At 36.3% G+C, this 72,089-nt stretch overlaps 4 protein-coding genes across 5 annotated transcripts in view; 3 read left to right on the top strand and 1 right to left on the bottom strand.

Moving 5' to 3' along the window:
- Positions 1-38,118: 38,118 nt before the first annotated feature.
- LOC113310722 (RING-H2 finger protein ATL32-like) lies at positions 38,119-41,313 on the top strand. Its single transcript, XM_026559480.1, has 3 exons — positions 38,119-38,828; positions 39,336-39,433; positions 40,501-41,313. The coding sequence occupies exons 1-3, from the start codon at positions 38,670-38,672 to the stop codon at positions 40,925-40,927; spliced, it is 684 nt and encodes a 227-aa protein (XP_026415265.1). The 5' UTR covers positions 38,119-38,669; the 3' UTR covers positions 40,928-41,313.
- An 886-nt stretch (positions 41,314-42,199) lies between these two features.
- Positions 42,200-43,250, top strand: LOC113308954 (stress-response A/B barrel domain-containing protein At5g22580-like). Its single transcript, XM_026557394.1, has 2 exons — positions 42,200-42,523; positions 42,852-43,250. The coding sequence occupies exons 1-2, from the start codon at positions 42,405-42,407 to the stop codon at positions 43,048-43,050; spliced, it is 318 nt and encodes a 105-aa protein (XP_026413179.1). The 5' UTR covers positions 42,200-42,404; the 3' UTR covers positions 43,051-43,250.
- A 1,448-nt stretch (positions 43,251-44,698) lies between these two features.
- Positions 44,699-45,605, top strand: LOC113309401. 2 transcript variants are annotated; one of them, XM_026557831.1, is made up of 2 exons: positions 44,699-45,168; positions 45,397-45,605. In XM_026557831.1, the coding sequence occupies exons 1-2, from the start codon at positions 44,904-44,906 to the stop codon at positions 45,495-45,497; spliced, it is 366 nt and encodes a 121-aa protein (XP_026413616.1). In that variant the 5' UTR covers positions 44,699-44,903; the 3' UTR covers positions 45,498-45,605. The 2 variants fall into 2 exon arrangements, with proteins under 2 accessions (XP_026413616.1, XP_026413615.1); XM_026557830.1 differs by having other exon boundaries at positions 44,699-45,278; positions 45,397-45,497.
- A 25,771-nt stretch (positions 45,606-71,376) lies between these two features.
- Positions 71,377-72,089, bottom strand: part of LOC113311690 (cytochrome P450 77A4-like) — a 1,968-nt gene continuing 1,255 nt past the window's right edge. The window contains exon 1 of the mRNA XM_026560494.1: positions 71,377-72,089. This exon is cut by the window's right edge and continues 1,255 nt beyond it. Within this exon, the coding sequence (XP_026416279.1) occupies positions 71,612-72,089 (478 nt within the window). The 3' untranslated portion in view covers positions 71,377-71,611.

The following is a 72,089-nucleotide window of genomic DNA, read 5'->3' as shown; positions in this document are numbered from 1 at the left end:
GTGTTTCATGACTTTGATGCTACTTGTACACATCTTAGATGTATGATAAGGAACTTAGATGATGTTAACTCACTTAATATCTTAATTTTATGATTGTATTGGATTTCTCCCCTTGAATCATTCTAATCCCGTGTAATCTTCGCATTTGGTGCCTAACAACGAAGTTGGGAATCATGAATCCAGTAATGATGGTTTGGGCAATCTAGGAGTTGTTGATGACAATACTTCCATATCTGTTCCCCAATATGATGAAGTGTTGGTCGTTGATGCCGTGGAGGTAGAAGAAACTCCAATTGTGCCTCAGACGGTGGAACCTGAACCCGAAATAGCAAAAGCTACTTCCTCTGAAATCGTCTTTATGATTATTGATGCTGCTCCAGTAGCTGAGAACCAGATAATAGTGCACGAGTATCCTACTGCAGGGATTTCCTTTGATCCTCAATTTGGTGAGTTACTCACATATCACCAGCTTGTTGGAGGATTTAGCGTTCCCATCGGATATGCTGCTATGTACAAGGAACTGTGGGAAATGTATAGACACATTGTTGTTACTCAGGATCCAGGACGCTGTTATTTCTTGACGAGACAAGTAGAAGTCATCTTGCGTGTTATAAATGATATCCGGATTACAGCCAGAAATGTTGTTACCCAAGACGTACTCTTTGATTGGGAGTATAACTTGAAGAATGTTGAAGATCGTGGCTTCAATCTGAAGTGGCTCCGTCAAAGACTTGAAGTTATCAGGAAAGAAGTAAAGGGTGATGATCCCTTCCCTACCAGTGATGTCGTGTTGAAGAAGATGAATGAAGTTGTCGAATTAACCAGGAAGCTGGAGGCGGAAAAGGCAGCCTTGAAAGTCTTGGAGAAGGCAGAAGAGCAGAAATCTTTCTTTGATGGCTTTCTTTAGTTGATAGGTGTCGAGTCTGGGACTGAAAATTTTCTTTGATTTTGGATTTGATAAAGATTTTCTTTAAGTAAAGTGAACTGAATTTCTGATAAATTGTTGAATTCAAATACTGATTGCAAGAATTGCAAACGTTTTGGAGGGACTGAAATACAATGAAAGAAAATCCTAAATGCCAAATCCAGACACCATGAGTGCTCAAACGCCCCGTACCTCAAATGCCTCATATTTTCAGATAAACGCCTTAAGCCAATTCTCGTGAATTAGTTGCAGGGTTCTACCATCTGTGTTGATCAATTTGTAGTATCCTCCAGTTATGGACTTAGCAACCATAAATGGTCCTTCCCAATTAGAGCTCCTTGCAGAGTGGAGATCTCGTTTAGCCGCCTTGAAAACCAAATCCCCTTCCTTGAATTTGTTTGGTTTAGTAGTTCGCGCCTTGAATATCTTTTGTTGATTCCATGGTTGTGGCACGTATGGACATTCATGTAGAGGAGAGTACCCAGCATATTGTCTGTCGTGCTTAGACAGGTCCTCAGCAATAAACCTCTTGATAGAATGGCCGACTTGGAGAAGCTCTGAACCCAACCATTGGGTATAATATTGGCGAGGTGAAGATCCATTCATAACTTTTGGTAATTTCCAAATCGTTTGTAGGGAGAAGTCCTTGAATCAAAGTATCATATTGGAACATTGGTAATATTGGATCATGAAGAGGAATAAGACTTTCCTGAGCTTGAAACCTTTTGACAAAGGTATGTGGATTTTCCCCAGGTTCTTGTGTAAGTCCCATCAAGGTTTTTACTTCCTCCAGATGCTCAAACGGTGGGGCGTCCTCTACTTCTTCTTCTGACTTGAAGTCTTTGTCGGCGACAGAGTGTGTTGAAAGCTTTGAAGTTACCCTTCCAGCATGAATCCAAGTTCTTCCAAGGATCATGTCATATCCAAGATCTTCTCGAATTATGTAAAACTTGGTCTCAGTGCATACCAAATTCTCCGTGACTTTGAGAATGATGAAGCCGTATGCATCTCTGGCGATTTCTTCGTGGTCTCTGATTTCTATGGGAGCATGAGTAGCCTCTTGTCGAGTAATGCCATCAGCTCTGAGAGTTTTAAAAGGGATTATGTTGACGGCGGTGTCGACATCAACAAATGCTCTTTTGAACTCATTTCCTTTAATATGCACGGTGGTGAGCAGTCCCCAGTCATACATTTCTTTGTCGGTGGCTGATGGTTCAGGAGGTACTTCTGGAATCAGTAGGCGTTTCCCAGGCACTATGTGGTTCAAAGCTGTGAACATGTCTCCTCTTTGTGCTTTTGATAGATATAGAAATTTGCAAACATGCTCTATCAATGACTGAACTGCTTCCTTGACTGGTGCTTCAGAAATAGAGAAAGTCCTGACAGGAAGAGGATCTCTGTGTACTCCTTCGGCTCCAAGGTTAAGTTCTTCTGACTCAACCTTTTATCTGAATATGTGTTTCAAAACTTTGCAGCTACTTGTGGGGTGATTAACGAACCTGTGGAATCGGCAGTAACGAGGATTTTCCATGTCTTCCTCAGTTGGGTCTCTCCTGTGTCTCTGGTTTGTCCTTCTTTTGCGTCTTTGGAGGAGCTGCAACATGCTTTTTCGGGGATTCAACCTTGCGCTTTCTCCCTTATGCAACAACGTTTGTAGAGGACTGCAGGTTGTACTACTTATTGATCAGATATCTGCTTCCTCGAGTGTCACGTGATTCCTCAGTCTTTGTGGACTTTTCTCTTTCTAACAGAGCAGGTGCAGTGGTTGTTGATCTCTTCGCGGCTTCGTAAAGTTCTGAGAAAGTCTGGAATCTAAGATTCTCCAGTAGAGCTCTGTAGACCGGGATCATGTCGTTGATACACAAATCTACCAGTTGTTGCTCTGTGACATTTGGGTCATGATACTCCAGGGCTTGGACTCTGAATCTTTTTCACGTAATCATTGGGATTCTCACTGACCCTATGGAACGTTCTTCCAAGATCAGAGAGAGTGACTTGCTCTGACACGAAAAAGTACTTCCTGTAGAAGGCGTTGATCATTTCTCCCCAATTGTTGATAGTCCCCGGTGCGATGTTGTTGTGCCAGGTGTATGCTCTGTCTTTCAAGGATTTTGAAAACTCTTTGAGACGAACAACATGGTTATGTTCATGTTCTCCCAAGGATTCGAGAAAACGAGAGACATGTTCTCGAGCATTGCCAGTTCCGTCATACAGAGTGAAAGTTGGAGAAATGTAACCTTTTGGAAGGGGAATCCTCTACGTAGCAGCATGATAAGGAGGTTGGTGACGATGAACATGTGATGTCTTGTCTTTTCCACGGTTCTCCAGAAGGAGCTCCACGTCTTTCCATGTAATGAAATTTGATGGTTCCTTTTCTGATGAATCTGCAGCTTTGCCAGTTTCATCATCATCCACTGTATGGATTGGGATTACTTCAGGATCAGCAACATCTGAGGATTTCTCCTTCTCTTTTCCCTTTTCTTGAGTCTTCTCTGTCATCTTATCAGTAAGAGTTTTGAGATAATTACACAGCTCCTTCTGTGTAGCAGCCATGTCATTCTGATTCTTTGCGAGAGTCTCCTGCACTTTGATAAGATCAGCAATGGTAGGTGGTGGATTTCTTCTGACTTCTTCAGGGTGTCGACCGAACAGGGGATGACCTTCATCCTGAGGAGGAGTAATGTCACCACCATCAGTGTTGTAGGCCGGAATCGTTTCCGGGATATTCTGATTGTCATTGTTGTTGTTGCTAGTACTAGCGTCGTTTGTGTTGGAACCTGTAACTAACCCAGACCTAAGACCAGACATCTTGTGAAATCGTGAGATTGCAACCGAGAGATTAATCTCCCACTATGGTCGCCAATCTGTGAGTGGGGAAAAACGATTTGCTGGTTTTTACGGAATTGAAGAGTCGACCATGTGGAGACTCCTTGAACCGAGCGAAATGTTGAACCTCACACAGATGCACTTCAAGAAGGGAGTGCTTTAAGTTCAAGAGATCAATCTATAAGACCCCGGCCTAAACCAAGAACAATGGTCGTTCCAGAGTCAATTCGGTCACAAGAGAGGAAGGGTTGATCTGGAGGAGGAAAGCTGAGAAATGCGTGAGATCAATGGTGATCTGAGATTGTAGGTGTGTTGTGAATTCAGCGTGAAAATACTCTGAATGATTGAATTTTTCTCAATTGAGAGTAATTTCTGTGAGTTCGTGTAGACGGAAGATTGTCTGTATGAACTTTTGATGGGAAATTTCTCGTTTTGGCGAATGTTGTTCGAATGTTCGAAAACTTTTGTCTTTTCAATCAGGATTCAGGGACATTTTATAATGCCGGAGTTGAAAACACCATGATCCCATGAAGTGTGACAGTTGCTGGAATCAGAGAATGGGAAATGGGGAAATCATGTTAAAACCAATTACTCATCGTGCGGAGACTTGGTTAACTTTCCACCCACTACTTTGCTGACTCTTCCAACTGATTGCACGACTTGCTCACATTATCATCGTGGGTGAACACACGTGCCGTAGACCGCCAGACCAAAACCCTAGTTAATATCCCCCCATGTGACACGATTGAAATCTCGTGATTGTGGAGTCAGTTGCTGACTTTATGGGACGATGAGTCCATGTATTTCTGAGTTGAACATGATTAGCAAATGTTTCGAAACTCATGAATTTAATGTGTCTGTTGAGACGAGGTATCATCATAACCTAAGATGAGCGAAACTGTGTTGCTAAATTGTTGAATATTGATAGTTGAACCAATATTCTTTGATTTGAGCAAATATTGCTAGCCTGAGCGAATATTGCTAATTGAGTAAATATGGTTCGAGATAATATTGCTAGTTCGAGCAAATATTGCTAGTTTGAACAAATATTATTCTTTTGATGAATTGTTGGTAGCTGGACCAAATAAAACATTAATTTAAGTTACTGACTGCTGAGTCGAGCAAAATAAATACGAATGTTAATCATGGAATCAACATAAAATTATCAGAGTGTTCGAATCTGCTCAGAATCACGTTTCTGCGGATTTTTGGATTCAAAACCCTAATTTTACCGACATGATGATTTACTGCAAATCATCATAGGACCGGCTACATGGGATGAAAGGTTCACCATATAACGCCCAAATGCTCGAATGAGCAAAAATACCAAAGTCTCTTGAGGACCAGTTGGTGAAAGAATGATTAAATGTTGATTTAATCATTTACTGAAATAATGCTCGTGTGAGCGACAAATCATAAAACCTGATGTAGAAAATAAGAGGGACCGACCAAGAGGTCATGAGACCGGCTCTTGGTGGTTGTGGGACCAGTAGATGGTCGTTTGAGTGAACTTCCAATTGTTTCGAAAGAGTTCGAACCTAATATGAGTAACTGAGCAAATTAGGTTAAAATCATTAAAACATGCGGGACCAGTTGTTTGCAAGCCTCAGGGTCACCCTTGGTCAGTCAAGGGGATGTGCCCGTGTCACCATGATGTACGTGCTTCAGTCCTGAGAATTTTGATATTTTCTGGTGCACGTTTGAGCAACATTTGGAGAAAATATGAAAAATCCATGGTTTTGCTGAAACTGGAAAAAATACATGAGATGATGAAAATAATAAATAATCAAGGAATCACAAGTTGTGGGACCGGACACGGCTAGGGCATGGACGGCCGGCTGACACACGGTCCCACATGCTTTACCCAGTTTTATGTGATTTTATGTATTTTTCTCTGATTTAAAGGAAATTCCATGAAACTGGAGAGATTGGCGAAATTAGGGAACTTCAATGAGATGATAGACATAAATTAAAATATAAAATAGGGAATGGGAGTGTGGGACCGGCAATGGCCGTGGCATGGTCGGTCGGCCAATGGGCATGCGTCACAAGGCACTTTTCCCAATTTTATGTAATTTTGATGATTTTAGATAATTTTCATAAAATCAAAGGGATTTGTTGAAAACCAAGATATTTTGTTTAAATCAGGGAGTTTACATAAAATCAGGAAACAAAATACCAAATAATAATAAAATAACGGGTGTGTGGGACCAGCTAGGGCATGGCCGGCCGTCTAGAGCCCGGTCCCACAAGTTTTCCTAATTTTTTAATATTTTTCATGATTTTAGAGAAAATACATGAAATTAGGTAATTTTAGGGAAAATTCATAAAATCAAGGAATTTCATAATTTGAGAAGGAATAATAAAATAATGGGACGTGAGGTGTGGGACCGGCCACAGCCAAGGCATGACCGGCCGGCCGGCAGTCCCGCGACACCTTTCCCTAATTTTATTATTTTTGATAAAATCATGTGATTTAGATAAAAATACATGAAATTAGGTAATTTTCATGATTTTAGGGAAAATTCATAAAATCAAGGAATTTTCATAATTTGAGAAGGAATAATAAAATAATGGGACTTGAGGTGTGGGACCGGCCACAGACAAGACATGGCCGGCTGGTGCTCGGTCCTGCGACACCTTTCCTTAATTTTATTATTTTGGATAAAATCATGTGATTTAGATAATTTCTTTGAAATAAAGGAAATTTGCTCGAACAAGAGGATTTTCATGAGATCGTGAAGATAGTAAAAATATGATAAAATATAAAATTGGGCGCGGGACTAGTCACGGCATGAATGGCCGGCTGGTGAGCCTAGTCCCCTGGCGCTTTTGCTTAATATTTTATTATTATTATTTTCCCTTCCTATTTTGCATGGGTTCCTCGTTCGTTCGTATTTTTGAAATGCTCGTTCGTGCATTCAAAATGCTGGTCTGTGCATTATCCGCTAATTACACTTGCATCATTTTTTTCAGGGCTTATTCGATACTCAGATTCCTGTTTCGTTGAATATTTATTACTAACCTGTGGAATTCTGCTGGGAAGAACCACAGATTGAAGTAACGAAATATAACGAGGAATCGTAGAATATTGCTGGATATTCAGGCGATTGATTGACGACTCGTAGAATATTGCTGGATATTCAGGCGATGGCTCTTAGAATATTGTTGGATATTCAGACGATTTAAGATAATTAATTGCTTGCTCTATACTAGAAGGGCTTCCTGTATATGAGCATTAATTATCTGAGGGTTGAGCAATATGAACTTGTTGGAGTGTCATATTCCTCTTGCATAGTGGGGGAAAACTTGGTTACATCCCGAAGACGTTGTCGCTCTATACTAGCAGACATGCTGTCTAGGAGCCGCCCAATCTTTCGATTTTATACAGTATGAGATGTGTCATGGCCTCAGTTGAGAGACTACACATCTACATCTTCTCTGAGAGACTTTCTCCATCAGAGGTGGCATGAGCTTTCATGCATAGAGACATGAGTTTCGATACTCATCCGATTGCCGGAGCCGGAGTAATTACGAAAATTGCTCAGTATTCATGAGATGTGTCGTGGCCTCAGCTGAGAGTCTACACATCTACATGTACTCTGAGAGACATCCTTCTCAGTCACAGATTTTATGGCACGAGCTTTCATGCTTTGATGAGAGACATGAGCTTCAATACTCATCCTGTTGCCGAATCTGGAGTATAGTTTTACAATTTTACCCTTTATCGAAAATCCACCATCTACAGGAAGAAAAACCTAGGGTTTTTCTGTGGGAGACAGATTTATCCTTTGATAGACTTTTCTGTGTGAGACAGATTTGTTTATTATCAAGTCTGTGATTTTGGTTTGCAGCAACTCTTGGTTGTGGGTGAGATCAGCTAAGGGAATCAAGTGCGCAGTATCCTGCTGGAATCTGAGGCGTAGGAGTACAACTATACCTTGAATTAGTGGGAGACTGATTGGGGTTCAACTATAGTCCAGTCTGAAGTTAGATTGGAGTAGGCTAGTGTCTGTAGCGGCTTAATACAGTGTGTATTCAATCTGTACTAGGTCCCAGGGTTTTTCTGCATTTGCGGTTTCCTCGTTAACAAAATTTTTGGTGTCTGTGTTATTTCATTTTCCGCATTATATTGTTTATATTTATAATTGAAATAATACATGTTGTGCGTTAAATTTTAATCGATTGGAGATCCGACCTTGTGGTTGTCGATTTCATTGATTAACACTTGGACATTGGTCTTTGGTACCGTCCAAGTTATTCCTTGTATTTGATAAAGACTCGCTATTGTTTTTAGTTTGAGTAAAAATCAAATCAAGAGAGAGATATTAACTCCTTGAGATACTTTTATCTAGATTGAGTCTGACTGTCTAGTTGATTCTCTAGCAAAGTATTTCGGAGTTAGTCCACACAGATTGCTAAGCGAAATATTGGGTGTTGTTGTTAGACCCCCGTTTTTTCATTTAGTTTGGGTAGTCAATCAATATCGACTTAGAGGTGAAACCAATGATGAAGTTATATTGCGATCTCAAGAGGAATGGCGAAGTTGCAAGAGAACAAATATGTTTCCTTAGGAAGGTCATTATGCCATCCTTAAGGAGTTTTTGATTACCCATATGTGATGTTAAAAAGTACACATACAACTTGAGCAAGTTGTTGATGAAGTTGTTTTAAATTTAATATTAGTACTAATGAAATGTAAATATTTACATAGATAGATTAAATCAAATTTTAATTAATGTCATTAAGTTTACATAAGTAGATTTAATCTAATTTAAATTAAACGTCATTTAAGTTTACATAAGCATAACCAGTCAGTCTCGTTCCAAGTCATGTTATACGTCTGCCCTGCATCATACTCCTAAACCCTTCATATGATCCTGCATGTTGAGTTATTTCACTTTGATTTCCAAATCATTGGTTTAATCCTTCAGGTGGAGTGCCTTTGAAGTTTAATGATCTTTTATACTCCTTTTTTTTTAGAGAGATCTATTATACTCTTGATAACCCTAAGGATGTTGTTGAGGGGGTTGACGATATGAAGATTGTTGGACTGAACGCTGATAAGTGCTTAATGTACATATTTTGATTGCAATTTCATACTTGTTTTGGATATATTTCTTGCATATACTTTTCATTATGATTGTTTTCTATTTTATGTCTTTTGTTAGGTGAATCATCCGAGAATAAGTGGAAATAGCTACAAAATGAAGTGTACAAGTGGAGAAGGTCCAAAGACCAAGTGGAATTCTTTCAATACATAATTTATTCTCATCATCTTGAAAATAACGAAAAAACGAAGCCAACGGCGAAAGAATGAGCTCATTTTGACATCATATAAAGAAGTTATAAGCAAAAAAAGAGGTTAAATTTGTCAGTTCCCCACAATTGACAATTCAAATAGTTGAATGGAGATGTATAAAGACGCTTGTATTACTAATCGGGGCTACCACCATTTTAAATATCACTAAAGGCACCACAGTTTCAGTTAAGTGTTGTCATCTTCTTATTTGATTTTATTACGACTGTTAGAGTTGGAACTGCCATTTCCATCATCGGCGATTGATGAAGGTTGTTGATCGAATTTGTCATTAATGCTGGTGATCGTGAACTGGTTTGCCAACCTTCTTGTATTTCAGAAACTCAGATATTTATGGTTTGAAACATTCCCAAATGATAAAATCATTGCTTGGGAAATTTTCAAATGATCCACAAATTAATTCTTGAACAATCAATTATTTCGAACTAATATTGGCAAGGACATTTGAACATCCAATGCTTGAATCATATTTTGAGATGTTTAACAAGACAAGCTTGACTCGAAATTTCTTCTTTACAATAAATCTACTAGAAGTCATATGACATCGTCTCAACAGATAAAATGGTAAGATAGTGAGTAAAATAGAATGGTTCAGTCTTCACATACCCGATAAAAGAAGTTCTCCAAATGTCTTCGTCGATCTTCAGTCTTCGAGGGTGATGTCTGATACTCAACTACCAAATTCTAACCTAGTCCGAGACTTGACTTAGTTGACTAGAAATCAAGAAATATTTTTGATCATCTAACATTGACAACAAGCTTGAGACAACATAACTTGTGGGTTCAACCGAGCGATGGTCTAACAATCTCTCCCTTTGTCAGTTTTAGTGACAAAGTTATTCAATACATATGGATTCAAAGTAAAATGATCTTTCAGCTCAAAATCCACCTTGCTTGATTTTCTTGGTTCTTCAACAAGCTCTTGAATTATTCGTACTTCAAGTTCTTCCATGGTTCTGCATGTGTTCGTTCAGCACCTTCATTGTTGAAAATCTGTAGCGATAACAAGTTATGAGAATACTCAAAAAGAGATTTGTTAGAATGATAATCACTCTACTCAATGGTTTTTATACAAAAACATAGTATTGTTATCTTCTCCAAAGTTCAATTGCACCACAACTTTGAAGCAATACTAAGGTGATATGTTCTCCCCCTTAGTCAATACAGACATACTTTTCAAAATAGGTAAAACCTATAGATCGTAATCCGCTTCCCCTTACGTAATGCTCCGAGAAGCCATATGTTGTAGTAAGATATTACCTAATAATTCTCCCCATTTTTGTCAAAAAAATTGACAAAGACGAAAAACAGGGATCATAATAATAAATTAAACAAAAGAGAGTCACGAATAAAGAACACATACCAACTTTTAGTTTAGCCGATTTTACCAAGAAAACTCGGCGTTTTCATCAAGGAGACATATATGTACAAGCATCTTGTATAAATTTTGCGTCCGCTCTCCCCATAAAAATATGTCAGTTAAGCACAATTTCAAAACATAATCATCGACGTAAAGTATTCTCTAAGCACAAAGAGAGAAATTCATGCGATATGACTCAATATAAGAATTAGAACTTCCCTAGCTATGGGCTGACGGTTATTCTCTGGCAGTTATCCAATCAAGGAGGAAATCATATTTTTAAAGAACATCTTACAGAATCATGTCGCAGTATATTCATAGAGTGTAATCGTGGGGATATCAATATTGCGATTCTCAAAATAGTTTACTCCTCTTTTGACAAGAGTTAAGAGCCTAATCTATGAGAAACACATGAGATATCTTGTTCAAAACACCATAATATGATAGCCAAGAACAAATCTCACAGAATAAGAAATACATATATATAATCCATGAAATTAAATTAGGTATTGCGAGTCCTCTTCCAAAATAAAATTTGATAAATAAATTTTAAACATGCAAGATGATAGTATTTGGAATAGCTAATGTCAAACATAAAAATTACTCCAAAAACTAGTGTTCCGCCTTAAACAATAAAAATAAATTCCTACAAGGAGTTGACTAGTAAAAATATTTTTGAAGAACGCTTCATCATTCCCGAACTCAATGTCACCAACAGGGATCAGAACATACAGTTTATGAATAAGAGTATTAACTCCTTCAAACCAATTAGGTTGTTGTTTGACAAGTGCTTCTTGAATCCCGAGAGATTCCTGCAGAATTTCCTTGAGTACCTGCACTTCCATCTTGGTCTTCTTAAGTTCTTCAAAAATATTTGCAGACCTTTGTTGATTTAAGCAATTTTCTCTAGGTTTCTTCATGTTCTTCCTTTTCCTCTTAAACATCAAATCTTTTTCCTTAGGATAGGATTTCTCTATTTCCTTAGTAGTAAGATCAAATCTTCTTCCTTTTCTTCATGTTCTTCCTTTTCCTCTTAAAGATCAAATCTTTTTCCTAAGGATAGGATTTCTCTATTTCCTTAGCAGTGAGATCAACCTCCATAGGAATACATGTCTCACCAAAATAGGTCGTGCTTGAAGACTCCATAGTTGTTACAAATATGGTGTTTTGTGTTAAAGAGCACATATCTATATCACTTCAAAAGAAGTCTTTGGAGGAGTTCCAAAAATAGCGAGAGACTAGAAAACGAAGAGACTGACAAACGTGATGTGGTGAAACTTATTAGAATTCCGTTCACGAACCAACAAAGCAAACTAAAAAGGTGAAATATCAATTTTACCCTTCCTTAAGTTTGTACACATAACAAGTCTTTTCAATACCATTGCTTGAAAAGTAGCAAGGAAGGAGTGAATGAGAGAAATAATATGAAATCTTCGAAAATTCATGCCAATTTTAAGTTTATTATATCAATTTATATGACTAGATTTCTAAGAGCATACATAGAATCTTGGATTGTCAAGTAAAAATTCACATGGATCCTGTTTTTGTCTTTTACTTAAGAGTCAGATAGGCAGAGAGGATTCTCTACTGAGATCATAAGATTTATTGATACCCACACCAAGTCAGTTAATTTTGGACTCTTATTATGTGAAAAGGCGGGGGAACGACAACCTCACCCAATATTTCGATTAGCAATCTGTATGGACAAACTCCAATATACTTTCAAGAGAATCAACTAGACTCAATCTTAACAAAGTATATCAAAGAGTTATATCTCTCTTTCTTGATTCAATTCTTTCTCAATAAAATAGAAATCTGCGAGTCTGATTGAATACAAGAGAAATCACTTGAACGGTACCAAAGACCAATGTTCAAGTATCAATCAATTTCAATCAACAACCAAAGGCCGTATTTCCAATTGATTGATTTTAACGCACAACCTGTGACATTTCAATTATATAAAAAAATATAATGTGTAATAGAAATAACAACAGACACCAGAATTTTGTTAACGAGGAAACCGAAAATGCAGAAAAACCCCAGGACCTAGTCCAGATTGAACACCACACTGTATTAAGCCGCTACAGACACTAGCCTACTACAAACTAACTTCGGTCTGGACTGTAGTTGAACCCCAATCAATCTCACACTGATTCAAGGTACAGTTGCGCTCCTTACGTCTCTGATCCCAGCAGGATACTGCACACTTGATTCCCTTAGCTGATCTCACCCACAACTAAGAGTTGCTACGACCCAAAGTCGAAGACTTTAATAAACAAATCCGTATCACACAGAAAAATCTACAGGAATAGATAAATCTGTCTCCCACAAAAATACCTACAAGTTTTGTTCCGTCTTTTGATAAATCAAGGTGAACATGAACCAATTGATAAATCAGACTTATATTCCCGAAGAACAACCTAGTATTATCAATCACCTCACAATAATCTTCATCGACGCGGCGAAAGAAGATATTGTGGAATCACAAACGATGAGACGAAGATGTTTGTGACTACTTTTATATCTTTCCTATCGGAGATATTAATCTCAAGTTAATCGTTATGATTATACTCAAAACGATAGAATCAGGAAGATCAGATCACATAACTACGAAAAAGTAGTATCGGTCTGGCTTCACAATCCAAATGAAGTCTTTAAGTCGTTAACCTGGTTTTCAAGAAGAAACCTAAGGTTAAAGGAGAATCGACTCTAGCTAATACAACTAGTATCACACAGGAGGTGTGGGGATTAGGTTTCCAGTTGCTAGAGTTCTCTCTTATATAGTCTTTAAAATCAGGGTTTGCAATCAATGTTAGCTTGGTAACAAAGCATTCAATATTCACCGTTAAATGAAAACCTGATTAGATTCAAGCTAATATCTTTCAACTGTTGGATCGAAAACTTAGCTTGTTACACGCAAATGAAATGCACGATTTTAGGTTCGTATAACTGTACCCAAACATGTACATTTGTTGGTTCAACAGTAGTTAACCAAATGGTTAGCCATATGAGCACTTTCATATCAACCATATTCTTCTTCACCATAACTAGTTCAAATGACTCAAACGAACTAGTTAGAGAGTTGTTCAATTGCAAGGAAATCTTATGTAACTACACAAGACACAATCGAAGCAAAAAAAATTTGATTCACTCGAATCGGTTCATGAACTTTATAGCCACGGTTTGCATTTTGCATTCCTTAGTTAATATAAATAAGTTCACAAACAATCGTCTTTATATATAACCTACTTAAGTTCGCGGACTTAAGTTCCCGAAAGGAGTTATCAAACTCCAGCAGATTTTCTCGGGTCGAGAACTTACGCCAGTTCGCGGACTGGGTTCACGGACTGAGTTTGCTGACTGAGTTCACGGCTCTTGTTCCGGTTCTCTTGATCAACAAAGTTCGCAAACTTCGGTTCAAGGAAAAAGGACTTATACATATATGTGTTTCCATACAATGCTTATATCCATGATTGGTTATATAATATAAACTCTCATTTCAATCATTTAAACATTCTTAGAGGACGTTATTATATAGTTGTTATTCACAAACTATTTTTCGTCAAAGTAAGCGATTTTCAAAGTGATTGAAACGTATCATGACTTTCGTCACTAGGTAAAGATGAACTTGGCCAAAGCAAAAGCTTACCAACACATATTTCGAGAAATAGATAGGCGAGATAAACTCGGCTCGAAATAGCAAATGTGTATAATCAAAGTCTATATAGCAAAACGACTTTTGTCTCAAAGATAGGAGATAGAGTATATAGACTTTTGAGTGATAGATAAGTTCAAGTCTCCACATACCTTTTAGTCGATGAAGTTACACCAGTTCCTTGAGTAGTCTTTCGTCTTGTACGATGATTGCCATGGAGTTCTTGAGCTCAACACACTTTATATCCTAGTCCGAGACTTAGCTATATTAGACTAGAAATCAAGACTTATAGTTTTGATCAATAACATTGACAAACATGCTTGAGATAGCAATGCATGCGAGTTTGACCGAGCAATGCTCTAACATTATGATGTGGTTTCATCAAGTCATAGATTTATTCAAGATGCATTTAAGAATAAATTGAGATTTCAGTCACACAAACTGAGTCAAAACCAGAAAAGAAATACCGGGCTAGATGGAGCAAGACTCAACATGAACTATTGTTACTCTCTGTTTATTTAATGTCTGCAATTGACAACTAATCTCAAACTAGAGTTCCCATACAGAGCAAAAGATGGAAATTCAAGTAATAATATTCAAGACACAAACTAAGTATAGTTTGACCCAAAACCCTTGAGGTACAAAGTTCTTGATAGCGGAGGAATCCTTTTTACGTCACTGTGGTAATTCTATTAATTCTTTTATGACTTATTGCATTGATTTTTAATCAATTTATGATTTTTATTGAATAACTATGATTTCAATTGATGGGTCATGCTTTCTTAAGTGTTTTGATGTCTCATGCTTTAGATTTACAGTCATTACTTTCAAAATCTACTTTGGGCAATGAATTAGAGTCAATAAATTATCTTTGGAGCTATAAATATCTAGAATTATTAGTTGAACCATGTGAATATGAGAATTGGTGGAATCCTGAGTCTTGGTACCTCTCGATATTGTGACATCTTTTGTATATATTTTTTATTATTAAGTCTGAAATCCAATCTTCACAAGTCCGAGTAACGAACTTTATTTCTTACCACTTCAAAGCTACATCAGACAATAACACGTCCACTAGGGACACCTAGGGGTTTAAAGGCATGTTGCATTAGCTAAGTGTAACCGTATTCTCAACGAAAGTGAGTTGTTGTATTTAGGATTAGTTATTTTAGTTTGCTAGAGGACTAGAAAAAGATAAGTGTGGGATAATTTGATAAGTGCATAATTCATATGATTTTAGTGTCAATTCCATACTTGTTTTAGCTACTATTCTTGCATATTTTCGTATTATTACTCTTGTTTTCTCTTATTTGTCTTTATTATGTGAATCATCCAAAAAGGATCTACAAAGTTCTAAAAATATCTTGGAAGAGAAGTACTCCAAGTATCCAAGTTCCCAAGTCCAAGAGAAGTGGAAGAAGTGCGACGAAAAGAAGCAAAACGCTCAAAATCAAGAGACGGACCAAAGACTGAGATTAAATCATTCGATCTCAAGATTTCTCATTATCATCTTGAAGATAATTCAATTACAAAAAAAAAATTCAAAAAGAATGAGGTCATTCCGAGTTCGGACGAAGAAGTTATAGGCAAAACGAGTTTATCGAATACCGAAGACAATCCAGTTCGCAAACAGGAGTAACTGAAATTTCAGTTCGCAAACAGGGTTCGCAAATGAGATTCCCTGGATTTTATGGAAAAATATCGTTCGCAAACAGGGTTCACAAACCATGAAGGCTAAAATTCATGATTTATTTTTAGGGTCTTTCTTTCGTAACTTAGGGTCGGGTTCCTTAACCGACTTAGATACTTGAAGGCCAAGCAATGTAAACGTATATAAAAAGGTATTAGGTCATGAATGAAAGGATATCAAGGGGTCATGAAATTGTAAGTCTTGGCGAGAAGACACTATACACTAATCAAAAGCTAGGGTTTCAGAGTTGTCCTTTAAAATTTTCATATATGTAAATCATGAATATTTCTACTATCGAGTATAGAATCTCAGTTGAAATTGAACAATTTTTAACAATCTAGTAACATCTGTTTTTGTTTGTTTTCTTGAAGGCTGCAAGAAAGTCTGCACCAACCACTGGTGAAGTGAAGAAGCCCCATCTTTACCGCCCCGGTACTGTTGCTCTAAGGTATGTAAATTGATACGGAGTAGTATTAGTATGTTTATTTATCAACCCATGTTTTTGAACAAAACCATAGCTCCAACTAATTTATGTATGTATTGAACTATTAACAGAGAAATCAGGAAATACCAGACAAGCACTGAGCTCTTGATACGTAAGCTTCCATTTCAACGCCTTCTTCGTGAAACTGCTCAAGATTTCAAGGAAATTTTTTAGTCTCTCCCATATATTTTTGGAATATGCAACTGTGTTTTGATTTCTTTCTAACACTAACAGTTCTGTCTATGTTTGTATAGACTGATTTGAGGTTCCAGAGTCATGTTGTCCTTGCACTTCAGGAGGCTGTTGAGGCTTACCTTGTGGGACTTATTGAAGATACCAACTTATGTGCCATTCATGCCAAGAGGGTCACCATAATGCCTAAAGACATCCAACTTGCAAGGCTCGTATTCGTGGGGAACGTGCTTAGGTTGTCAATTAATCTTTTGATTTCCTGTATATTGTATGGTTAATTTTCCTTTTAGTTCTTATGGTGTTGATATAGGCACGTTTTAGTTTCTATGACGTAACGACAGATGGTTTCAATTCAGTCTCTTTCACAACTATTCCATTGTATTTCTTGCTTCAATTTCTTTTCTTTTTGGTGGGAGTGGGAATTAATGAATGAAGCAGATCCTTCCATTTCTTTTGTCTTTTATGTATTGTTAATGCGACTATGATATCAATTTTATCCATGCTTTACTGCTGGTACTTGTTGTTGGAAAACACTTCATACCAACTATATCCATTTTTGCAGTGGTGAAATTGTGTTGTTGGAGGCTTTTCCAGTTTCATTATATTATTTTGCAGTATTAGAATAACAGCTTTAAAAGCAATCCTATATTTCTAATTGGACTAAAGCTGTTAGTCTCTACTGTCTCACTTCTATACTTTGTCGGTGGAAAGCTGGTAGTCTGAATTGTTCACTTGCTCTCTGTCATAGAGATGTTTTGAAGAATAAGAATAGCAGTTTTATGAAACTCACTTCTATTTGGCTCAACTGTTAATATGGTTGCATTGTTTCGGAGAATTAGAATAGGCATCTTAATGAAACTCGCTTTGAGCTTGGTAGGAAAGTTGTAAATATGAAATGCTTCATTGGTAATGAAATAATGATATACTAGTGGCTAGCATGCGCTGCGTGTAAATGGTTCAATGTTAGGCGGGAAGTTTCTGTTGGCCGGGGATTCTTCTTTGTTGAGTCTTTGCTGAGCACCTTGTGTTTTATGTATAAGATTCTGTTCCTGGTACTTCCAAGTGTTGATCCACTTGTGCAGGTAGTGCATGTGGTGGAAGAAGCGGCGCCTTTGTCATAGAAGAAAATTAGAGTACGGATGCAGAAGATTCTACGGCCGATGTGCACCGTAGAGGTGTTGTTAGACACTCAGCTGGGAAACGCAGAAGTTATGCAACCGTTCTCTTTCCTCTGTGCAATCTCTTGTCGATCAGTTACACATCGCGAATGCAAAGATTGCTGACCTGAAGACCCAGCTCCGCGAAAAGGATGTTGAAGTTGATCTTGCTACTTCTATTGACGCGAGCGCGGAGAGATCATTACAGACTTGTCTTGATGCGTCGCATCGCCAGTTAATCTTTACTAATATGATTATGTATCTCCGTGAGGGTCATGCGTTTCCCTAGTGATAATCCTGTTAAACACGGGAAAATGACGGCGCTCTCCCGTGCGGCATTGGAGCAAAAAGCTATAAGCTAGCATGGTGCCAGTTACCAAGTTTTCAATTTATATTGTACTACGTCTGTGTGGTAAAGTAAAATTGTTATTGTAGTGGTAAAATCATTGCACAAACGGAGACATTCTAGAAAGGGGATTATGGAAGCAGAATAAAAGATGAGCACCAAATTCAAACCTATGAATCCAACGCGGTAACCAAGATCATGGATGATGAAAAATGTATAATTCAATTTTAGAAAAACAAGTATAACATGAGCGAAAACGGTTATAACGGGTCTAAATAACGCCGTTATTTCTTATTTATCGGTAATATATAAACACGGGTATCTGTGACCTTTACGGACACACTACATAGGCGTGACGGTTTTTCCGGAAATAATGGTCATTTTTCAAACCTTGGTCGGAACAATGTGGAACCCGATTTTGGATAACCACGAGGTGGGATCCAGATTGGGACCTAACAAAAGACCACATCAGGAAAAAGCGGAATATATATCGGGGACAACACCAATAAGAGATCCGGACACCACCCGATGGGAAGACCACAACTTGGATAATATGTTCAACAGTGTACTTATTGTTGTATTAACATTCTTGTCTACTTCCTCTGTCCCATTTATATAAGCGGAATAGGTGAAATCTCTTAGAATAAGACATAATTTTGATTTCACAAAAATCTATTATCTTTCTTGTTTTAATTTTTATCATGTTTTCAATGCTAGAGATATAAATTTAATTGTGATGATATCTATGCTATTTAATTAAAGAAATAAGTGGAAAAAAACCTTCTTAGGATTAGATTTCCGCATATCTAGTGGGACAAGAAAATTTCAAAACTCCACCTATATATAAGGGACGGAAAGAGGATATACAGGACCGAGCTATTAGAAAATGATAAGTCTTTTGGGGTGAAAAGAGAGTGAAATTGAGAGCATTCTTGAGTGAAAGTGAGAGTAGCTTAGCCATAAACCCTCGTAACCCTTTCACTTTAATAAAAACAAGTCACTTCTTTCTGGTGGACCTTTTGTACCGAACCACGTAATCTCTTCAACATCGTAGTTATTGTTTAAGCATGTTTGTGTGTTATCTTCGATTATATGTTCTTTGTGTAGTTTAATGGTTTGAGACAGGCAATAAACTTCCGGCTACTATATTTATGAAGTTCTTTTAATTTTTTCACTCTAAATGAAAAGTGTTTTTTTCTTCGTATAATTTTCTCTACGACGCAGCACCAAGCTATAAGCTAGCATGGCACGTTAACCGTCGGGTTAAGAAATTTTACAATCTAGATTGTACAACTGTTGTGGTAAGTAAAATTGTTGTGAAGTCCTTTTAATTTATTAATATAAAAGAAAAATATTATGTTTGTATAATTTTCTCTTTTTGGTTCTACCGTTGTGGCAAGTAAAATTGTTGTGAGGTCCTTTTAATTTATTAATATAAAAGAAAGATATTATGTTTGTATAATTTTCTCTTTCTGGTTCTACCGTTTTTAGTCAACGTTATCTTCTCTCTCATGTTCCTTTCTTTCCTTATGCGCAGTCTTTTCTCTTGAGCTTTGTAAATGTTTTATTTTTCATGTTTGTTTCAGATCTAATTTAGGTTCAAGCAACTAGATTGGATTCTAATGCTTAGGTGTAATAGATGATTAAAATTTTAGCTCAGGAAATAGATTCCTAGAAGGTTTGGAAAGCTATAAATAGAGATGTTTAGCTCATAGCTAAGATATCTAGAGTATGGCTTGTGATACAAACACACCTAGATCTAGAGTGTGGTTTGTGATATAGACATACCAACAAAGGAGGTTTGTGAGACAAATCACCTAGAGAGAGGTTTGTGAGGCAATTAATTATTGTAAAATCAAGCTTAACAAATAGATTAAGGTTATTTACCTGGAGAGAATGTGAGTGTAACAAAGAGAGAATTGTAATAGTTTTCTTGTTCAAAGATATTTTTTTCGAATCTGGTTTCTAGTGTGTTCTGTTTTCTAGTTTTTGTCTATTATTGTTCTGAATTCCGCCTCTATAATATAATAATCACCAAGGTACAGAGATCAATATGTATCAAGGATATCCGTAATTGTTGAATAATTCCTTACACAAGTAGAGAACGTGAGACCTTGTAGAGGGATTCTGTAAAGCAGTCACGCGTAAACCCAACCTCAGCAAGTAGACCGAGCGTACTGAGTCTAACTACTAGGATCAAACCTAAATTCACAAATCCTAAAGCATTCGACTGAATTACATCTTGTAATCTTATCACGAGGTGGTTCAGATGGATATAATCTGGTGACTAAGCGTACCTGTTATCCAGTGATTTAAGGAATTTTGAAAATAACTAAGCGTACCTGTTATTCTACGGTTGGTGATAATCTATGATTAATGACGAATAGATGAATATACTACTTCAATGAATATTTACTAACGAAGAAGGATTCCTCGATCATATCTCTCTATATTGCATACAACTTAATATTCTTAATTGCTTTATTTTATTTTGTTTAAAATCTAAAACAACCCCCCCTTTGTGACACTTTGACAACTAAAACTCACTGCTCTTCGTGGGAACGATCCTTGCTTCCATTATATTACCAGCTAATTGTGTGGAAATAAGTGATTTAATTTGATTGCACTTACGACAACCATCATACCCTAGTGCTCAGGTAACTCATCTTAGCCATTTAAATTCAGATCATCGAGTTTTAATGTTAGATTTACATCCAGTAAAGAAATATAAACCTCGCCCTTAGAGACTAGAAGCTATGTGGTTAGAGGATGATAGGTTTAAATATTTGTTTTCACAAGTTTGGAATTCCTTAAATCATATTAATAGTATGTCTCCTAGTAATGATTTGTGTGACAAATTTCGTGATCTTTCTTATCAAGCCAAGCTCTAGAATAGACAAGATTTTGGTGTATTACATTAAAATGTAAGTAAACCTAGAGAATATTTGATCACAGCTCAAAACTTATTTATCCTGGACCCCTCATTTCGAAATGAAGCATATAAATCTCATTGTCTCAATATGTATTTACATCACCTCAAGTTAGAGGAGATTTTTTGGGCCCAAAAATCTAGAGTTTAGTGGCTTAAATATGGTAATCTAAACACCAGATTTTTCCACTTATCTACTGTTATTAGGAGACTCAAAAAAAAGATTTCTGCTCTTAATTCTAGTAATGTTGATAGGGTATTCGATAAGGATGAGCTAGAATCCATGATCACTGCTCATTTTAAGCAGCCATTTATGGATCCTTCCTTTGATTTTGGGAAATTCATTGCCCCAATTTTTACGGAGTCTGACAATGCCTTTTTCACCAAACCTTTTACAGATGATGATTTTTTTTTTGTAGTACGAGAAATGGGTCCTCTTGAAGCCCTAGGACCTGATAGTCTGCAAGGCATTTTTTATATCAAGTATTGGCATATTATCGGATCCTCAGTTTGCCGAAGTTATAAAAGAATTTTTCTCGACTGGCTTTCTACATCCCAGTCTTAACAAAACTTTTACAACTCTTGTTCCCAAATATTCTCACCCTACCCAGGTCACTCATTTCAGTCCTATAAGCCTTTGTCACTTTTGCAACAAAATCATTGCAAAACTCGTGTCTTCTAGGTTAAAAAACGGTTATCCATATATGCATTTCTGCCAATCAAAATACATTTATCAAAGAAAGATCTTTTTTTGATTATATTATGATAACCAATGAGATTTTTCATTCTATGAAAGATAAGAGAGGATCCAACGGTTGGATGGCTATAGAGATTGATGATTTTGAAAAAGCATACGATAAGATTAGTCGGCATTATTTATTAGATGTTCTTATGGCTTTAGGGTTTCACTTCACTTGGATAGATTGGCCAGCTGAATGCATCTGCACAATTATCTATCAAGTACTTTTCAATGGTGCCTAGTGACTCATTTTATCCCTAGAAAGGTCTTCGTCAAGGTGACCCTTTGTCACCCCTTCTCTTTATTTTAAGTCTGGAGGTTCTTTCTCGAATGCTATCTTCAGGTGTTGATTCTTGCAAAATTACTGGATTTAAAGTTGAAAATGCGGGGGGTCTAACAACCTCACCCAACAATTCGTTTGGCAATCTGAGAGGACTTACTCCAATACACTTTCTAGAGAATCAACTAGACAGACAGACTCAATCTAGAATAAAGTATATCAAAGAGTTTAATATCTCTAACTCTTAATTCAATATGCAATCAGCAAATAGAAATCTGCGAGCCTGAATGAATATAAAAGGAATTACTTGAACGGTACCAAAGACCAATGTTTAAGTGTCAATCAATGTAAATCAACAACCAAAGGTTGTATATTCTAATTGATTGATCTTAATGCACAACCTGTGATATTTCAATTATATAACAAAATATAATGCGGAAAATAAATAACACAGACACCAGAATTTTGTTAACGAGGAAACCGCAAATGCAGAATAACCCCGGGACCTAGTCCAGATTGAAGACCACATTGTATTAAGCCGCTACAGACACTAGCCTACTAACAATTAACTTCGGATTGGACTGTAGTTGAACCCTAATCAATCTCACACTGATTCAAGGTACAATTGCGCTCCTTACGTCTCTGATCCCAGCAGGATACTGCGCACTTGATTCGCTTAGCTGATCTCACCCACAACTAAGAGTTGCTACGGCCCAAAGTCGAAGAATTGATAAACAAATCTGTCTCACAAAGAAAAGTCTATAGAATTGAATAAATCTATCTCCCACAGAAATACCCAAGAGTTTTTGTTCCGTATTTTGATAAATCAAGGTGAACAGAAACCAATTGATAAACCAAACTTATATTCTTGAAGAACAACCTAGTATTATCAATCACCTCATAATAAACTTAATCGACTAGCGAAACAAGTTATTGTGGAATCACAAACGATGAGACGAAGGTATTTGTGATTACTTTTCTATCTTGTCTATCGGAGAATAAATCTCAAGCCAATTTAACAATTGCATTCAATCACGATAGAAACTTCAAGACCAGATCACGCAACTACAAAGATAATAGTTGGGTCTCGCTTCACAATCCCAATGAAGTCTTCAAGTCGTTAACCTACAGGGTCTCGAGAAGAAACCTAAGGTTAAAGGAGAATCGACTCTATTTATGCAACTAGTAACACACAAGAGGTGTGGGGATTAGGTTTTCCAGTTGATAGAGTTCTCCTTTATATAGTTTTCAAATCAGGGTTTGCAATCCAAGTTACCTTGGTAACAACGCATTCAATAATCACTGTTAGATGAAAAACCTGATTCAACCAAGCCAATATCTTTCAACCGTTAGATCGAACTTAGTTTGCTACACACAAATGAAATGTACCCTCATTTAGGTTTATGTAACCGTACCCAAACGTGTACACCATGTTGGTTCACAAATAGTTAACCGAGGTTAGCCATATAATTATTCTCATATCAGCCTTATTCATCTTAACCATAACTAGTTGAAATGACTCAAATGAAACTAGTTAAAGAGTTGTTCAATTGCTATATTCTCATGGATTTATACAAGAACACAATTGAACCAAAATCGGTTTGATTCACTCGAATCAATACATGAACATTATATCCACGGTTTGCAAAGATTGCATTCCTTATTGATAAATGTTTTAGGTTCAAGTACAACCGATCTTAGAAAGTAACCACTTAAGTATGCGTATGGGTATGCGTACGGGTATGCGTACTTAAGTAACCAGATTTGAGTTTGTTTTAGTTTTCAAACTCAGCAGAAAATCACGGGCGTGAACTTTCCGCCAGTATGCGTATGGGTACGCGTACTTTAGGTAACCAGATGAGTTTGGTTTTGGTTTCCTAGTATGCGTACGGGTACGCATACTTACCCAGTCTCCTACAAACCTTTTGTATACACATAAGTATGCATACTGTAGGTTCCCGGTTTTGGACTTATACACTAATGTGCTAACACACTATGCTTATATCCAAAGATGGTTACAGGATTATAAAATCTTTATTTCAATCATTGAAACATTCTTCTATAATGACAATAGCCGTTTTCACACACTATTAGCATCAAAGCAATTTTCAAGATATTGAAATAATCATTATCGAAACATTCCAAGTCTTACACCAAATGATTGTATCACACAAACCATGTTAATGTTACTCGGTAATTTTCTCATGATATAAGATGAACTTGGTCGAAGCGAAAGCTTACCAACATATATTTCGAGAAATATGTAAGCGAGATATACTCAGCTCGAAATCTCAAATGTGTATAGAGAAAACTATATCGTAGCACGACTTATGTCTCAATATAGGAGATAGAGTATAAATAGAATTTCCAAGTGATAGATGAGTTTAAGTCTCCACATACCTTTTGTCAATGAAGTTCCAAAGCTCTCCTTAGTAGTTCTTCGTCATCAAGTGATAAGCGTCGTGAAGTCTAAGCTTAACTACACAAACTATGTCCTAGTCTGAGACATCTATAAATAGGTTATAAATCAAGACTTATAGTTTTGATCACTAATATTGACAAACATTCTTGAGATAGCAACGCATGCGAGTTCCCGAGCAGTGCTCTAACAATCTCCCCTTTGTCAATTTTAGTGACAAAACTATCAATACATATGGATTACAAAATAAATAAAAATTGTAGCTTCTCATCCAAATGCTTGATCTCCTTGGAATCTTCAACGCGACTCGAAATCTTCGTCACTTCCAAGTACTCCATGATCCTAAAGGTTGTAAGTTCAACATCGTAGTTGTTGAAGATCCGTAGCGATAACAATGAGAAAACAAATGTTCTCAATCATTGTTATACAGTGACATAATATTATTACACAACATCAAAGTTCAATTGTATCACAACTTTGAAAACAATACTATGGTGATATGTATCACTCCCTCTTAGTCAATACTTCATCTCGACATGAAAACCACTCCCCCTTACATAATGATCCGTAAACCATATGTATTTGTAGTATCACACTACACATTAATTCTCCCCCTTTTTGTCAATATAAATTGGCAAAGGTACGAAAACTAGTGGGATCCTCATGAAATTTTCATAGAGATACTTCATGACCAAAAGAGAATACCATATCAACTTATTTAGATGCCATCATAAAGCCGAAGCTAAATGCATTCATCAAGGAGTTTATAAAGATACAAGATAACCCCTATAATATTCCACAGCCGCACTCCCCACAAATATTTGGCAATTAAGCACAAGTTCAAAAAGAACTCTCCCCCATAAAATATCATTCCCGAAAGAACAACAAAGGCGACCTTACTTTCACGAGAAAAGAAGGATTTCTTTGGACAAAATCAAATCACATGAAAACATGGATTTGAATCCAAAGTATTCAATTGAATTATCCACAAAAGAATTCATGATTAATCCAATCGAAGTTCACAATTAAATTAACCACAAGAAAACTCATGATTAATTCAATTGGAATTACACAACTACATTAACCACAAAAGTGATAAATTCAATTGGTCATGCTCGTCATAAGAGAACTTACAGAGCAACAACTAAATTGACCACAAGAGAATAATCAATTTAATTGGTCATTCTCAAACATAAGAAAACTTATGGAGCAACACAATATATGCACAAAAAAATCTGGATCGGAGATCGACCAATACTGCAGAATAAGCAAGGATTCATTCTATTTTCCATCACTATTTGCACAATGACATACAATAGACTTAATCCTTGTAAACAAAAGTTTTATCCTTTCTTCCATCAAAACAATGACATAAAAGGATTTAACTTTTGTAATGTCAAAAGTTCATTCTATCTTCTATCAGTACTTTCATACCGACATAATAGAGATAACTTTTGAACAAGTATGGGACAGTCACAGGTTCACGGACGTAAAAGACATATCTCATAACAATTTGCAATATATAAAATCATAAAGATTAAAATTGCAAAAATCGTCTTCCAAATAACTTAGAATTTAAATAAAAAAATCTAAAAAACATTGAAGATGAAAATCGTTGGACATAGCTATGTGTAGTCACAATAATGGCTATTCCAAAACCTAGTTATTCTTCTAAAAACATAAAGAAGATTTACTAGATATTGAGACCTCTGAAGAATTCTTTATCTTCCCCGAACTCCTTGTCGTCAACAGCCATGAGAACATAAGGTTCATGGAAAATGAGTCAATTCCAACAAACCTTCTAGGCTGATGATGCCGAATCAGGGCCTTCTGAATTTCGAGAGTTCTCATAACAAAAGCCTTTATTTGCTGAATCTCCTTCCTTGCTTCCTTCAACTCTTCAAGAACATCAGAAAACTTCTGAGAATTTGAAGGAACAACTCTTGGCTTCCTCACATTCCTTCTTTTTCTCTTCAAGGTTGGAGGTAACAGAGATTTTTCTTTTTCCTTCATGATTGATGGATTAACAATCATATTAACATCCTTTCCATAAGGACACATGATGCTTGGAGTCTCCATACTTGTATGGGTTTGAGAGAGGAAATCACAATTTAAACTCAACATGCAGTCTTAAGATGAAAAGAGTTTCAGAGAAGGAAAAAAGGATGTAGGGTCATGAAACCTTCAACAACACAGGTTCACGCACACACAATTCACAACCCTAGAGAGGGTAGAATTGTCGAGAATAACCCTCTTTTATTGAATATATAGGGAGGTCTCTTCCAAAACCAATTGACAAGGACGAATTCCAAATTTGCAAACCAAAGCAAAAACAAACTAAAAAGAAAAACTACTTTTCTTTTCTTAAAGCCTGTGGTGTGCACAATCTTGTCTCTTTTTGATCAGGCACATGAGACTAGATGCACGAAACCAACACAATTAAGTTGTGCTGCGGTGAACAACAATTTGTCCACCATCCCCTTTTTGAAAGGAATTCATAGAACCCTGACTATCAATTTTTTTTATACCATACTCTTTTCTCTAGTGGTCTAGACCTATCTTTGGAAACTAACTTCTCTGAAGAGGATAAGATCTTACATACCTCAGCAGTTTTTTGAACAAGTTTGAGCTTGTTTGCTAGGCGATTTGCTCTTCTTTGAAATCTCTTGACATGTCTCGTCTTGTGTTTGTACTTGAAACGCTTCGAAAGTTCATGACCCTTGAGTGAACAATAAGAACATGTCACTGGATAAGATGATTCAGACGCCCGAGGTGTACAAGCTGCTAGACACAGAGTGGAACCTGAAAAATCAAACATAGGGTTTCCAACAAAAAAGGTTAATTTCTTCTTCCAGATTGGTTGAGTCTTCTTCTGAAAGGATATCAAGATTGATGTATGTATTGCTACAATTATCAAAATCAATATCTTCACAGAGGAGTGCAACACTTGATTTTTTTATCTTCGTTGGAATCATAGTGATCAGACATTTCATCAAGTGTTGCAGCAAGACCTTTGTTTCCAATGTATTTTCTACGATTCGGACACTCATTCGCAAAATAACCAAAACCATTACACTTAAAGCACTGTGGCATATCCTCGTCATCAGCCTCGTCAACATCCCTGTTTTTAGGAGGAATGCGATTGTGAGGTTTAACTGACGACCTAGATTTGTCTCTGAAAAACCGTTCACTTCTCTTCAAAAGAAGATCCCTAAACTGTCTTGTGATCATAGAGACTGATTTGTCAAGATCTTCATCTGATGAATCAGTCTCAGAAAGATCATCCTCAGATACATAAACACTTTTACTTTTGTCAAGTAATTTAGTGTTCCTTTGTGCTTTGTAGGAAACATCCTTTCCAGTTTTGGATGTATGCTCATGATCAAATATCTTTAGCTTCCCAACCAACGTATTTCTGGAGAGAGCATCAAGGTTATTTCCTTCAAAGATGGCATGCTTCTTAGAATCGTATCTAGATGGCAGTGATCTGAGAATTTTCATCACAATGTCCTTTTCAGGAATAGTCTTACCCAATGCAAAAGATGCATTAACAATTTCAGACACTTTGTGATTAAACTCATCAAATAAATCTTCATCTTCCATACGAAGTTTTTCCCAATCAGAATTAAGGTTTTGAAGCCTAGCTTCCTTTTCAATGGTATTTCCTTCGAATACGGTTTCTAAGATATCCCAAGCATCCTTAGACCGAGTACACGTAGTCACATGGTGTTGAAGATCTGGGGTAATGGCATGTATGATGACATTCACATCGTCGTACTTTTGCTCTGCAACAAGATCTCAGCAGCGTCATATGCACCAATATCCTTAGGAACGGTCGCATTCCCTACTGCAACAACGGGAGCATCATAACCATTAACTACATAAACCCATGATTGAAGATCTCGTGCTTTAAGAAAGGCATGCATAGCAATTTTCCACCACAAGTAATTTGAGCCATCGAATACTGGTGGTACGTTGATACAGATAACACCTCTGTCCATATCAGATCGCTACAAACACAGACTTGTAAGGTCTTTAATGTGTTTGCCTGCTCTGATACCAATAGAAAATGCGGGAGTCTAACAAACCTCACCCAAAAATTTTGTTTGGAAATCTGAGAGGACTTACTCCAATACACTTACTAGAGAATCAACTAGACAGTCAGACTCAATATAGAATAGAGTATGTCAAAGAGTTTAATATCTCTAACTCTTAATTCAATCCGTAATCAACAAATAGAAATCTGCGAGCCTGATTGAATATAAAAGGAATTACTTGGACGGTACCAAATACCAATGTTCAAGTGTCAATCAATGTAAATCAACAACCAAAGGTTGGATATTCTAATTGATTGATCTTAACACACAACCTGTGATATTTCAATTATATAACAAAATATAATGCGGAAAAGAAATAACACAGACACTAGAATTTTGTTAACGAGGAAACCGCAAATACAGAAAAACCCCGGGACCTAGTACAGATTGAACATCACACTGTATTAAGCCGCTACAGACACTAGCCTATTACCAATTAACTTCAGACTGGACTGTAGTTGAACCCTAATCAATCTCACACTGATTCAAGGTACAGTTGCGCTCCTTATGTCTCTGATCCTAGCAGGATACTACGCACCTGATTCCCTTAGCTGATCTCACCCACAACTAAGAGTTGCTACGACCCAAAGTCGAAGACTTGATAAATAAATCTGCCTCACATTGAAAAGTCTATAGAATTGAATAAATTTGTCTCCCACAGAAATGCCCAAGAGTTTTTGTTTCGTCTTTTGATAAATCAAGGTGAACAAGAACCAATTGATAAACTGGACTATATTCCCGAATAACAGCTTAGTATTATCAATCACCTCACAATAAACTTAATCGAATAGTGAAACAAGTTATTGTGGAATCACAAACGATGAGACGAAGGTGTTTGTGATTACTTTTCTATCTTGATTATCGGAGATATAAATCTCAAGCCAATTTTACAATTGCATTCAATCACGATAGAAACAGAAATATCATATCACGCAACTACAAAGAGAATAGTTGGGTCTGGCTTCACAATCCCAATGAAGTCTTCAAGTCGTTAACCTACAGGGTCTCGAGAAGAAACCTAAGGTTAAAGGAGAATCGACTCTAGTTATGCAACTAGTAACATACAGGTGGTGTGGGGATTAGGTTTCCCAGTTGCTAGAATTCTCCTTTATATAGTTTTCAAATCAGTGTTTGCAATCCAAGTTACCTTGGTAACAAAGCATTCAATAATCACCGTTATATGAAAAACCTAATTCAACCAAGCCAATATCTTTCAACCGTTAGATCGAACTTAGCTTGTTACACACAAATGAAATGTATCCTCATTTAGGTTTATGTAACCGTACCCAAACGTGTACACCATGTTGGTTCACAAATAGTTAACCGAGGTTAGCCATATGATTACTCTCATATCAACCTTATTCATCTTAACCACAACTAGTTCAAATGACTCAAATGAAACTAGTTAAAGAGTTGTTCAATTGCTATATTCTCATGGATTTATACAAGAACACAATTGAACCACAATCGGTTTGATTCACTCGAATCAATACATGAACATTATAGCCATGGTTTGCAAAGATTGCACTCCTTATTGATAAATGTTTTAGGTTCATGTACAACCGATCTTAGAAAGTAACCACTTAAGTATGCGTACGGGTATGCGTACTTAAGTAACCAGATTTGAGTTTGTTTTAGTTTTTGAACTCATCAGAAATTCACGGACGTGAACTTTCCGCCTGTATGCATACAGGTACGCGTACTTTAGGTAACCGGATGAGTTATGTTTTGGTTTTCAAACTCAACAGAAATTCAAGGATGTGAACTTCTTCCAGTATGCGTACGGGTACGCATACTTACCTAGTCTCCTACAACCTTTTTGTATACACACAAGTATGCATACTTTAGGTTCCCGATTTTGGACTTATACACTAATGTGCGAACACACTATGCTTATATCGAAAGATGGTTACAGGATTCTAAACTCTTTATTTTAATCATTGAAACATTCTTCTATAATGACAATAGTCGTTTTCACACACTATTAGCATCAAAGCAATTTTCAAGATATTGAAATAATCACTATCGAAACATTCCAAGTCTTAACACCAAATGATTGTATCACACAAACCATGTAAGATGTTACTCGGTAATTTTCTCATCATATAAGATGAACTTGGTCGAAGCGAAAGCTTACCAACACATCTTTCGAGAAATATGTAAGCGAGATATACTTAGCTTGAAATCTCAAATGTGTATAGAGAAAACTATATCGTAACACGACTTATGTCTCAGTATAGGAGATAGAGTAGAAATAGACTTTCCAAGTGATAGATGAGTTTAAGTCTCCACATACCTTTTGTCGATGAAGTTCCACAGGCTCTCCTTAATAGTTCTTCGTCTTCAAGTGATAAGCGTCGTGAAGTCTAAGCTCAACTACAAAAACTATGTCTTAGTCCGAGACATCTATAAATAGGCTAGAGATCAAGACTTATAGTTTTTATCACTAACATTAACAAACATGCTTGAGATAGGAAAACATGTGAGTTCGACTGAGAAGTGCTCTAACAATTACTCATAGCTTTTATGCTGATGATAACGTGTTATTTTTAGAAGCTACTCTTAAAAACATTAGAGGTATACGAGACATATTGAACTTTTGTTTCTTTTTTGTCTGGTCAACACATTAACTATCAAAAATCTAGTGTGTTCTCTTTTATGAAAGCCCCTAAAAGATTGGCTCATCATCTGGCTAGAGGTATTAGTATGAAGATCATTACTCATCGAGACAAATATCTAGGATGTAATCTGCAGTGGGGTCGATCTAAGAATAACGATTTTGTGGATTACATAGTTAAAGTGACTAATAAGTTACAAGGTTGGAATTTAGCCACGCCAAACTTTACAGGAATGGATGTACTAATTAAATATGTGTTGGATTTTTTTTTAATCACCTTATGTCGACTTTATTTATTCCCAAAGGATTATTAACTGTTATTGAGAAACTTTGAAGGAGATTTCTTTGGGTGAAAATATATGGCATTGATCGCATTCATACAGTGGTTGGTATCAAATATGTCAACATATCGAGAATGTCGGTCTTATAATCAGGAACTTAGAGTTTTATTTTTAGTTTCCTTGCCAAAATTGCTTGGAGAATTATTATAAACCCCCTAGTTTGGTAAGTTCGTTATTTTTTGCAAAATATGGAAACAATACCAACCCATGGGATTGTCCAAGTCCAAAAATTATCTCCTGGTGTTGGAAAAGCATCATGAAGTTGTCAAGGTTGGTCTCAAGTGGTGTGTGGGTAATAGGAAAGATATAAATGTTTGGAATGACTCTTGGGTGACCATAATTCCTCTTAAAGATCGTGTGTTTGTTGATTTATAAGCTTTGGGTCATCTCAAAGTTGCAGACTTAATTGATACAAATTCTGGTCAATGAGACTTGTCAATAATAGATAATGTTGTCCCTGAGCACATTAAATAGAGTATTTTGGCTATTCCAATCAATTTTATGGTCAACTATCCAGAAAAAAGAATCTGGAGTCATAGTAGTTCTGGTGATCTATCTATTAAAAGTACATATCGCTTCATTTGTCAGGATAGCTTTGAGAGATCTGATCAGCCATCTTTATGGCGTAGATTATGGCGGTTAAGCTGTCCCTCTTACATAAAACAATTTCGCTAGACTTTGGCACATATAAGGGTTTTGGTTAGACATACTCTGTGTAACAGAGGTCTAAACATAACTGATCTATGCCCCATCTGTCACCAGCATCCATATAGTATTGAGCATCTGTTTTTCAGATGTTCCCGTGTTAATAGTATTTGGGAAAAGCTTTCGACCAACTGGGGTTATGAGATTTCTTGTGCTCGGATTGATTTAGAATGGATCCGCAACAACATTTCCCCTTCGAAATGTGCAGGAATTCCATTACGGAATTGTACCTTTTCTATTATGGAAAATATGGACTATGCGGAATGCGGTGGTATACCAAAATCAAGTATTTAACCCCGAATTAGTCTTGCACCAGGCTATTTTCAAGACTACTAAATTTACAAACAACCAATATTGTTCCTCAAACCAGCATTTAATTATACCATATTTTGGTTGGGAATTTCCTTATGCAGGCTTTTGTAAGCTTAATATTGATGGCGCCTCTAATGATTCTCATGATGCAGGTACCAGAGGAGTCATTAGAAATGACGATGGATCCTTTATTGCAGCCTGCTCAAAACATGCCCACAAGAAAGAGCTTCGAGCACTAAAACATGGATTGGAGTTGGCAGCGTTTCTACAAATCACACGTCTTGAAGTAGTTAGTGATTCTACTTATATAATAGGTTTAGTCAATGGTGCTTATGCTATTCCTTGGTTTTTTGTGAACACTTTCAAGGATATATGTAATGACCCGGCCCTCCAACGATATTTTCCCTACTTAGCCCCTACGGTTATCCGGCAGTGTAGGGTTTTCAACGGGTATCACTGCGATAATCCAGCAGTAACATCCCGGGAGGTCACCCATCCCTGGATTACTCCCACCCGAGCACGCTTAACTGCAGAGTTTTTTGCAAACTCTGGAGCCAATTGTGATGAAAAGGCCTCAGTGTTAGGAAATGACAAACTATTATCTATATTCCAATCGGAGAACTGTTGCCGAAATTGGGGTATTACAATACCACCACCTTAAATTGGATTCGTCCTTGCCCCTCATAAGACCAATACCTGACTCAATCTGTTTAGCGTATTCTCTCACCCTCGGCAGGTGACCAGTTGTCGGTTCTGATACCATTTGTAATGACCCGACCCTCCTCCGATACTGTCACCACTTAGCCACTGCGGTTATCCAGCAGTGTAGGGTTTTCAACGGGCATCACTAAGGTATTCCAACATTAACTTCCCAGGAGGTCACTCATCCCTGGTTAACTCCCACCCGAGCACGCTTAACTGCAAAGTTTTCTTCCAACTCTGGAAAAGTCCTCAGTGCTAGGAAAGGACAAACCATTACCTATATTCCCATTGGCGCACCACTGCCAGAATCACAGTGTTACAATATACATAGTCTATTTAACGGTTTTCATCAAATCTGCTCTCGTCATAACTACAGGGAAAGTGATTTTGTCGCGGATAAACTTGTTAAGCATGTTATTTCTGTGAGTACATACCAAACTTCGTTTTCATATCCAACTCACTTTTTGAATAGTCTTTTATATGAAGATGTAGTGGGGATATCCTTCCACGTGCTTTAAGGCTCACTTAATCTTTTGTTATATATGCTTTTTACCAAAAAAAGAAGGAAAAAAATGATTATCCATTCAGATCACTATGGATTGCTGCCCATAAAAAAATGAATCGTTGGCCTCAGAGCATCCACACATATAATGGAACTGTTTAAAACCCGTATTTCACTTTTAGGAACTAAGACTCGTATCGACTATATGTTACAATCATACACATTATCTCCTCATTCGGTATCCAAAATAACACATGTTAGTTAAATTATATCTGAGCAGCATCCAACAAAATATCTGAGCAGCATCCAGAATTCTCTAGCTACAAATACAAAATTGTATGGAAAAGTGAAAGACATTGACCCTTGTTGTCCAATGTGTGGAAAAAATCTAGAAACAACAGAACATCTACTATTTCACTGTAGGTATGCAAAATCAGTTCGAGAACAAGGACGTAACCCCATTAGAAACCAATTTGATCCAACAATCAGTATTCTTGATCTCTGTAAACAAGGATTACATACCACAAATCAAGTAATATCAATAGAACTCCTTTTTACTAAAACGTGGTTTATTTGGAAGGAAAGATGCAACAGAGTCTTCGAGGAAAAATAAAAAACAACTTTTCAGTTATCAATAAAAATCCAGAAATATATCTCTATTGGTCTAGGAACACCTCAAATCTGAAGGACAATAACAAAACCATGAGAAAGCAAAAAGTTCTATGGATTGTCCCAGCAACTCACTGTCTCAAACATAATATAGATGAAACATGGATCTCAGAATTACACTACTCTACTTTTGTTTTAATCTTAAAAAATGATACAGGTGAAGTCGAAGGAGGAAGAACATGACCATCCACAAGCTCATACCCACAAGCTCAGACCCACAAGGGGCAAAGGAGGTAGGCATTCTTCAGGCAGCTTACTGGGCTAAAGAAAAGTGCATTCATCACTTCAGCATAGAAGGGGACTGTGAAAACCTCTTCAATCACCTCAATGGTCGCACTTCACAAGTCTCATGGAGAAGCAGATAAGATTCCACATTCCTACAACAACTTGTTAGGTTTCCATTTTGTGCCAAGAACAAGCAATGTAGAGGCAGACTCCTTAGCTAAATACGCAAGGACTTTATTTATCCAATACAAGAAGGAACATTTCTTCTATATTAGATGACTCTACTACTTATGTAACCCTGATACTTTGAGTCCATTTATAACTACTAATGATTTCCTTATTCCGCAAAAAAAAAAAAAAAAGTGTTCCTTCAATGATTTTCGTCGTTCATTTTCCGAGATTAAGAAACGAAGTAACTTTTCAACAAGTTATTGTCAAGCGGGTTAATTTATTTTCCTGGCATTTTTAGGGGCGACACTAAAAGACAAAAAAAGTCACCCAAACGTAATTTTAAGCTACCCCTTATCTCTGATTTTTCGAAATGGCCAATATGCCCTCATATAATCGGGAGCCTACACCATAATCGGTAGGTTAGAGGTGAATCGGTAGGTTGAATTGAAACTATACCTACCGATTATAGTGTTGATACTTCGGCTAATATTCCCTTCTATAATCGGTAGGTTATCCAACTTGTAAGACTACCGATTATAAGGAGCCCCATATTCAACCTTGGCCAAATTCCATAGGTTCTGAGGGGTGCAGAGCCAACCATAACCACTTGGCTTAAGTTGTGGATGTAGCCATAATCGGAAACTAAATAGGTTACAAAACCTACCGATTATAAGTTGCCCCAAAATGAGTTTTTTCTAAAATCCTTCACGTAATGAATTTTGAAACCTGTTATAATCGGAAGTTTGTACAGCTTAACAACCTACCGATTATAAGGAGTCCCAGATCGAACCCTTGCCATATTTCATAGGTTTTGAGTGTACACAGCCAGCCATAACCACTTGGTTCGTGTTTTGGATGCAGCGGTAATCGGAATTTTAATATGTTCCACAACCTTCCGATTATAAGTTGCCCCAAAAATGAGTTTTTTCAAAAATCCTTCATGTAATGAATTTTGAAATCTAGCCTAATCGGTAGGATATATTACTTCTTACCGTCCGATTATACGAAGCCCTAATCCAACCTTTGCCAAAATCCATAGGTTTAGAGGGTACAGAGCCATGCATAACCATGTGGCTCGTGAATTTTGAAATCTGCTATAATCGGTAGGATATACAACTTATAAAGTTCCCGAGTATACAAATAATCGGAAGTGTAATCCTGTAATCGGTAGTCTTGGGTCTATATATTAGTGTTTGGAAATTGTTTTTGGGTCATTGTGAGATATCTTCTGATTGAGTGAGAGAAGAAGAAGAAAAAAAGATGAAGAATGGGTATATGTCGCCAACTTCCGATTGTTTCCAACTTCCATAAACATGGATGGGTACGAAGAAGAACGTGAAGTTGTTGAAGTTCAAGGTTCACTACCGTTTAGAGATAACGATTTGGGTTATATATTGAATGATCAAAACTTTAATGGAGATGAAACCCTAGACGACGACGTTTTCATGGAAGAATATGGAGAATCACCCGAGATCGAAGCTAACGATGCATCAAACGTACAGGTATGTTGTTATCAAACTCTAATACCCAAGTTATCCATGTTATGTGCGTTTGTGTGTGTTTTTGAACGTGAAAATTCGATTTCTGCATGCATTGAATGCCATGAACGACATATATTCGGTAGTTAATTTAGTACCATATCTACCGATTATTGGAAATCAGATATCTGTTGATGTAATAATCTGCCGAATATGGAAAAAATCCCCAAATTGAAAGCTTCAATTTCTCGCAATGGGAAGTTTTATGCATCCACAAACGTCAGATTGTAAAACTTCGCCCCAAATACGAAATTCTCCAAAAATGAAATATTTTTGATTCTTGATATTTCATAATCGGTTGTTTATGAATAATTTTACCTCCGATTATTGAAGTTTTCTTTACAGGAAAATTGTTCATTTGTCCATTTCGTTAATCGGTAGCTTATGGTCGTAATAGGCTACCGATTAATCTATAATCGGTCGGTCTGTGTCCTAATGGTACCCGATTAATATATAATCGGGTGTGTTGTCTCTAAACTATCTTCCGATTATTAATCAACAACTTGTTCTTATGGTGCGTAGGCGATTGTAGCAGTTAATGACGATTATTATTTGAGGCCGGATACTTCCCTACGCTATGCAAACGATTTGGTATGGTCATGAATCATCTTCTATTTTTCCAATCATCTATGTTACATGGTTATGCTTATTATTTTTGTTTTTTTATATGCGCATTTAGATATTTGGAAGTAAGAAGGAGGCAAAGGTATGGCTTGTGAACAAGGAAAAAGAGAATATGTGTGTGGTAGTTCAGAATCCTTGTGTGAAGGACGTTAGGTTTGAAATGGTGTGTGAGAGAAGTGGGAAGAAAAAGAGTCATGAGGGAAAGAATAATAAGTATGTAAGAAAGACGCAGAGGAAGAAGTAAATTCATACAAAGAAGATTGGATGCCCATTTAAGATTTTCTTCTATAAGCCCTATGGTAAGGAAAGTAAAGAGCGGAAAATGTCTAAAGTTGCTAATGGTTGTCACAACCACGATGATCCGGATACTCTTATTGGACATGTAATGGTTGCGAAGTTAAAACCACATAAAATGGAGACGGTGAGGTCTATGCGTATCCAAAAGGCGAGTGAGAACTAAAATAATCGGTAGATAATATGACTTCCGATTATACAGTTACCCCAAATTTTGTTTTTGCAGAAATCTCATTTTTTTCGAATTTGGGAACTAGAATAATCGGTAGTTAACCTGCCTACCGATTCTAAGTTGTCCTAAATTTCTTCTTTGACGAAGTCACCAATTTTGGGAATTTAGGAGGTACTATAATCGGTAGCTTAGTGAGGTTCTCAGTCCTACCGATTGTTATAGAAGTCAGATACGAGTTATGCACAAAAACGCACTTAATCGGTAGTATAATCACGTTAATAAGCTTTCGATTGCGATATATTAATCGGACGCAAAAAAGCTTCTGATTGTATAAGGGCATTAATGTATTCTACGCATTTTTGGACATCCCTTAACGTTGTGTACAGGTTGGGAATAAAAAAGTCGCCCTAAATTCTTTTGGAAAGCCCCTAAAAATGCCAGGATTATTTTTTATCCATATGATTTTACCATTCTCTCATCAAAAAAATACAGACAAAAAATACAAACAAAAAACTTCTCCAGTGGGGTCGTTGCACAGCTAGAGGTCAAGCTAGCTCGCAGCGCCACTTGTAAAGTATGAAAAGCATCTACTATACTCTACTCAACGCGGGTCATATGACACCATGACAATTTTATGCACGAACTTGACTGATCCGTGCAAGTAATACCCACTGGACACTAGTGAGTGTAGTTGACTCATATTATCTTGAGTTAAACAAAACAAAAACTACGATACGTCCTAAAAATCAGAGAAACTTTTCCATAGATACGAATGTATTATGATTAAACAATGACTACGATCCAAATATGCCATCAGCGTTGTAATCAAGCGAATTCCCCCATCTCTCATTCTCTCTCTCCGTTTCTCTTTTCTGTGGCTCATCACTCTCTTGTTGATTTTTTTTAGCTTGTCAAAAATAAAAATAAAACCCCATTAATCGCGGATACTCATTTTCAAATAAAATTTCTGTTAAACTTTCAATTCATTTTCCATCCTACGGTTTTTTTTTGTTTTCGTTTTTACGCCATGTCCTCTAAAACAATTCTTCTACCGATCGTCACACACACCGAGAAATCCAAATCAAAATTTCGGAGATGACTATATATCGGTTCAATAAATTAAAAATAAAAGAAAAAGGACAATATTGAGATCTCGAGTTAACTAGTTTTAGCTGAAATAGATAGTAGTTAGATACTACTAGTAGAACTAGTATTGGTAGTGATAGAGTGTGTGGATGTGTATCTGTGATTTATAAGCCCAAGAAATCTCTATCTATTTTCTAGGGTTTTAGGAATAAATTAGATTATGAGGAGAAATTGGAGAGGGATTTGAGGGGGATTTTTTTGTTTTGATTTAGAGGTGAAAGGAGAAGGAAAGATGATAGCATCAGGGGTGAATTTGGTGATGACAGTAATTGGATTTGCAGTAAGTACGATGTTTATTGTATTTGTATGTACAAGACTCATTTGTGCTAGAATTCAGTTGAATGCTGCTAGACGTTCATTTCCAACAGCTACAAGATCTGATCTCGGAATGGTAATTTGCACCTTCCTTCTCTGTCACATTTTTTTAATTTTCCAGTATTCATTTCTGGATTTGTGGATCTTTAAAACTGAAAATCGTGTTAGTTGATCATGAATTAGAGAGTTTATAAGATGAATTTGTTGTTCTGATCTTTTCTGTGCACATTTTGATGTATTTTTTTGGGAGATATCTTTTCAATTTTGGTTGGAGAATTCCTGGGGATACTTTACCTTATGAACATGATGTTGAACCTTGATTGCAATATGCTTAATCCAAATTACTGTAAAATTGAGTGTTTTGTGAGTTATCTTGTGCATTTGCATTGTAGAAATGAATTACGTTAGTGCAGTGTGTGGAACTCAAAACTATAATCTGAAGTAGTAATGTTGTAGTCTTGTATTTCCTTGGACTCAAATCCTTACATTTGTCTTTCCTGTTTCATTACTTGTGATTGACATGGAACAGTGATATTTAGCAAATTCGTACATGTCATTTAACTTTTTTATTTTGTCAAAACAGCTAGAGCGCGGGCTTCATGGCCTAGAGCCTGTTGTTGTGGCCAAGTTTCCTATGAAGAAGTTCAGCGATGAGTACTTCACATCTTGTACCGATACCCAGTAAGAGTTTTCTTCCCTTTTATTTCTGTTATTCATTTGTGCCTAAGATGCTCCTTAAGGAAATGGAAATGCATTTTTACAATCTATTGCACTTGTGGCACAAACCAAAGTCGGGAACGAGGTGGTTCTGATTTTCCTATAAGCTTGCGATACTAATTTTGCTATCCCTCTTTCCAGAAAACAATATATACTATTTGGGTACATAATCCCCTCATAATAGGATATATACTTCTCCCCACATACATAGTGAAATTATTACTTTTACAGCTTTTGATAAGTATAAACCATTTGCATTGGGTTGAGAAGATGTCCTCACCTTTATAGCTTTTCATATCAATCTCACACTTGGTTTTATGCCGTTGATCCATATGAAACAGCATAATATCCACCACCACCACACACATATTCTACCTCAGTGCGGTCAGTTTATCAGCACCTTATAGCATGGACATGGCTGGTTTCATCGCACCGACAGCCAAGGGCCACCATCCTGCTATCGTTTATGGGATGTTTTGCTTCAAATAAAAAGAAAGAGAAGGGGATCTTTTTCTTAAATTTTTTTTTGCTGCTATGCATGCAATTTAACTTAAGTGGTGCAAGTCAATGCATGTGATGAACTTGCGGACAAGCTTATCTAGCTACCAGAGAACCTTCTTTGATGTCCACAAGAAGGCCCTATAATGCCACCTTCATAAATGTTTTGACAAATTATATAATGGCTAGTAAATTAGCTTCACATTGCCACATCCTGTCATGCTAAGTATTCTTTTCTCCTACCTTTTAATAAATAAATCAGAATGTTAAACTTACTTAATTGTTGTAGTGGAAGTGCTTCTGCTTTGCATGAGGAAATATGTCTCCGCTTCCTGGTCATGACAACCAGAAGGTTTTAAGAGTGTTGCTCTTTAACAGGTCACTGGCTTACTTATAGTGCACATTCTTGCCCCAGTACTCACAATGCGACACAAATATAGACTTACAGTTTGCAACTGGTCTTTCCCTTTCTGGCCTCAACTGTTTTCTTCTTTCTTGTTTGCTCGTTAAATTTTATAATGTTGGTTTTGCAGGTGCACAGTGTGTTTGTCAGAGTACCAAGAGAAGGATATCTTGCGTATCCTTCCCTATTGTGGGCACTTCTTCCACGTCGGATGCATAGATATTTGGCTTCAGCAGCATTCTACTTGCCCCGTTTGTCGAATTTCTCTCCGTGATTCTCCAGAAAGAAAACGTGCGATGCAGCCTATGTTCTCTTCAGCAATCAGACCTCATATGGATTCTCTAGACTTGCATCCTTATCGCTGTCCCTATACCAACCGTAGTTTTTCTTCAAGATCTATTGACAATCGAAGGATGGATCCCATTCAAGAGGATCAGTTGACATCTGAGCTTAATACAGCAGAAACTGTGGGAAGCATCTCCATTCAGTGTAACCATGTTCCCAAAACCAGTTTTGAAGAATCTAAAGAGAAGCAGGTTGAGAGTCCATCCAACTGAACAGTCATGTGTTTCATGGTAAACCCAAGCTACGTTTTTCTTTGAGGCTTCCCAACGATTAGGAGAATGAGCAGGTGGAACTCCAAAAAATAATCGGAAATGCACTCAACTATCTTGTAGGAAGTTGATTTGTCTTTTTAAGCGTGGCATTCATGTACATATCACAATTTCAGTGGTTTATGATCCGGTAAACTGTTTTCTTTACAGTTTGCAAGTTCTGTAAAACAAAGATGGAGAGTAAATCGGCGTAAACTGTTTTCTTTACAGTTTGCAAGTTCTGTAAAACAAAGATGGAGAGTAAATCAGGTTTGTTGCTGGTGGCGGTTCCTACATTTCAACCTCACTTCTCTTTACTTATGTACAATGGCATCTGTCTCATTGTTTTCTGGTGCCTGCCCTATTTTTTGTTCTTTGGTCTTTGATTACAAAAACTCACATGCACTGTCGGTGGGGTCGCGAATATTGTACCCAAGTAGCTGCTCCAACTGTGATATGATATGACTAGCTGTCCCTGCACCTTGTTGCCTTTCTTATTCTAGGTTCCATCCATCAGGTACCAGCATGACCCACAACCTTGTGATTATTATTAGCAACCTCTGAATGCAAGTTGTAGGCGTGAAAGTTGAAACCCTGTGCTTAATTGCCATTGATAGTCTCTCTTCGATATATGTTCAAGTCATGGAATCGTGATTCAATGTATCCCGGGAGAAAGTTACAAAACATGTGATCGCATGACAACCTTCAGAGATTAAGAACTTGTTTGTTTGCAGACTCGACGTCTGAATCTGAGTCAACCCCTGACTCGGACCGAGTCAACAGTCAGACCGTTTGTTTTTCATTTTGAGTCAGATCTGACTCGACCTCTGACTCAGACATAACCCCTGACTCGGACTCATTTGAGTCAGGTAACAAAATACCTGACTCATGGGACCAAACCACTGACTCACTTATTTCCGAGTCAGATGAGTCAGATCTGACTCAAAACAAACATATCGACTCAGATCCAGATGAGTCAGGTGATTTCACTCAGATCCAGATGATTCAGATCCAGACGACTCAGATGAGTCAGGAGTAAACAAACATGATGTAAGAGAAGCTTATACAAAACCAAACCTCACACAGAGCATGTTATCTTACATACCTACATGTCCACCCGTAGGCACACTGCAAACCCTACCATTAGGAAATTGAGAATGAGTTATTATTAGGAAAGGGAATAAATGAACACACAAAAGAAGACACGGATGCTTATACATTGTACCTTCGACAAGTATCTGCGTGCAGATCCTGTGTTTAAAATGAGCTAACCTTTGTTACCTGTGCTTCGTGCTGCTGTTGTCAATATGAGAAAAGAGAGGGCCCAACGGAAAGCATTAGAGAAGGATCTTAGTAGAAACTAGTGTCCAAGTTCAGTATAAAGCGAGTGAGAGGTTCACAACTTCACAGTTCACAGTGTAATTCATCTGCTTGAAGAAACATGGGAGATCTCAAGCATATAGTTGTGGCCAAGTTCAAGGAAGGTGTAAATGTGGATGAAGTAGTCAAGGGAATGGAAAAGCTGGTTTCAGATACAGAAGCCGTCAAATCCTTTGAATGGTATTTTTTTTTAGAATCTCCATTTCTTACTTTGCCAGTTTTTCTCATTCTTTACCTTCACTATGTTGCATCTTTGAAACAAACTTGTACACTTAGCAACCACTGTTTACAGCAACCATGTCAACTGACTATGTGGACATTGGCTGGGAAGCATGCCGAGCTTCAGAACATACTTGCAATCTATAGTATTTTGTGCAACCAAAATCTACCTTTTTAAGTATTACAATTTACAAGGGAGCTAGGAATCCCAAGTATTGATGTACCGCCGGATTAACCGAGGCACTAAACAGAAAAATGTCGTTTGTTTGAACTATTTTGTTGTTAACAGGGGTCATGATGTTGAAAGTAACGCCATGCTGACACAAGGTTATACTCATGTATTCTCGATGACGTTTCGCAATTCAGACGATCTTACTGCTTACCTGGGACATCCTAGTCACGTTGCATTCTCTACTACGTTTTTAGAAGCCATTGAGAAGATCTTGCTGTTTGATTTCCCAGCTGTAGTAATTAAAGCTTCAGCTTGATTACATGTACTTAAAATGTCTTTTTAAGTACTCTGAAATTAATGTATTATGCTGTGTTGTCTTAAGATGTTTTCGTTTATGATTTGTTTTTGCATTTGTTTTAAGTGTACTATGGAGGTACATATTATTCTCATCTGTATCAGATTTGACAAACTTACCTTCATGGATAATCTATTCTAGTGCAATTTGATTTGGTTCCGTACAATGTGAGCTAGAGCTGCACATGGACCGGTTCGGATCGGGTTTTTGGTGGAACCGGTATCTGTACACGGAGTTGACCGGTTCCTCAATTTGTGTACCTGTACCTGGACTTGTACCTGTACTGGTAAGACCGGTCCGGTTCCAGACCGGTACCGGGTTTTTTACCCAAATTTTGAAACACAAAGACTAACAACAAACTAACTTAACATATAAAGTTCAACATTACAACTTAAGTTCAAAATAACGAAGGTACTTGTACCTGTATCTGTACCTGTACCAAGACCAGGACCAGTACCTGTACCTGGAATTGAAGATGAGACTAAACCTAAAAGGGACGGCTAGGATGTAATATCTTAAAAGATATCAATGACTCTAATTTACCGGGTTTTTCGGTTCGGTACAGACCGGGAATAGCCCAGAACCGGTACCTGTACCGGTCTATACCGGGTATCAACATTCAGAACCGGTACATGTACCGGTAACTCCGGGTCCGGGTCGGTTCGAGTCTGGGTCTTTCTGATCCGGGTCGGTACAGGTAAATCGAACCGGGTCTTGTGCAGCTGTGAGCTATTCATGAAAATATCTTCTCCAACTTTTTTCTAGCATTGATTGGAAAAATATGTGAGCTATTCACATTCATAAAAGGCTTCTCATATGGAGTTTTTTTTGACTTCTACCACCACATACACCAACTTTTGGTGCAGACAGCAGCATATGGAGAACACAGATAAAAGTTGCAAAAAATAATGGAGCTCCCATCCATGTCAAGAACTCATTACATTCTCGACCAAAAGGCAAAAGAAAATTATCTTTGTTTGAAATCAATGGACAGTATTATTCCACAAAGTGTCTTCGAAATGTACAGCCGAAGAATCAAACCATTACACATTACAATGTAATGCTCTACATTATCATTAAAATGTGTGACGCTGTTCTGCAGAAAAACCAAGCATTCAGGCTGATTTAGGATTAGAGAATAATGTATGCAAGTTAGATATTCTTGACTTTATCTCCACAAAGAAGAAAAAAGAATAATCTCATTTCTCAAAACAGATTAAAAGTAGATTCTCCAACGTTGAATACTTTTTGATTGTTTTTGTTTAAGCTTTTCTTATCTTACTAAATTAAAACAACCGGTCATTGAATCCTTTTCCTTCTCCCCTGAGAAATCTAATCCTGAAATAAGAAAAAAAATGGAGAAAATCAAGAACTTGAATACTTTCCACTTCCTCGTCCTCGATGTAACATTCTTCTTCTTGTTCTTTTCCCCAAGAATAATAATTCAAGCCACTCCCACAAGTTACTGTGGTAATATCAAAATCCAAAAACCTTTCTCTCTTCAAAACTACAATGAACCTTCTTCGGTTCTAAGCCAAGTGCTTCTTTGCAAATCTCAAAATCTTTATTTTAGAACTTCTATGGGTCTCTTCCCAGTCTCTTCAATTGATTAACATTCTAAAACACACACTGTTTCTCACTTCTCCTCCTGTTCTTCAGCTTCACAAAAGTTTATCTCCCCAAATCTCCTCACAGCTGGTTTTCCTTCTCTTACTGATAAACCCAATTCTCTTTTACTCTTTAACTGCTTGAAACAAAGCAAACCAACGTCTTCACTTTCTCATAACTGTACTAAGTTTCATGGCTGTGAAAAAATGTCCACCTCTTTAGAAAGTTCGTCTTCTTGCTGGTTAATTGATGATTCAGAGAAACTAGAAATCGGGTTTGATCCAAAAGATTTTAACTGCTCACACTACAGTAGAATATACAAAGATTCGTCTATTGGTGAAAAGTATGAACTGGGAACAAGAATTTCTTTTGACATTCCTGACCATGTACCTAATATTTGTGATGAGTGCAGAAAACAAAATGGCAACTGTGGTGTTGGTTTGAAGTGTATTTGCTACCCTAAACAATGCAGTAAGTACTCCTTGACCCTTAAATTTCAAGATATTTTTTTTGTTCACTACCCATCTCGAAAATCTAGGGCATATGGTTGGGTGCCACGCCGCAGCTACATTGGTGCTCAGGTAATTGTTGTGGTAGTGATGTGGTGCCAAGCTTGGCTGATCTTTGAAATTTTGAGTTTCTTGGTTCTGTATCTGTAAACAACTTAGATTTTTCTGTGTTGTTTCATTTTTAATGCAGGAGACAGGGTATTAACAGGAGGAGTATCCAGGGCATTATCTGTTAATTATGTCTGTTATTCTGCTTTCTTCACTAGTATTTTGTTTGGTTTATTTCATTGATGAAATGGATAGCTACTTGTTACTAGACATGCCATCTCATTTTCCTTGTGTGTTTTTAGTTCAATTTTCAGGACTGACCTTATTCTTACTTATCCAAATGTAGCTATCTCTCAGAAATGAAAATGATGCTATCATTTAATTTTCCTACTAATTTGTACCTGTTGAGCCTGACAGTCAAAGCCCAGGGTCAATGGTCAAATACGAATCGGCCAACTGAATCAACTCGTTTAATACAAGTAACTCAGTGAGTCAATATGAATCAACTCAGTCAGACTAACTGAGTCAGACACACTGAATCAGCGATACACCTGACTGAACAGCAAACCTTAAGGCTAGAGACTTTTCACATGCCAGAGTCATTGCAAAGGCCAAGAAAACAAATGCACAAACATTGTGCAGTACAAACTCTATAATCCAAACTCTAAACAACTTGCTCAGGTGGCTTATTAGAAAAGTCATCAGTAAAGATAGCAATTAGATGGTGAAAGGCTTGATTGTAGATTAGTGTTAGAAAACACATGATCTAACAGTCAACAACATTATTGACCTAGAACTGATACTGGCATGGCACATGAATACCAGTTATGAATTCAAAGAGTCCAGCACTTAGAGTACTCTTGAGTCTTGGACCACCATGTTAGTTTTGGAAGTTTCATTAATCACTCCTTTTACCTTTAATTTTTTCGTTGGGCAGTCTATTTCAGCTGCATTTTTCTCATAATCTCATTCATAGATTCATCGTACAAAAATAATAAATACTGTTCCAAGTGCGATATTTGAAACCAAAGGTGTCAATGTTCTATTTACTATAACCACCAATTTCGGGATGGTGGTAATATATTGGGCTGCAATGATAAACCTACTTTTACAAGATCATACGATTCATATCACAACGTATGTGCTGCAATCACCTGATCCTCATCAAATGCTATTATGGTTCAATGGGTAGTTATAAAAGACCAAGGACATTTAATACTTGGACAGTAGTATTTAATGGTCCATCGTTATGTGGGGAAAACGGAGAAGACTGGACGGACGTACACAAATTGATAAGAACGGTTTTTTTGGGGACCATGGTTAATTCTGGGGACCATGGTTTTATTTTGGGTAAAGACATTAGAAATAAATCTAGGTCACCCCTTATCTAGATATTTATATTAATACCTAAATTATCCTCTTGATTAATTTTTTGGTAATGATTAGTTAGTGTTAGTTAGTGTTAATAATAGTTAGTGTAGTGATTACTAAAATGATTAAGTTAAAGATAATTAATGAGATTAAAAAATCAGATGGCTTTTTTTTTAAAAGAAGCAGAATTATTGAGAGAGTAAAGTTGGAGAAGATGAAGAAGGAAAACATGAAAAACAAAAGATTTTACCAACCACAACCGGAGGAAGAGTATTTGGGCACCCAGGTATGTATCAAACTTAGATAATGTTGGTTGAATTGCTCCAAATTTTCAAAAAACTTTAATTTTTAGGGTAGATTTGGGCTTGTTCGGTTACCTTATGTGAAGAACAGGTTACTGAACTCATCTGAAAGTGTAGTTTGGTTACCTTTTCCATATACGCAGGTTACCGAACTCGTTCTTTAATGGAGGTTTTTAGTTGTTCGGTTACCTTTTCCATACACACAGGTTACCGAACTTTGTTTATAGGACTTACAGAGTAATGTTCGGTTGGTTCACAAACTTTAACCCAACAACATATCTAACCGAACTCCACATGTATGCAATTAGTGAAGAGTTCGGTTTGTCAAGAATTTTTGCGAACAAACCGAACATAGTGGAACAAGTTCGGTTAAATTGAAACTCAACATAGTAGGCAAAATAACACAGTTCGGTTACATTGGAAAAAAAAAATCTTTTTGGAATATGAGTAGAGTTCGGTTACTAGATAGTTTTAGAGATTTTTGTGAACCAACCGAACAAGGTAGGTAAAGTTCGGTTATATCATAACTCAACATAGTAGGAAAAATAACACAGTTCGGTTACATTTTTTTTTGTATTACGGGTAGAGTTCGGTTACTAACTAGTTTTAGAATTTTTTGCGAACCAACCGAACTCCGAGTTCGGTAATGAAAAATTAATTTCGTGATAATCGAAGTGTTCTTCGTGTTATTGGTTTCAGAATGTTCGGTTACAAAACTAGTTTTTTTAAAAAATATTCCTAACCGAACATGCCACTTTAACATCCATTAAAACCATTTTTTGATGATTACTACTCAATTTTCCTATCCAAAAACGAATTAAAAATATTGATGGGTTTTTCAATCGAGCGAGGAACGTCAAGGAAAAAGAGAAGAAGAAGAGAATAAACTTTTTTTCAAAACTAAAATTTTTCGATTGCTCTTTTGTTTTTGATTTTGGTTAATAATCATTTAGTTTAGATGTATATTATTAGATTAATATAGTTACTAAGTTAGTTTTAATTAAAATTAAAGTAAAGGGTAAATGGGTATTTACCTAACTTTGGGACACCCCTTATAAGTATAGGGAGGTTAGCCTAATAAGACCATGGTCCCCCAAAAAAACCATGGTCCCTAAAAAATCGTTCATTGATAATGCTGGTGGATGGTGGGGCACTTGAGCATAGTGACTGGGATGTCCAAAATCCTCCCAGCTCCGTGGTTTAGTCCGATTTCAGCTTTGTTCTCCTCCAAGATGAAACATAAACCGGAAAATGGGTCATTTGTCCAAATATTTTTAAAACATGGTTCTAATGGACGAGTAAAAATTAATATGGGTGAAATGGACACCAAAAGAATAGCAAGAATAAAACTGGATTCATCCTGACTTTAACTTAAAAAAGAGCGAGGATGAAACTAGATACATCCTGATGTAAATTAAAATAAGAAAAAGTATTTGAAAATGGGTAGGATGAAACTGTTTACATCCTGTCAATTTTTACATTCTCGTCAATTTAAACAGTATCAAATTTTACATGTATTTTTCACCCAGGAATTGTTGGTTTTGGTCTTTTTAACCAATTTTGTGAAACATAAAAGTGACATCGGTCCCTAATCTTGGTAATTTCTTAGGGGGAAACAAATTTTCCTAAAGGGAAGCTGACTGTGGTCTATCTAATTTTGACTTCGGGTGAGAGACTACAGAAGAATATTTTCCCATATCTTATATCCATCATCTTTTCTTGTATAATACGTGCTCCCTCCGTTTCAAAAAGACAGTCCGCTTTGACTTTGTCAAGATATTAAGGAGACCATAGTAGTTTACATGCCTATCCTTAATTACTTGTCTAATTTATTTCAATAAAACTGTTAGTAATAAAAACTACCAAAAATTGTTATGGGAATGTAAATAGGAAATACAAAAAGGAATGAAGGATATATTTGTTTCCTTAACTACACAAATTTCATTAATATTTAGATTGGATCCCATTAAAAAAGATTTTATAAATATAAAAACCTAAGGGTATATTAGAGAGTTCATTGGAAAAATATGACTATAAACAGAAGCTGGACATAATTTTGAAACAAACCAAAATGGAATAGAGGACGGTATTTTTGAAACAGAGGGAGTAGTTTTTTTTCTTCGAGAAGACTGTATATACATAGTTGTTTTTCTTTTTATTTTTAGTTTTTTCTATCAAAGAGAATTGGAAGCCTTCACCTAGGAAGTATTCATTAAAATTCCAAACCCTGAGAAAAATGGCGTTTGTGGTACACATAAATTAGTAAGCACTCGTAGGATCCTTATCCCAAAACAATTTAGTTGGATCTCGGTCGTACCGAGACATTAAGATAACTTCATCTCACGAAGATTCTATATGAAATCTCCGAGTTTTTATTCTCAAACTTTATATCCTAATATGTATATTAAGCATTCTTGCATATTGTTAAATGTGTACGAATACAAAGAAACAATACCAATTTTCATTTTTTTTTTCCCCGAGTTTTTTAGGGTTTGATTTAATTTTTATTACTAAATTTCCATATGTAAAACTTGTCTCGGCGAGATCTCGGCCATATCTCGATGGAAGATCATCCATCTCAGCGAATCTATCGATCAAATATCGTCTCGTGGAGATTAAGATACTCGTCTCTGCTATGGAACGGATATGAGATCCTCAGCTGTCTCGACCGAAATTGATTACATTGGTCCGATGTTATACGAACAATAATTTTGTTGGCTAGAACAAGTAATGATTGATTCACCTTCTCCATACGTAACTAAGAGGGAGAATCTACACCAACATAGGGTTGGTCCTTCAGGTTTGTACCGTAAGAGGAAAATCCCGGAGACCCTCCACCCCTTGGACGAACATGGGGGATGAGAGGAGTGAGTTCCACTGGTTTGCCTCTTGCGGTACAAACCGCGCATCCCAACCTACGGTAAGCTTGGACTTTTTGAGCTAAATAATATAATGTACTCACATATTAAGTGGTTATGAATGTTATATTTATCGTCAAAGGTAATTACTACACATGAGGATAAGGTCCCGGTTGAAGCCTTTTACAATCATTTTGTCCAGTCTTCTCAAGTTCCCATATTTTCTTTTTTCTTTTGTATAACAAACCATTTTAACGAAATAGGAACTTATGACCTTGTTTGGTTTTTCACTTTTTAAAATATATTTGTGTTAGTTTATGGAAGCTCGGCTTAAAAGTTTAAACCCACTAAAGGTTTGAGACAAGAAGATTCTTTGTCTTTTTTTTTTTCTATTAACAGTAGAGGTGTTGTCAAAACTTCTTGAGGATGCAATTCAAAGAGGATGATTTCATGGATTTAAGGTAGCTGAAAATGGATTGAGGTTTCACTTCTGCAATTTGCAGATGATACCCTTATATTCTTGAACGTTGATGCTCTTGAACTGAGAAATTTATTGCTTATTCTTTAAACTATTGAGATGATGACTGGTATAAAAATAAACTTAGACAAAAGTTCAATGATAAATATTATGGAAGATGACACTATTAGGGAGTTGCCTATGGATTTATCCTGCAAGCTGGAGGTATTTCCAATAAAGTATCTGAGGATTCCTAGGGCTATAAGGATGATATTATTCAGAGGATGGTGTACAAGTTAGCTACATGGAAAAGAATTTTTTTTTAAATAAACTAGTAGATTAACTCTTATCAAGAGTTGTCTAGTTTGGAATAGCTAAGAACGAGCTCTTCCAAAATCTTCTATCTATCAGGTTTTACCCCACATTCTTTTACTCCTTTGTGGCATGTATCTAAATTGTATATCTAAAATGATAAACACTTTATGGACAGAGGTGGGTCCTAAACTGAGTACTAAGGACTGGTACCTTTACGACATGTATGCAAGATATTTTTTTGGATAAGAATCCGGTAGAGGCTAGTACTTTCATGACTAAATACAACATTTTCACATACATTGCATGATAGAAACAATATGAGAGAGTTCGTACATCGGTCCATCCCTGAGTCAACTCAGCCATGAGTGAATCCATGAAAATGATGCAGGTGGAGTCGAAGACTTTTGAAATCTCAAAGATCAAGATGGGGAATACATGCAGATGGTCTTCGAGCAGAAGAAAAAGGGAGAGAAGGGAAACAGATTGTCTTTTCAAATAAAATTGGAAAATGGATTAAGTTTATTTTGGAGAGGCCGATTTAAAAAAAGCTGAAAGATAATGAGAAGAGATGGACTCGCAGGGAAGGTGCGTTCTCGTTTCTGGTTGAAATCAAGGACAAAGAGAAGGGAGAGTATTTGAAGATTGCTAGACATGATAGTATCAAAAGAAGAAACAACTCGATCTGTGTTTTCAAAGGAAAAAATGAGAGTGGATGGTGGAGTCTAGGGGAAATTCTAGAGATTCAACTTGGAGGAAACTCTAAATCCTTTCAAGCTATGCCATCAGTGAAAGATTTTGGTGCAACTTTAATCATAAGTGAAAACACGGGCGTACCAAAATACACCACCAACTTTTTCGTAGGAAACCTGTATGGACTATACTCAAAGACAATTCTGAGAGTTACAACTTAATGAATCTCGATCAGGAATTATATGAAGAGTTTATATATCTTACTCTCACAATCAATATGTATTCGGAACAAGTCTGTGAACCTGATTAGACCGTGAGAGTTCTTGGACGATTCCAAAGATCAATTTTGAAGATCAATCAAGTCGTATCCAATAATTATGATGGACGTATCTACTTTGATTGATTTACGTACAACCTATGATATTTAAATTATGAAGATAAACAATATAATGCAGAAAAAGATATAACAAAAACACCACAAATTTTTTTAACGAGGAAACGCTAATGCAGAAAAACCCCGGGACCTAGTCCAGAATTGAACACCGAACTGCATTGAAAAGACGAAGGTACCCAAATATACCACAATCTTAAACTTTTCCACCTATAAGTCCTCTTACCGAAAGTGATTGTCTATGGACTGAGTAGAGACAATACAACGAATCGGTATTCACACTTTGTGTAATCGTCTATGGATACGAGATCGAGACAATACAACAATCAAAGTGTGATTACTTGATAATAGGTTCGGACTTAACCAAATTCTATAGGATCACTATCAAGTAATACGGAGTTAAAGTTTGTGTAATTTACTTTAAATTATAATAACAACAATTATAATTGCGGAAAACAAAAGTAAATGACACAACAAGATTTTGTTAATGAGGAAACCGCAAATGCAGAAAAACTCCGGGTCCTAGTCCAGAATTGAATACTCTCATAATTAAGCCGCTATACAAAATCACACCAACTTCGTATAGTTGAGACCAAGAAACTGAAACTATAGTTCACCTAGTTTCTTCAGTATCCCTGCGTTTCCGAAATTCAATAAGTGCACACACTGGAACAATTCCTTTGGTTCGTATTCCAAACAGTAAAGGAACAACAAAACTGTTTGGTAACAACTCTATCAATCTCAGTGATATGAGTTAGACAAAGGATCTTCTGTTTAATCCATAAACTCCTTTGTCGGGTTTAAATCTATCCATCCAATAACTACCAAAGTAGCAGAGTATATATTTTGCAATCAATAATAGGATCTACCAAGATATTAAATACTGATGCCGATCTACGCAACTAATCAATCAAGTCTATCAAGATAAACCGATTATAGTTGGATCCCATCCGATCAAGTTTTGTGCACACCAAAGATTATGAAACCAATAAGAAATCTTCTTTGTCTTCAAATCTTCTTAAATTTTCAATAAACACCTGCACACCACAACTTGAATCTCTTGTGACCAATCACACACAGAAAGGAGTCTGTTAACAATGGATTATGACAAGATGTCTTTAGATCTACAAACAGTTCTAAAGATCCCATCGACACTTCGATCTAGTTTGAGTGAATCTTGTATCAGAAGAGAAGATTCTCAAGAATAAACAAACTAGGTGCAACCAAAGTTCAACAACCGTTAGTCAATCAAATCAAATCGAAAACTAATAATACTGCAATTATCTAGTTTCCCACCAACGATACTCGTAGAGCTTCTTAATCCCAAACGAGCGGTCGTAAGAGATTTCGCCTAATTAGGGTACTTTCCTCTCCGAATAGACGGCTCCACTAGTAACAACATAACAAGGTAGTTTTGCTGGCACTTAGGATAGTTTGCTTGAAATGCAAACTTGAGTATTTATAGACCAAGGAAGTTTGGACACCAAGGAATTTCCAAAACCGAATATTCTTAAGATATGCAATATATTTCCAAATTCGGTTTTCATAATTACTAGAAATGCTCTGACCAAAATTAACCGAAATCCTACTAGAAAATCTCCAATTAGTAAATGCACATTACCAATTTTTATTTTCCAGAGATATGCATTTTAATTGCTGGTAATTAAAAGCATATAAAATTAACAACCTTAATTAAAAGATTCTCAACTTATTTCGGTCCGGGATCTCCTTGAGTTATTAATGAATATCTCTGAACAATAAAAGATAAGAGTTACTGAGCATATAAAATTAACAACCTTAATTAAAAGATTCTCAACTTATTTCGGTCCGGGATCTCCTTGAGTTATTAATGAATATCTTTGAATAATAAAAGATAAGAGTTACTGAGCATGTTCAAAGTATGTCGACATCTTATTTCTTTGTAAATCCTTTTTTCATATTTACAATCTTGGAATCGATTATACCACACATCCAAACAAGTTTAGAACTGGTTCATTTAATTTCCAAGAACCATGTGATTGATCAAATATCAATACACTAATCATGGGTTTACGCTTCTACCAAACACAAGGATCGGTTCTACCTTAACATGGTTACTGGGACCGGTTACATGAGTTACCAGGATCGGTTACGTCAATTACCGGGACCGGTTACATCAGTTACCAGGATCGGTTACGTCAATTACCAGGACCGGTTACCATATTCTCACGGTATTACTTGTGATCGGTCACACCAGTTACCAGGATAGGTTACACCAATCACCAGAACCGGTTACACCAATTACAAGGATCGATTACACACTCTTTTGTGATCGGTCACACCAATTACTAGGATCGGTTACACCAATTACAAATATCGATCATACCATCTTAAGTGATTACTTAGGATCAGTTAAACTAATAAAAGTCATACCAATACATAAGTCAGGCATTGTGACTAGTTTTACCAAGATACATAAAAATTTATGATCGGTTCTACTAACTCACACATATTGGTAATCCAAAGATATGCAATGAATAAAAATACCAATAAGCCTAGTGATTTCCCTTTCGATTCATAAAACAAGTTCATGAATGTACTTCCTTTAAAAGAATGTAAACATTGTTTCGTAGGACGAAATATTCACCCATACCCATACACATAATCACAATAGCATTCATACGATTATGTCGATGTCTTATATACGAAGTTCAAAAGATAAGTGTTGTACTTCGTATTCTAATTCCTTAACACTATGTCCACTAGAGTATAAACATTCACAGGTTCACAGTTATGTATTCAATATAGCAAGACTTGAAAGATACGTTAGGAATGAAACAGTTCAAGTCACAATATTACTAACCTCAAGAGGAAGGATGATGTCATCGATGTAGCTTGTTACTTCTTCACATTCTTCAAGTCTTCGAGTAATACTTGTATGTCTCGTAATCCTAATCTTTATAGCCTAACTTATACGAAGTTGTCTCTAGTATATAATCAAGCGACTCTTTAATTGAGTTTTGATTCACTAAAATATGACAACCAAACTTGACATACCAACGCTTGGTGGGTTCAACCGAGCTATGCTCTAACATGCATTAAGCCGCTTCAGACACTAGCCTACTATCAGAACTTCAGACTGGAATATAGTTGAGATCGAATCTACCGTCACATTGTGAAAAAGCGAGGGTCTAACAACCACACCCAATATTCCGCTTACCAATCTGTATGGACAAACTCCAATATACTCTTATGAGAATCAACTAGACAGTTAGACTCAATCAATGAAAATTATATCAAAGAGTTTATATCTCAATCTCTCGATTTGATCTTTACTCAAACAAATAGAAATCTGCGAGTCTTTATCAAAGAGAGATAACTTGGATGGTACCAAACACCAATATCCAAGTGTCAATCAATTTAAATCAACAACCAAAAAGGTCGGATATTCTAATTGATTGAAGAACGCACAACCTGTGATATTTCAATTATATAAACAAATATAATGCGGAAAAGAAATAACACAGACACCAGAATTTTGTTAACGAGGAAACCGCAAATGCAAAAAAAACCCGGGACCTAGTCCAGATTGAAAACACATTGTATTAAGCCGCTACAGACACTAGACTACTCCAAACTAACTTCGGTCTGGACTGAAGTTGAACCCCAATCAATCTCACACTGATCCAAGGTACAGTGATGCTCCAACGCCTCTGATCCCAGCAGGACACTGCGCACTCGATTCCCTTAGCTGATCTCACCCACAACTAAGAGTTGCTACGACCCAAAGTCGAAGACTTTAATAAACAAATCTGTATCACACAGAAAAGTCTACGATAATAGATAAATCCGTCTCCCACGAATATACCTACGAGTTTTGTTCTGTCTTTTGATAAATCAAGGTGAACAGGAACCAATCAATAATACCAGACTTATATTCCCGAAGAACAGCTTAGTATTATCAATCACCTCACAATAATCTTAATCGGCGCAGCGAAAAAAGATATTGTGGAATCACAAACGATGAGACGAAGTTTGTTTGTGATTAATTTTTATCTTGCATATCGGAGATATAAAATCTCAAGCCAATTATTTTAATTGTACTCGTACGATAGAAGATGCAAGATCAGATCACACAACTACAATAAAAGTAGTATCGGTCTGGCTTCACAATCCCAATGAAGTCTTTAAGTCGTTAACCTGGTTTAGAAGAAGAAACCAAAGGTTAAAGGAGAATCGACTCTAGCTTAGCACAACTAGTATCACACAAAATGTGTGGGGATTAGGTTTCCCAGTTTCTAAAGTTATCCCTTATATACACTTTCAAATCAGGTTTTGCAATCAATGTTAGCTTAGTAACAAATCATTCAATATTCACCGTTAGATGAAAACCTGATTAGATTCAAGCTAATATTTCTCAACCGTTAGATCGAAAACTTAGCTTGTCACACACAAATGAAATGTCCAATTTTGGGTTTATGAACCGTATCCAAACATTAACATTTGTTGGTTAAACAAGTCAACCAAACGGTTAGCCATATGATTACTCTCATATCAACCTTATTCTTCTTCACCATAACTAGTTCAAATGACTCAAATGAACTAGTTAGAGAGTTGTTCAATTGCTTAGATCTTATGTAACTACACAAGACACAATTGAAGCAAAATCGGTTTGATTCACTCGAATCGATTCATGAACTTTATAGCCACGGTTTGCAAAAGTATTCCTTAGTTTATTTAAACATTAGTTCAAGAACAACCGACTTTAGATATAACCTGCTCAAGTTCGCGGACTGGGTTCGCGGACTTAAGCTCATGGAAGGAGTACACAAACTCCAGCTGAAAAACTCGGGCCGAGAAATTCCGCAAGTTCGCGGACTGAGTTTGCGGACTTGGCTCACGCCACTTCCATTTCTCTTGATCAACAAAGTTCGCAAACTTTGGTTCAAGGAATAAGGACTTATACATATATGTGTTTCCACAACAATGCTTATATCCTACCAATGGTTATGTAATCTAAACTCTCATTTCAATCATTGAAACATTCTCAGAGGACGGATATAGCCGTTATTCACAGACCATTTTTCGTCAGAGAAATTTTCAAAGTGATTGAAACATAACATGACTTTCGTCACTTGGTAAAGATGAATTCGGCTAAAGCGAAAGCTTACCAACACATATGTCGAGAAATAGATAAGCGAGATAAACTTGGCTCGAAATATAAAATGTGTATAATGAAAGTCTATATATCAAAACGACTTTTGTCTCAAGAGTAGGAGATAGAGTAAATATACTTTTGAGTGACGGATAAGTTCAAGTCTCCACATACCTTTTAGTCGGTGAAGATCCACCAGTTCCTTGAGTAGTCCTTCGTCTTGTATGATGATTGCCATGGAGTTTTGAGCTCAACTACACTTTCTATCCTAGTCCAAGACCTTTAGCTATATAGGCTATAAATCAAGACTTATAGTTTTGATCACTAATATTGACAAACATGCTTGAGATAGAAACGCATGCGAGTTCGACCAAGCAATGCTCTAACAATCTCCCCCTTTGTCAATTTTAGTGCAAAACTATTAATACATATGGAATACAAAACATAATAAATTAACTTTTGTAGCTCCTATTCCACATGCCTAATCTTCAACACTACTCGAAATCTTCGTCACTTCCAAGTACTCCAATGATCCCAAAGGTTGGAAGTTTAGCATCATCGTTGTTGAAAATATGTAGCTATAACAACAAGAAAACAATAGTTCTCAATCATTTTTATACAATGTCATTGTATCATTACACAGCGTCAAAGTTCAATTGTATCACAACTTCAGCAACAATACTATGGTGATATGTATCACTCCCCCTTACATAATGATCCGAAAACCATATATATTTGTAGTGCGAACTACATATTAATTCTCCCCCTTTTTGTCAACAAAATTGGCAAAGGTACAAGAACGGGATCCTAATGAAATTTCCGAAAGAGACATTTCATGACCAAAAGAAAGCAAAAATATCAACTTGTTCTTTAGATGCAATCATAAAGCCGAAGCTAAATGCATTCATCAAGGAGTTTAAAGATACAAGATAACCTCTATAATATTCCACAGCCGCACTCCCCACAAAGATTTGGCAATTAAGTGCAATTTCAAAAAGAACTCTCCCCCATAAAATGTCATTCCGAAGGGAACAACAAGACCCACCTTAATTTCGAAAAAGAAAAGAAGGATTTCTTTGGACATGACAAATCACATACAAGTATGAATTTGAATCCAAAATACTAAATTAACCACAAGAAATTCATGATTAACTTAAGCAAAAATGCTCAACACAAGTAAACTGATGGGGACTTAAGAGTGCTCAATTATATTAATCACAAGTAAACCTATAATTAATCTAATCGAAATACACAATCAAACTAATCATAAAAGTAATCAATTTAATTGGTCATACTCACATAAGAGAGTCTATGGAGCAATGACTAAGTTAATCATGAAAATAATCAACCCAGTCATGAACGCTCAAACATAAGAAGATTTATGGAGTCATAACTAAATAACCAAACAAGATGATTAACTTAATTCAATTTGCTCGACATAAAGTACCTTACGGAACAACAACAAGGCTAATCATATAATCAACTTGGTTGTTTAATGCTCAACATAAGACACTTTACAGGGCCTCACAGTAATACATAAAATGTGGATCAAGGAAGATCAATTACTGCGGGATACACAAGGATTCATTCTATTTTCCATCACTATTTTCATAACGACATTTAATAGACATAATCCTTGCAAACAAAAGATTTTAACCTATATTCCATCAATAATTGACAATATAGGCTTAACTTTTGTGTTTGTCAAAAGTCTATTCATTCTTTCATCAATACATGCATATCAAATAATGAACGACTTTACTTTTGACAAGATATGGGACAATCAAGTTCACAGTCGCAAACACACATATCCCATAACAGTATTGCAATATATAAAACCATAAAGATTAATACTGCAAAAATCATCTTCCAAACAAGTTTAGAATTTAAACCAATAAATCTAAAAGCATGAAGATGAAAACGTTGGACATAGCTATGTGTAATCACAATAATGGCTATTCCAACCTCTAGTTATTCTTCTAAACAAAACAAGAAAAATATAAGATTTACTAGGTAAATAAAAGAAATCAACAAGCTAGGGAACAAAAGCAGACTCCAGTGCCATGGCCGAACACGAACTAAGGTCAAATAGACGGTTCATGATCCTCACGAGTCTTGGTGTCTTTGAGCTTGTGATTAGCAGCATCCATTCCATCTTCAGAGAAGAGATTGTCTTTGTGAAGATCATTGATGTGAGATTTTATGAAACCAAGGTCAGATGAAACCTTTTTCAACTCAGTTTTCAACACATCAAGATTTTTCAGAGTATCAACGAGCTGCAGTTTTGCTTCCTCAAAATACTTAAGAAAGTCATGGACCACTTCAGCAGAAATCATATCATCCTTCTCAATATTCTCATGAGTATATGCATAGTAACACGAGGCATTAGGATGATTTTCATATACAAGGGTTCTTTTCTTCCTCCCTTCGGATTCAAAACCAATACCTTTATCAAGAAAGCCTTAAGAAAAACCACACGATTGTGAAGAGGATGACATTCTTGATAAACCAAAATAACCTAGAGTACGCAAACGCGACTCAAAGGTTTGGTATTTATATGTTTTCTTAGGGAAGAAGACCTTTAGGATTTCCAAACGGTTGACTCGTGATGGTAACAAATGTACACATACGAATACAACATGGCCCATAAAGAATAAAACAACAAAAGATTTTTTTTTTTTTTGCTACATGAGAATTCATAAATGGCTCAATAAATTCCTTACCATAGGAGAAATTTAGAGCACACTTGTAGCAGCTCACAAAGATGCAAAAGAAATGCAAAGAGAGAAGCGATAAAACAAAAAAGTCCTAGGCAATATTGTCTGCAGGCACTAGTTTAGCCATAAACAATAAGAGAATAGCTCAACTAATCAGTACACCAAATTGCCATAGTATACCTGAATTTTACACATCTTGCTCAACAGGATTTTTATGAGCAAGTTCTCAACCCTTGTGATTAATTATCACAAGTATGAGCTATGAGCTCATTAAAAGAACTGTGTTTATGATCGAGTCTCTTTTTTCCTTCTGAATCTAGAGAGAGATTCCCTTTTATGTGAGAAATTATCATAAACTTATTGTCATCAAAATACGACACATAGTTAGAGTCCTTACCATAAGAATTTTGACTTGCGGAGGATGACAACCTATCGACAATTTATTTATATCCTTCGATTATCTCCATCAGGTTATCATAAATTTTTCTTCTCTCTCCTGGAATTTCGTTTACATTAAGGGAAATGTTATTTCCAGAGGAAAGGACTTGATCCTTCCTTGGACGATTCTTGTTAAGACTACTATTCTGCTTTAGAGCATTTGAGGAACTCATTGAACTAACCTTCCTGTTACCATACACAGGGTAAGTACGAAAACCAACTGGTTTAGACATACGAATGTCAGTTACACCTTTGAGAATTAAGTTTAAGGTGTGTTGAAGTTGAACAAATGAGGTTTTATTCAACCTAGAGTTTCTCTTTTGTTTACCAGAGCCTTTTGCATTGCAAAAGAAGCATACTTTCTGATCACAAAAGTGATTAGACAAAGCAGTCTTAACAACCTCGTTAGGAGATTTATTCCTTCCATGTGATGTGGAAAATCCTTGATCAATAGGTAATTCAGACACATTCTTTGCAACATGAAGGGATTCTAATTTTACTTCTGAAGCTGGAACGTTTTTAGGCTTAACAGAAGTGCTTGGTATATTAGACTGTTTAGAGCATCCTTGAATAGAGAGTTTACTCAAGCGATGTTCAATTTCCAAAGCATCCTTTTTGAGACTAGCCTCAGGAGTCATACATGAAGAATGATCTTCAGTATTTTCTTTGAATTTGCAGTCTCTTATTACACCAAGCAGAACATCGACATGGTTTTTTAACCGATTAAATCTATCAGCTTGGATTCTAGCAAGATTTAGAATCAAGACACTCTCTTCAGTTGTTTCCCGTTCATTTAGAGAGATAGACTCTTTTGAAGGGTAATCGAAAATACTCATGTCGAAGCCTGTCTATCTTGTTGGAACACATGGTTCGTCTATATTCGAGATTGAGGAATCTTTCTCTTTAATAGAATTAGACAAGACAAAGCTTTTATTTATGGTGACGCGTTTATCAGAGATACTATCGTCCATCCTCAGATCGCTACAACACACAGACTTATAAGGTCTTGAACGTGTTTTCCTGCTCTGATACCAATTGAAAAAGTGGGGGTATAACAACCACACCCAATATTTCGCTTAGAAATCTGTATGGACAAACTCCAATATACTTTTATGAGAATCAACTAGACAGTTAAACTCAATCAATGAAAATTATATCAAAGAGTCTATATCTCAATCTGTCGATTTGATCTTTACTCAAACAAATAGAAATCTGCGAGTCTTTATCAAAGAGAGATAACTTGGATGGTACCAAAGACCAATATCCAAGTGTTAATCAATTTAAATCAACAACCAAAAAGGTCGGATATTATAATTTATTGAACAACGCACAACCTGTGATATTTCAATTATATAAACAAATATAATGCGGAAAAGAAATAACACAGACACCAGAATTTTGTTAGCGAGGAAACCGTAAATGCAGAAAACCCCGGTACCTAGTCCATATTTAACACAGACTGTATTAAGCCGCTACAGACACTAGCCTACTCCAAACTAACTTCGGTCTGGACTGTAGTTGAACCCCAATCAATCTCACACTGATCCAAGGTACAATTATGCTCATACGCCTCTGATCCCAGCAGGATACTGCGCACTTGATTCCCTTAGCTGATCTCACCCACAACTAAGAGTTTCTACGACCCAAAGTCGAAGACTTTAATAAATAAATCTGTATCACACAGAAAAGTCTACGATAATAGATAAATCCGCCTCCCACGAATATACCTACGAGTTTTGTTCCGTCTTTTGATAAATCAAGGTGAACAAGAACCAATCAATAATACCAGACTTATATTCCCGAAGAACAACTTAGTATTATCAATCACCTCACAATAATCTTAATCGACGAGCGAAAAAAGATATTGTGGAATCACAAACGAGAGACAAAGTTTGTTTGTGATTAATTTTTATCTTGCCTATCGGAGATATAAAATCTCAAGCCAATTATTTCAATTGTACTCATACGATAGAAGATGCAAGATCGGATCACACAACTACAAGAAAAGTAGTATCGGTCTGGCTTCACAATCCCAATGAAGTCTTTAAGTCGTTAACCTGGTTTATAAGAATAAACCAAAGGTTAAAGGAGAATCGACTCTAGCTTAGCACAACTAGTATCATACAGAATGTGTGGGGATTAGGTATCCAAGTTGCTAGAGTTCTCCCTTATATACACTTTCAAATCAGGGTTTGCAATCGATGTTAGCTTAGTAACAAAGCATTCAATATTCACTGTTAGATAAAAACCTGATTAGATTCAAGCTAATATTTCTCAACCGTTAGATCGAAAACTTAGCTTGTCACACACAAACGAAATGTCCAATTTTGGGTTTATGAACCATACCGAAACATTAACATTTGTTGGTTCAACAAGTCAACCAAATGGTTAGCCATATGATTACTCTCATATCAACCTTATTCTTCTTCCCCATAACTAGTTCAAATGACTCAAATAAATTAGTTAGAGAGTTGTTCAATTGCTTAGATCTTATGTAACTACACAAGACACAATTGAAGCAAAATCAGTTTGATTCACTCGAATCGATTCATGAACTTTATATCCACGGTTTGCAAAAGTATTCCTTAGTTTATTTAAACATTAGTTCAAGAACAACCGACTTTAGATATAACCTGCTCAAGTTCGCGGACTGGGTTCGCGGACTTAAGCTCATGAAAGGAATACACAAACTCCAGATGAAAATCTCGGGCCGAGAAGTTCCGCAAGTTCACGGACTGAGTTCGCGGACTTGGCTCACGCCACTTCCATTTCTCTTGATCAACAAAGTTCGCAAACCTTGGTTCAAGGAATAAGGACTTATACATATATGTGTTTCTACAACAATTCTTGTATCCTACCATTGGTTATGTAATTTAAACTCTCATTTCAATCATTGAACATTCTCAGAGGACAGATATAACCGTTATTCACAGACCATTTTTCGTTAGAGCAATTTTCAAAGTGATTGAAACATAACATGACTTTCGTCACTTGGTAAAGATGAATTCGGCTACAGCGAAAGCTTACCAACACATATTTCGAGAAATAGATAGGCGAGATAAACTCGGCTCGAAATAAAAAATGTGTATAATGAAAGTCTATATATCAAAACGACTTTTGTCTCAAGAGTAGGAGATATAGTAAATAGACTTTTGAGTGACAGATAAGTTCAAGTCTCCACATACCTTTTAGTCGATAAAGATCCACCAGTTCCTTGAGTATTCCTTCATCTTGTATGATGATTGCCATGGAGTCTTGAGCTCAACTACACTTTCTATCCTAGTCCGAGACCTTTAGCTATGTAGGTTAGAAATCAAGACATAGTTTTGATCACTAATATTTACAAACATGCTTGAGATAGCAACGCATGCGAGTTCGACCGATCAATGCTCTAACACATTGATTCAGTTACTGTCGCCTTCTTACGCCTCTTGAATCCCGCAAGACTCCGCGCAATTGATTCACTTAGATGACGTCCTTTACATCCTAAGAGTTGCTTCAACCCAATTTAAGACTTTAAACTAATATGCCTCCCACAGATAAGCCTATATGTGATTTCCGTTCTGATCAAAGATCAAGGTGAGATATGAAATTGATTGCAATAGACAAAGTCTAGCAAACGTTAAAATCCGGTACTTACGACTCCCGAAGAGAAACCTAGATTATTATTCACTTCATAAGTAATTCCTACTCCAATTTCCACAAAGAATCATTCTCTAGGAGTTTACATGTGGAATCACAAGGTTTGAGATGAAGAACTTTGCGATTTCTATCTATCTCACCTGTTGGAGCTCATTAAAGGCTCAACAATCAGTAGTAAGATCAGGATATGCGAACTATCAAGATAAAGATAGTTGGATCTGGGTTCATGAATCCCTAGGTGAAGTCTTTTTAGTCGCTAAACCTAAAAAGGTTTAAAGGAGAGGACGACTCTAGTTTACAACTAGGACACACAATAATAGTATCAGGGATTCAAACACCCAGTTGTTTGAGGTTCTCCTTATATAAAATTTCAAGATCAAGGTTGCTTTAGATTTAAGCTAAGGTAGATTTGGAATCAAGCAATCAATAATCATCGTTACATGAAAAACTTGACTTGAGATTAACATAACAGAATATACATTCTGGTTAGGATGAACCGTAACCGGACCGTGTACAATGACTTTTTCATGAAAGGTTAGCCGAAACTAGCTAGACGAACGATAAGCTTAACCATTTTCGTATAACACTTTAAGACTTTAATCTTGAGCCACGACCATAATGTGATCAAATCTGTCTAGATAGTGTTTTTAATTATCTCGTAGAAATAATTCTGATGCATCTGAAAATATTCGACAAGGTAAGTACGTGTACCTGGTACGTGTACTGTATTCCATTTCGTGTGTATTTTTTGTCATAGTACGTGTAACGGGTTTGTATACCCTTAAGACAAAAACGGTTCAAGAGTTAACATATGTTTTCCAGTTTGCATACTGGGTATGCGTACCATCCAGGTTCAGGAGTCATAAATCTTTTCCAGTTTGCATACTAGGTATACGTATCATCCTGGTTCACGACTCAGCAAATTTTTAAGGTGTGCATATCGGGTATGCGTACCAAAAGTCGCTGCCGAAGTATAGCTACGTTGGTACGTGTACTGGGTACATGTACTGTGACTCCAGATTTATAACAGTTGTCCCAGTATGTGAACTTGTATGCATACTGTCATGTATCCAGATTTATAGTAGTTCTATATCTCTCTAATAATCAATTTGAAATATTCCCGAATAACACCAATGACACATATCACTGTTCCAGGTTATTTTCAAATGATTAAATCTTGAATCATAATTTAGGCCATAAACAATAAATTGTTCTTAACTAAATTCATCAAGTATGAACAAATGTTCTTAAGCTTAGTCAACATATTTCGATAATGATTAACAAGATAAACTTGGCTCTAAATTACTGTTATGCATGTGCCTATTTAGTCATGCGACATTGTCTCATATATAGAATGGTGAAAACTTGAGAAGTAGGTGGTTCAGTCTTCACTTACATTTTGTTGATGAAGTTCTCCAAATTCTTCGGCTGATCTTCGCCTGCAAACGGTAGAACGTAGAGATGTCTGGTACTCAATTACACACTTCTATCATATTCCGAGACTTGACTAAATGTAGACTAGAAATTAAGATATAGTTTTGATCAACTAAATTTGACAACAAGCATCAGATAGAAACACTTATGAGTTCAACCGAGCAATGTTATTACAACAAGGCCTTCAATTAAGACAAGAATGTCTAGGGATGCGATGGTTACAATTAATGGAAGACTAAGTTGGAACAGAGTTGCGAAAGCAATCACTAGGAAACTTAAATGAAACGGTTTTCTAAAATTAAACATATCTGGTGATAAATAACAACTTTCTTTCCCAATTCTGATTAGGAGTTGATGCAACTATGGGTACCTATTAAATGGGTGGAAGAAGGCACCAAGATCGAAATAAGATAAAGAGCTTGTCTTGATAAGACAATCTTAAAATCGACATTGAATGTGTGTAAATGGTGGGTGAGACCTAAAGGATTACCACTTCATTTATGGTGCTTCGACAATTTTAAGATCATCGGAGAAAAACTAGGTAGATTGGCGGAAAGTGACGATGACACATGCAGATGTAACCTGTAGATATATATGATTGTAGTTACAAGAGATCTGATGAAAATACCAGTGGCTATTGAAGTAGAATAAGATGGAATCAAACTGACTCTAGTTGTTCTATAGGAAACGGATTATGTGAAGAAATTCTCGCTGTCGATAAAAGAATATCATCAACGGCTCACGGATCTGGATAAAGCAAATTTCAAAATTTCAAAATTTGAATTCTCTGGAGTCGGACAAATTAAATTAGACAGTAGAAAAAGAGAGTCAGACACCAGAATTTAGTCAGCGGGGTTTTTTCCAGAAAAAGACCCACTGTTTTGTATACGGGCGTAAGTTCAAAGGGTGGTAATAACCTCATCCCAAACTTATTTGAACGGTTCCGGAAAAAGCACGCTCAGAAGGATAAGGAGTTAACTTTTACGGAAAAGAGGCCAAAGAAAGAGGTAATCCTAAGAACAAACTCACTTTTTCATGCTGAATATAGTGAAAAATTAGAAGAATCTTCACAGCAGAATATAAAGAATGGGGACATTAGCAATAATGAGGCTGAGATATTAACACTATTGAATGGAAGGAATACAAAAATTGAATTTGAGAGGTTTAACGAGTCTATGATGCTGTAGAAGCCTCAACCAATCTCAGTTAGTGAAGGAACAATATTTCAAGTCAGCTAAGGACAAATTGTCTTTGATCTAAAGTGTCTGAGTCCAAATTTTGGAAGAAATATTTACATCATATTTAACACTACAGAACTGTTAATGGAAGTAAGCTGCAACCTGGGAGCTCAACATTCAGGTAGAACACATTTTTTCAAAAATAATTGAAAGACATGAAAGAAACTTCGTAAACTCAACAAATCAAGGAAGAATTAGAGAGGAAGCTAGAGAAATTATTGAAGACGCACAGATGGTGGTCCATGGAGAATAAAATTCTCTCTTGGAATGCAAGGGGGATGAATATTGTTGATAAAATTGAAAACATCAAATCTCTACTTTTAGTAACATAATGATGAAGATTACAGAGTGGCTAGTAATACCAGAAACCAAAATGATGAAGATTACAGAGTGGCTAGTAAACCATATTTGGGGGAATGAAAGAAATAAACGGAGTATGGTGTCATCAAGGGGACTTGAAAGAGGACTACTTATAATTTGGAATGACGAATTAGAATGTATTGATGAGGAAATGTCTGATAATATACTGAGTCAGGAATTTGTCAACATAAGAGATGGATTTGAGTGGACATTAAGTAATGTTTACTCTCCATGCATTAAAGATGATAGAAAAGAATTTTGGGAGGAACTTAATTACATTGTTGGTTAGACCACAAATGCATGGTGCATTGCAAGGGATTATAATGTTGTAAGAAGAAATTGGGAGAGGAATAAGCATGTTGGATCAAGATTGGGGAAGCGGATGTTTAATTAATTCATGGACATCCATAAACAACTATTAGACATCCTAGTGGGAGGTGGACTCTACTCATGAACTAACATGAAGGAAAATCATATACTATGCAGATTAGATAGAATTATAATCTCAAGAGCTTTTGAAGTAAAATACCCGAATGCAACTCGGACAATGTTGTCAAGAAATACTTATGATCATGCTCCTATCATTTTGACAACAGGTAACAATCAAAGAAAAAAGAACTCCCTTTAAACTATAGATATATTGGTTATCAAACCCACCATTCTTGCAAAACCTTGAAGTATCATGGAACACAATGGTTTATACTGGTTTTCCTAGTTTGTACTAGCTAAGAAACTACAAAATTTAAAGTTTTTCATAAAAAGATGGAGCAAGGAACAATAAAGCAGTTCTGAGAAGAAGAAGAATGAGTTGATAAACAAAATTGATGCAATGAATTTGAAAGAAGAAACTTATCTATTCCAAGCTTCAGAATTTATAGATAGAGAAAAATTGAGGCGTAAACTAAAAAGCATAAGATTATATGACCATAGGAAATGGATAGCAAGGACCAAAATAAGAAACCTGAAAGAATGAGAATACAATACAAGATATCTACATCAAACTACAAACGGAAGGAGAAGAAGAAACAATGTCCTTAAATTAGAAATTAATGTGGAAGATAAATTAAATCAAGAGGACATAATTAAGCAAGGAATTTCAAGAATACTTCTCTAGTCTCTTCAAAGAAGAATACAACTGGAGACCTCCATTAGAAAGTTCAGATAATCCAAAAAATTTAAGTGAAGAAAAAATTTGGCTAGAAATACCAATATAGGAAAATAGAGTCTGGAGCACCATCAAGAATTGTGGCAAAAGTATATAGATCTTCAGGCCCCGGTGGATATCCACTTGAATTCTATCAAGTGGCTTGGCCTATGATAAAGATGGATGTCATGGCCCCAATAAAAAAAATTCAAGATAAGGAGAAAATGGATTGGAGAATGAATTGTGCATTTATAACTCTCATTTTAGAAAGAGAAGAATCTAATAATCCACAACGCTTTAGACCAATCAGTCTAGTGGGAAGTATGTACAAAATTATTTCAAAAAATTCTAGCTGAAAGGTTTAAGAAAGTATTGTCAAAGCTCATCTCAGAACACCAAGGAACATTTACTCAAGGGAAACAAATTCAAGATGGAATACTCATAGCTGGAGAGTTAATTGATGCCAGAATAAAATCTAAAACACATGAAGTCTTATGCAAATTGGACATTGAGAAAGCTTTCGAATATGTAAATTGGTATTGTCTTGACAAGCTGTTGGAGTGTGATGACTTTGGTCATAAATGGAGAAATTGGATGCATCAATGTCTTTCTTCAGCTCAGACATCAGTATATTAGCATATGAAAATGCAACTGACAAGTTCAAACCTCAAAAAGGGAGGAGATGCTTTGTCTCCTTTTTTATTCATCCTAGTGGCAGAAGTACTTACTAAGTTAATGAAAAAAGTTGAATCTCTAAATATGCTGTCAGGTTTCAGCATCAACTCTTAAATAAAGGTGTCTCACTTGTAGTTTGCAGACGACACCCTAATCTTCCTGGACATAAAAGAAGAAATGGTGTAAAACCTAGTGGTGGTTTTACAAATATATGAAGCTGTCACTGGTTTGAGAATGAATTTAGAAAAGAGTACAGTTATTAGCATTGGCGCTGATCATAAAATAGGAAATATTGCTAAGATACTCAACTGCAAGATTGAAGCACTCCCATTTATATATCTCGGGTTGCCTCTTGGTGCTAACAGAAAACAAACAAACATATGGGAATACGTCATAGAAAAATTTCAGATAAAACTATCTTTGTGGAAGAGAAAATTTATTTCCAGAGCTAGAATAATAATTCTCATAAACAGTGCTCTTGCAAGCCTGCCAGTATACTTTGTGTGTTTACTTCAAATGCCTGTGAGCATAGAGAAAAGAATGAACAGAATTATGAGAGAACTTATATGGGGGATAACAAGAGAAAAAAAGAAAATTCGTTGGGTTGCTTAGGATAACTGTTGTAAAACAAAAGAAATGGGAGGATTGGGGATTACGAATTTGAGAGCAGCCAACAAAGCTTTGTTGGAAAAATAGAGTTGGAGATATACACAAGAAACATAGCTTATCGAGACAAATTGCGCAGCATAAAACAAAGACTGATAAAAAAGATTTATGGTCTCAAGCTTTAAAGGATACCTATGGAAAAGGCTTCTGGAGGGGTATACATAATGAAGACGGACAGGTGCAATGCAACTCATCTTTTCAGATTGGCAATCGCAAAGATGTCAAATTTTGGTTGGATGCATAGAAGGGAAAATTTTTTTTATGTGAGACGCACAAACAGGTCTACGAAGCTGCAACAAAAAAGAAAGACAAAATAGCAGATTTGGTGCATGAAGGGAGATGGTGAATTACGCTCAAGGCCAATCTTAATGCAAAAGTGCTAGCAGAATTAAAAAAAATATTCTCACCGTTATTGGCAATCCTCCAGTTCTTTCATATAGGGAAGACTCAATCAATTTTACGACAAGAAAAGACTACCCCTCCAGAAAAGGATATTAATGGAAAACGTAAAATATGCACACAACACCAACTCTACTCTAAAACATGTTGAGAGGAAGCATGTCCTCCCAAAATCTCAAATGTTCATCTGGTTTGCACACAAAATGATATTCCTACGATCGATAATCCGCTTAAAAGAGGTTGTCAAATCAATGATTCATTGTGTTGTTTTTGCAATGGAGAGACGAGAACAGTATACCACCTGCTTATCAAGTGTGACTTTTCCAAAAGGGTTTGGTTTTATTTCATTTCCAGAATGGATCTTACTTGGATACACAAGGATAATGTAAATATGCAGGTTGAAGATTGGGTGGCAAACCAGAATAAGAAGATTGCTAAGAGGATCTGGCTTATACTACCTTTTGTTGTGGTCTGGGTCCTCTGGAAACAATATAACCGGAGAGTTATGGCTAAAAAGAAAGGAAGTAGCGATATGATTATCATAGAAATTAAAAAGACTAGTATTTCAATGGGGTTTAATTGATAATTATTTCAGACATATCAGCCTTGGTGATTTGATAAACAACTGAGAATCAGTTATAGATAAAAATAGTTAATGGGATAGACTTCTGAGCAGTCTTACAGGTTGGTCTATAAGATACTCATGTATTATCTGATCTTTTTTTTTCTAATAAAATTTTTACCCCTTTTCCCTAAAAAAAAAAAAAAAAAGATACAAAACAATATTAATTTGTTGTAGTTTCAAAAAAGATTATTTGTAAAAAATATTCCTTAGTTTTTATAGTTTCTAAAGATTTGACATAACCTGATGATGATTAAATTGACAATAAAACCCTTTTTTTTCATAACACATTATATATATCAGGTTTTTCATCAGATAAATCAGATTAAATTAATAAAGCAGATAACAAAGGCTTTCCATTCTACTTTGATATGGAAAGAGCTTGCGTATTCAGAGTACAGGTACCTTGTGATATCCGTGCACCATTGGACTTTAAGAAAAAGTGATTGTGAGAATCTGGAAATTCACCACTCAATAATAATAATAACGGATCAAAGTGAACATGCAAAAACATAGAGGCTCTGAGGCATGGTTATCACCCCTTACTAGGCTTATCAAAATACATGTTTTCATTGAAAGGTAAGTTTATTCTCTCTCCAAAATTTGCCGAAAAAGTTTAATATTATATCACCGAAATAGAAGAAACATCAGTGTATCACACAATGTACCTGCAAAGAATTCTAAAAAGGAAAATAACACAAAAATCACACTGTGGCCCTGTGAGAGACTTAGTTGGGACACTAGTAATTGATTAATAATTCTAAATAAGTGATATAGTTATTTAGAAGAAGAGGAAGGATCCCTTCACACTTTTATTATCACACTATCTCACACGTTGGGTGTCATTTTCACGAATAAAAATCAAACCGTAACGGATTTGAAGCTAATATTTTGGGAATATGTTCCTCTTACCAAGTTCTACATACCTACCAAAAATGAGAACATTCCGAAATATAAAACCTCACAATCTACCGGTCTTAATTTCAACGGCCAGAAATCCGTTGATTTTCAACGGCTCATTTTCAAAGTAGTAGATGGTGGTGTTATATGTCTCGGAATACGCTCATTTTTGGTAGGCATGTAGAACTTGGCAAGAGAAACATATCCCCAAAATATTAGCTTCAAATCCGTTACGGTTTGGTTTTTATTCGCAAAAATGATGCCCAACGTGTGAAATAGTGTGATAATAAAAGTGTGAGAGTATCCCTCCTCAATAAGTAATTCTGAAAAGGAAAATAATTGGGAGAGACTTAGTTGGAACACTAGTAATTTAGTTAATAATTCTAAATAAGTGATATAGTTAATAAGTAATTACTACACATCAATAGTTCAAGGCATACAGCCCATCAGAAAATATTTGTAAACAGCACCTTAAAATATTTTATAATACTAGGCATATTTTCCTCCAAGTAAATATTAAACTGACACCCATGTAATTTACCTACTTAACTCGGCAGAGATAACTTAATATAAAATCTACTTAATAATTTTTGATTAAAGAGGGTTAAACCCTCGGCTTTATCTTGGCTTGAAGAGGATTCCTCATGAGCACTGTAAATACCAACTTCTCAGAAAAATCTATCTCTGTTGTATCATCTGGTGCACACCATTCAAATGCTTGAACCATTCGGGCTATTATCAAATTCACATGGAGCGTACCCATATTCATACCCGGACATATCCTTCTTCCAATACCAAATGGCATCATCTTAACTCCTCTTATACCTGTTAAATCCGCATCTTCTTTACCAGACAGGAATCTATCCGGGTTAAACTGCACCGGGTCAGACCAATGTTTCGGATCTTCAGCTATTGCGGTCAGGAAAAACTCAAGACCTACATAAGTGGGTATATCATAACCCGCTAATTTCACTGGTTCTGCGACTGAATGTGTTAACGTAAAATACGTCGGAGGGTGTTTGCGTAGTAACTCTTTTGTAAATGCATTAAGATACACCAAGTTTGGTATGTCCTTTTCGTCC

The sequence above is a fragment of the Papaver somniferum genome, chromosome 9, assembly GCF_003573695.1.
Source record: "Papaver somniferum cultivar HN1 chromosome 9, ASM357369v1, whole genome shotgun sequence".
NCBI classification, from domain to species: domain Eukaryota; kingdom Viridiplantae; phylum Streptophyta; class Magnoliopsida; order Ranunculales; family Papaveraceae; genus Papaver; species Papaver somniferum.
Note: the sequence above shows the minus strand (reverse complement) of the source record. Positions and strands in the feature narration are given on the sequence as shown.

Bases quoted from the DNA above. Each gene is read 5' to 3' on its own strand.
- LOC113310722 (XM_026559480.1), top strand. From the start codon at position 38,670: ATGATAGCATCAGGGGTGAATTTGGTGATGACAGTAATTGGATTTGCA. The intron at 38,829-39,335 runs GTAATTTGCACC...TTGTCAAAACAG, and splicing joins CAAGATCTGATCTCGGAATG to CTAGAGCGCGGGCTTCATGG. The intron at 39,434-40,500 runs GTAAGAGTTTTC...TTGGTTTTGCAG, and splicing joins ACATCTTGTACCGATACCCA to GTGCACAGTGTGTTTGTCAG.
- LOC113309401 (XM_026557830.1), top strand. From the start codon at position 44,904: ATGTCCACCTCTTTAGAAAGTTCGTCTTCTTGCTGGTTAATTGATGAT.
- LOC113308954 (XM_026557394.1), top strand. From the start codon at position 42,405: ATGGGAGATCTCAAGCATATAGTTGTGGCCAAGTTCAAGGAAGGTGTA. The intron at 42,524-42,851 runs GTATTTTTTTTT...TGTTGTTAACAG, and splicing joins GCCGTCAAATCCTTTGAATG to GGGTCATGATGTTGAAAGTA.